This window comes from Papio anubis, chromosome 11 (assembly GCF_008728515.1).
Source record: "Papio anubis isolate 15944 chromosome 11, Panubis1.0, whole genome shotgun sequence".
In the NCBI taxonomy this organism is placed as follows: domain Eukaryota; kingdom Metazoa; phylum Chordata; class Mammalia; order Primates; family Cercopithecidae; genus Papio; species Papio anubis.
In genome coordinates this window covers 98,723,091-98,795,179 of record NC_044986.1, presented here as the reverse complement: position 1 = coordinate 98,795,179, position 72,089 = coordinate 98,723,091, and the positions used below count along the sequence as shown (strand labels likewise).

At 39.4% G+C, this 72,089-nt stretch overlaps 1 protein-coding gene and 1 long non-coding RNA gene across 2 annotated transcripts; one reads left to right on the top strand and one right to left on the bottom strand.

Moving 5' to 3' along the window:
• The first annotated feature begins 41,726 nt into the window (after positions 1-41,726).
• Positions 41,727-59,788, top strand: PTCHD3 (patched domain containing 3). The gene is given in 4 exon segments (XM_031652427.1): positions 41,727-42,805; positions 44,028-44,149; positions 53,536-53,681; positions 57,244-59,788. Coding segments are annotated over 4 exon segments (2,784 nt in total). The 5' UTR covers positions 41,727-41,797; the 3' UTR covers positions 58,752-59,788.
• Positions 53,043-67,442, bottom strand: LOC116269487. Its single transcript, XR_004177065.1, has 3 exons — positions 67,213-67,442; positions 56,366-56,522; positions 53,043-53,268 (listed from the first exon to the last, which is right to left on the bottom strand). It is a non-coding gene; the product is annotated as an uncharacterized LOC116269487 (long non-coding RNA).
• Positions 67,443-72,089: the final 4,647 nt, after the last annotated feature.

Sequence of the window (72,089 nt, the reverse complement as noted above, 5' to 3'; positions counted from 1 at the left end):
AAGCAGGAAGGCTCATTCATTCATTCATTCATTCATTCAGCAGAGTCATGATATACTTACTATATGCCAGTCCACAGTAGGCACACAAGATTCAGAGGTGAGCAGCGCAGGCAAGCCCTGCCCTCGGGTTGTTACCAGTCCAGCTAGGAAGATAGAAATTACACACATTAAAAACAACAGTGTGGGATGGAGGCGATGGGAAAGATGGCAGAATATAGTTCAGCCGAGAGGCTGGGGCAGTGAGCAGAAGGTAACCCAGGAAGGTGGTCACCTGAGTGTGTTCCAGAGGCTAAGCGAAGCCAGCTGCCCCTGGGGATGGTGCCAGAATGATGTGACCCCCAAACTCTTCTGAATGCCCCCAGGGTTGAGGGTTTGTCTGCATCTTAGAGGGAATCTAATACGGTCTCATTTCATAGCCCATCTCAATTTAAACTGCGGGGCTTCACAGCTTTTGTTTCTCTACAGAATAACAGAATAACAGTCTACTTAACTGTGGACTTATTTATTTTTTGGAGGAAAGCGTCTGTAGCACTTCCATTTCCTTGCTGCCGTTGCCAGATCTCCCCACCGAAACTCCCCTTCCTCTTCAAAACACCGGTGATGCCCAGAAGTGCCCTGAAGTCACCTTTTATAATTAGACTTTCTGACTTCTATCCCAAGGGCAGTGGATTTAAGAAATGAGAGCTGGGAAATGTGTTTTTGACGACCATAACCAAGGCTTCGTTTATATGGCCTGACAGCCTCAATGGAGTGCACTGTGCTTCTAACCCCCTCACTGGGGGCGTCAAGGTCTCCTGCGCTGGCACGGAGATGCCCAGGACAGAAGAAAGAAAGGTGAAAAGGAATTTTACTAGACGACTTTTCTCAGATTTGTCTGTCTTTGCTCTTGATCTGCTTAGGCAGGGGCTGCTCGGATCCTAAGTGCAGTCTTCCACTCCTCTGGGTCTGGTCCCTGCCCCAGACCCCTCCCCTTAACCAGACAAGGTGACTTGTGCAGACTGTGGCTGGATGGCCACTCTATCGTCTCGCCAGACATCCTTGAATTCCTCTTTCTCAGACCATCCCAGGGCTCGTTCACTCCAGAAACACCCAAAACAGGAGTGAGAAGCTTTGCACAGAGACCTGGAGCTGCAGAGTCACAGAACGCGTCTGCAAACGTGGAAAATTTCTCTTTTGCACTCTCCCTAAACATTTGACAAGAATTAAAGTTTCCCCCAGGGGAACCAATTTCACAGATTGAAACCAAACTTTTTTCCTTCTTATATGGTCTCTCTCTGTGTCTCTGATTGGAAAGAAATGATTTCCTCTGAAATAAAGTCGCTTGTGCTGAGAGTGCAGTGGTAAACACTGCCTGCCTAGAATGCCCCCGGTTTAAATTAGGGTGCTGCGGCCAGGCCCGTGTTTACTGTTCTGAATGCTTTTCAGAGCTGTCACAAGCCATATCCTACCGTGGCACCAAGGCCTGGCCAAGGCAAAACCTGTTTTCCCTGGAAAAATAATAAAATGCAGAGCCGGGTTCTTTTAAAATGGCTTCTGTTTCACAATTCCAGTTGACTTTTCTGTTGGGAAATGATTCCCCATTAGACCTTCAAGGTGGAGGAAGGGGCGGTGAGGCAGGCAGTGAGGACAGGGAGGGGGGTGGAGGGGCAGAGGAAGGCAGAGAAGGCCCCCTTTACACGCTGTGCTCTCTCTCTCCTCTGCCCTGGAGCCAGGCTGGCTTGTGCTGAGCCCTTCCTGACTGGGCTGGGCTCACCTTGTCTGACAGTGTGGGACAATCAAGGCACCGCAGAATCTACGTTCAAACAAAGAGCAGCAGTTGTCCCCTGTCTGTTCTTATGCAGCTCTGTCTGGGCAGGGCTCTCTTCAAACAGGGACAGGGGCCAGCATCACTAGACAGAATCTACATCTGTAATGAAGCCGAGCTGCCACTGCATGTCAGCAGCTGGTGTCATTTTAAAACCATGGGGATGGGCCAGGGAAAATCCCAGGCCTCTTGGGGCAAGTCAGCTTCCAGCAAAACAAAAAATGGAAATGAGGGGCATGGGGCTGGGGAGGAGACGGGCAGGAGTCCACAGAGCAGAGATGCACAGCCATAAATATGCATGTCTGGCGATGCGCATTGCAAATTGAATTCTAATGCACATACACAGGGTATATTGTAGCATGTTTATGACTATCCCAGAAAGGGTGGGGAGCTCAAACACACATTTGGAATTTTCATTGGAAACACATGTGCAATTAACAAAAATGAAGGCATATCTTAGAAGAATTAAACCTGCACCTAAGCACTGGGCAAGCTGGCTTATTTCAATTTGTTCTGTCGGGGAGCATTGCAGCACCCTCCTGATGTGGTGCTGGTGGTGCAAGTCGAAAAGGCTTTGGGACACCTTTAGCCCTAAGGCAGGCTTTCCAGAGTCATGCTACCTACGGCTACAGCAAAGGATGCTGGGCTCAGCCTTTTATATTTAACACCCCATGAGTCTCCAGTTATCCAGTTTGGAAAAGCGATTTAGAGAGAATTGACTCATTTTAATTTTAAACTTTTTGTTTCTCAAATTGAACACATCGGTGTGACCAACTTCTCGGCCATGGAGAAGAATGTTAGTAGCGCCCGGAAATCTCACTCAACTTCTTTTGCAGGTATCATCTTCTCCTTCTTATTCATTACATTTTATTATTTATTTATTTATTTATTTTTAGTTTTGGTGGGTATGTAGTTTTTCTTGTTAGCTACTGAAGATGAGGGTGATTTATCTTGTGCCAGAACTTCAGGGCAAAGCCAGCTCAAGTCCCCAGTGCTGTGATGTGCCAGGCCCATGCTATCCTCAGCAGCAGTCTCGGCTTCACTTCCTTGACTGTGCCTCCAGCCTCCCAAGGCTCCCAGATGTTACCCAGTCTTCAGGGACAGACTCAAATACCATCTCCCTGCAAGCTCTCCAGATCTCTCCCCTCCCAATTCCAGTGGCACTTGCAGTTCATTCATTCACTCATATGTATTGAGAGTCAACCAATTCCAGAATGTTTACTCTCAAAGAATTTAGCACCATCTATGGGGAGATACACAAATGGTGATGATGCACTGGGCAAAAAGACAAATAACATGCTATCATCACTGCCAGGACTGGAAAGTACAGAAAGTGAGAGGGCATCCAAAGTGGAGCACTTCTCTCGGTTTCAAGAGGTTAGGGCTTAAGACCAGCCTGGTCAACGCGGTGAAAAGCCATCTCTACTAAAAACACAAAAATTAGCCACCTGGGATTATAGGCGGGCCCCTATAATCCCAGCTACTCAGGAGGCTGAGGCACAAGAATTTCTTGAACCCAGAAGGTGGAGGTTGCAGTGAGCCGAGATCATACCACTGCACTCCAGCCTGGGTGATGGAGTGAGAGATTCTGTCTCAAAATAAAAAAAAAGAAAAAGAAAAAGACGTTAGGGCTGCTTCCGAAAACGAGAGGAGCCTCAGCAGGGATGAGGTTCTAATTCAGAGCTGTCTAGGTGAAGCGGCCAGTGATAAGGAGAATAGAATTCAAGGCAGTGTGAATAACATATGCAAAAAGAGGAAAAGACTGGGAGGTGAAGTTGGAGAGATTAGCTGGGATTAGATCATGAAGATATGTCCGTTTGTGCTCTGGGTGACTATGCATATCAGTTTGCCCTAGGAGAGACTCTATTTGCACCTGTGGTCTCAGCATAACTATTATCGTCTTCCCTCCTTGACATTCAGTAAAGATTGGTTTGGCTGGGTGCAGTGGCTCACGCCTGTAATCTCAGCATTTGGGAGGCTGAGGCAGGAGAACTGATTGAGCTCAGAAATCTGAGGCTGCAGTGAGCTATGATCACACCACTGCACTCCAACGTGGGTGACAGAACAAGACCCATCTCTTAAAAAAAAGTGATTTGTTTAGACAACTAATGATCTGTCACCCCAGTTAATCCATGCCAAGGTATTTAAACTTAATCCTGAAGATAGGTCCAAGGAGCCAGTGAAATGTTTCCAGAAGGAAAGAAATATGATCAACATTTGCATTTGAGGAAGATTATTTTGGCCACAGTGGAAGAAAATAATGCTGGAGGCAAGAGATGTTTTAGGAGATTATTGTATTCATCCGAGGTAGAGATGATGGTAGTCAGGATTAAAATACTCACAGTGATAATGGATAGATTCAAGATAAATGATAACTACTGAGAGAGAGGAATCACAAAGACTTGGTGATTTCACTTACTCTATGTTCATTAGCTGTTTATATATGTTACTGCCTTCTAAGATTTAGATGTAGATTCTGCTGGTAGCCTGGTGCTCAGATTCCAGGAACACAGAACCCTTGCAAGAGCTGGAAGAAGAAGGGAATGAGAGCAAGCTCCAGTGCGGTATCTTCCCTGTCTGGAACACAGAGCTTTCCTGTGCTGAGTAGACTCCCAGAAAATGGCTCGGGTTGAGTCCAAGGTCATGGCTGGGGCGGGGTAGTACTGGTTTGGAGTGTTAGAGACAGCGTGGTAGCAATGGCGTTCTCCCCAAAGATCTCACCCTTTGACTAGGAGGTGGGTTTGCATCCTGTAGCGCTGAGGAATGTTACAGGCTTGTGAGTTACATTTAAAAAAGTATTTTATCAACACTTCTAGAGTGGAACAAACTCCAGTCAATGACACATGTGTTTTCCATGTGCGTTCCAAGTGTAGAGAGTAACCAAACAACTCTGTATTGAACTTGTCAGAATATAATAAAAAATTCCGCTAATTACTTCAGCATGAAGCCTACTGAACACTCGCCCTTAATCATCAGAAGCAGGTCCTATTAGTGAGCACCTTGGCTCAATAACACCTCTTCATTGTGTTTCTTGGATAACTGCAAAAGCTTATCTTTCACTGAAAGTTTTTCTCATTTTTGGATCCTTTATCCCCATAATAGTCATCATTACTAACGACATCAAGGGTTCAGTGCTGGGAAAAGTACCATGCCAAGAAATACCTGAAATGGGAATGGACATTCATGTTGGAGCAGTGGTTTTTGCCAGAAATTGAACTCTAGCAATGAATTGAATTTTCTAGGCTGCCGATTTCATTGCCTGAAAGTGCAGCAAGCATAAAACTCTGCCAGTGTGGACATGCTATTTAGCACGTTTGCTTTATCTCTGAGAGGCCAATAATAATGACAGAACAAAGTTAAAGGAGCTTTGAGCCTAGGAGGAAAAATTAAAAGGTTTGTAAGATTTACAAAGAAAAACAATTATTTCTCTTGATCTTTCTCATCTCTTGTTTCAGCTCCCTTTAAGCATCTATACGATCTGGAAAAAAAAAGAAAAGAAGAAAGAAAGTGAAAGCAGTGAAAAGAAATAGTAAGTTCTCAAGTACAGAAAAGGCATAATTATTTATATGGATATGAGAGAGTTACAGGGCAGAGTCTGTAAATGTTTACATTTGGTTTTAAAATGAAATATGGTAAGTTCCATTTACTATTCAAAAATCCAAATTTACAAAACAGATTTTTTTTGTTATTGTTGTGAGTGGGAAGAGGAGGTGGAAATGGTTGGGATAGGAGTTAATACATATTGCCAAAAAAAAAAAATCCTTTATTTTGCAAAATGATTCACTGAAAGCTTCTCTTAAATAATAGCTCTGCTGGTGCATTTAATTTACCAAAAAAAATCAATTTTAAACAGAGTTTTGGAATAAAGTCTGTGTTAAGCAGTGGAAAGATTGCAGGCATTTAAAAATAAAAACAGACTGGGGTGAATATTCAAGTAAAGTTGCATTTTGTTAATAGACTTTTCCTAGGCAAGTGCAAGGATGAGGGCCTAAAATTGTGATGGGAGGGTTAGTGTAAGGGGAGAAACTTGAAGGAGTAAATTAGGTAGGATTGGGGTAAGAGCACCAACTTATACTTAAAAATTGGATATAATATAATCTAAGGAATGAATTATAATATGAAACCTTGCTTCAGTAAAAGTAAGTTTAAAGATTTCTAGACCAGGTGCGGTGGTTCACGCCTGTAATCCCAGCACTTTGGGAGGCTGAGGCGGGCAGATCACCTGAGGTCAGGAGTTTGAGACCAGCCTAGTAAACATGATGAAACCCTATCTCTATCGAAAACACAAAAAGTTTACCAGGCATCGTGGTGGACGTCTGTAATCCCAGCTATTCAGGAGGCTGGGGCAGGAGAATTGCTTGAACCTGGGAGGCGGAGGTTGCAGTGAGCTGAGGTCACACCATTGCATTCCAGCCTGGGTAACAGAGCAAGACTCCATCTCAGGAAAAAAAAAAAAAAGATTTCTAGGTCAAGATGATCCTTGCATTTAAGCTGGCAGGTAATTTCCTTTCTCCTTCCTAATTCCCACTGAAACAAACGAATAAATATGCAACACAGAAGTCAGCATCAATATTTACCTGGTTTCTACAAAAGCAAGTATATCAATTAGAAAAGAGCAAAGAGTGGAGACAGAGTTGACCCTGATGGGGATATGTGAGATAAAAGACTGTTAAATGTCTTGTTTTACATAATGGGAGGGGAGAACAGTGAATAGATATAATTTCTTGCTTAATTATGATCAAGAATTTAGGCTTGACTTTTATTGAAAGGCAACTTTTTATAGAACAAACAAAGGAATAGAGAGAGAGAAAAGAATTACAGCGTAAATCAAGTCAGTGGGAAAAAGCAGTCTTTCTATTGATTGTTTCTATTAATACAGAGATAATTTGGGAGGAAAGACTGAAACTGAAAATCACAAGCAAATACCTTGGGGCTGGTAAGCATACAACACAGAGATACATGTCCCTTTGCTAGCTTAATGTGCCAATCAGTTTTTGGATCTACAGAGGTGGGTAGAATTGAATAGAAGTGAAGAGATACATGTCCCTTTTCTAGCTTAATGTGCCAATCAGGTTTTGGATCTACAGAGGTGGGTACAATTGAATAGAAGTGAAGAGCTAAAAGGCTGCCTACACAAAATTTGAGGTCTATTGAGAGAAAGAGGTCTACTTAGCAAGTTAAGAGAACAGTTCCCTGTGGAAAAAGGTGACTTCTGAGTGATCTGTAAGGCCAGGATGATCAAAGAACTTTTAGGAGGAGATTCACCTCACTTGATAATACATTGATTGCTTGGCTATAATTCATTATTCATTACCTCAAGTCTTCAGAAAAGACTTTACAGAAGGTTTGGAGGTAAAAAAAAAAAAGCTTAGTATAAGGTTTGAGGTTAGGCATGGTAGCTCATGCCTATAATCCTAGTGCTTTGGGAAGCTGAGGCAGGAAGATTGCTTGAAGCAAGGAGTTCAAGTCTGGCCTGGGCAACATAGCAAGATCCCATCTCTTAAAAAAAAAAAAATTGAAAAAAAAAAAAAAGATTAGCCAGGCGTGGTGGTGTGTGTCTGTATTTCAAGCTACTAGGGAGGCTGAGGTGGGAGGATCAGTTGAGCCCAGGAGTTAGAGGCTACAGTGAGCTATGATGGTGCCACTGCACTCCTGGGAGACAGTGAGACTCTGTCTTAAAAAATAATAATAAGCAAATAAAAAAACAGGTTTAGAGTGATTAGGAGGTTGGGGGGGGGCGGTATGAGAAAAGGGAATAGGGAACACATCTGGGCCAGAATGAAGCTGCAGGGATCATGCTATGGGAATCAATGCTAGACATGTTCAGAATGGAAGACACAAACATTCAGAAGCAATATTCTCCATGAAAATGTAAGCCCCTGCAATCTCGGAGAGGGCGTTCAATTTCTTATTGAATACAGTTGAGAGAGTCAATAGTTTTGTTCGTTTTGTGTTTAGGTATCGAGGGGGGGCCATGTGACTTCTGGGGGTATACAATAGAATATCTGTATTATTAGAGTTAAAAAGATAAATCTATCAAAAAGTAAAATGAAAAATAGCCACAAACCATGAAATAAGATAATAGAATTTAGATCAAATAAAGCAGTTATCACATTGAATGTGTATAGTTAAACTTGCTATTAGGTCAGGCAAAATGACTCACATCTGTAATCTCAGTGCTTTGGAAGGCCAAAGAGGGAGAGTCACTTGAGGCCAGGAGTTCCAGACCAGCCTGGGCAAAATCGCAAGACCCTGTCTCTAAAACAAATAAATAAATAAATAAATAAAAATCTGGGCATGGTGGCACGTTCCTATAATCCTAGCTACTTGGGAGGCAGAGGATAGGTTCTGGCCAGGAGCTTGAGGTTATACCGAGCTATAATTGCTCCACTGCACTGCAGCCTGAATGATAGAAAGAGACCCTGTCTCTAAAAACAAAAACCAACAACAAAAACAAACAAAACAAACAAAAACCCTTGCTATTAAATGACAAGACAGAGGCTTGCGGTTCATGGAAGGATGTAATAGGTCATAATAGCCCAATGCTCTGGCTGCAATAACTAAAGAAGAATCCCAAGATTTTCCAAAATTATATTTTTAAAGACAGGAGAATTGTGGAAACAAAGAGACTTAGATGAGTTGAAATTCTAATTGTGAAGTGAATATTGTGAAGTGAACTTGCAATTACTAGCTCTTTCCTTTGCTAGATGAATGGGCCAATTTGGTTTAAAAAGAGACTACTATATGCTGTTTGCAAGAGACATACTTTAAATACAATACTGTTTATGAGAGACTTATTGATAAGGACACAGGAAAATGGAAAAATAAAAGGATGAGAAAAGATATGTCATGCAAACACTAAACAAAAGTTAGTTGATACAGCTCTATTAATATCACATGATGGGACTTATGGAAAGAAATGTTAATAGAGACAGAGTTTTCATAATAAGAGAGGTAATTCATCAAGGAAACATGATAATTTTAAATTTCTATGCACCTAACGTAGTTAAAATATGTACAGCAAAAGTTCATAGATCCAGAAGTAGAAATTGGTAATCCACAATTATAGTCAGAGATTTTAATACATCATTCTCAGCAATTGATAATAATAAAGAAAAAATATTAATAAAAACATGGAAGATCTGAATCTGATTCACAAGTATAGAGCATCACACTCAGTAACTGCAGAACATTTTTTTTTTCAAGTTTATATGAAACTTTTTTTTTGAGACAGAGTCTTGCTCTGTCATGCAGGCTGGAGTACAGTGGTGTGGTCTCGGCTCACTGCAAGTTCTGCCTCCTGGGTTCATGCCATTCTCCTGCCTCAGCCTCCCAAGTAGCTGGGGCTACAGGCACCCATCACTACGTCCGGCTAATTTTTTTTTATTTTTAGTAGAGACGAGGTTTCACCATGTTAGCCAGGATGGTCTCGATCTCTTGACCTTGTGATCCACCAACCTCGGCTTCCCAGAGTGCTGGGATTGCAGGCGTGAGCCACTGCGCCCGGCCTACATGGAACATTCACCAAAATAGAGCCTATACTAGATCAGAGTGTAAGCCTCCCAAAATTTCAAAGACTCAGAACATAAAGAAAATGTTCTTTGACTACAGTAGAATTAAACTTGAAATCAATAATAGAAAAATAAGTAGAAAATCCACAACTTCAATGATACATGCATTAGAAAAGAAGTCATAACAGCAGTTACAAAATATTTTCAAAACTTATGGAATGCAATTTCTGACCAAAGGGAAATTTATACTTTTGATTGAATAGGGTAGAAAAAGAAAAGTCGAAAATCAATGATTTCAGTCTCCTTTCTGAGAAACTAGAAAGTGAAGAGCAAATTAAAACCAAATAGGAAGAAGGAAAAATAAAGCTAAAGCAGAAACCAATGAAAGAGAAAGCGAAGATTATTCCTAATAGCCCCAAATGGAAACAATTCAAATGCAGATCAGTGGAAGAAAGGATATATAAACTGCAGTTTGTTCTTACTGTGAAATATTATATAGCAATGAAAAGGAATGATTTCTGCTACATGCAACAACATGATGAAATTCACATATGTAATGCTGAAAAAAAATAAACTAGAATGAAATTAGTCCATACTGTGTAATTCAATTTAAAAGAAATGTAAAATCAATAAAAACTAATCTAAGGTAAAAGGAGTTAGAATGATATTTTTCTTGGAGGGTTTTTGACAAGGAGGGTGTGGTACACATGAAGAGGCCTGATTCTTCCTTCAGCTGCAAGGAGTGCCGTCAACCAACAGCCATCAGCTGTCATTGACCTAGGGATTGCGTCAGCAACAGAGACATGCCTTGACCAGGGTCACGCACTCTTCCAGAGGCAGTTTACAGCTAACAACAGATCCAGGTGGGGGTATAAAGACAAAGGACTGGCCATTTTGGACAGTCACCTGTCCATTGGACAGGACAATTCAGCGGACGCTTTCAGCTCCAGAGCTTTCTGTGGGTTTGGCTGAGGCTGAGGGTCCTGCATGATACCTTGACATTTTCTACCCAGGACTGCTTCCTTCCCTCATGATCAACAGGTATTGATCATGATTATTCAATAACAAATATCCTGGACACAAAACAGTCTCAGAGTCTGCTTCCAAGAGAACCCAATCTAAAATATGGTGTAGATGGGATCCTGCCAGGGTGCTGGAAATGTTCTATAATTTGACTTGAAAGGTGGATACACAAGTGTATGAATATGTAAAACTCCATTTAATTATACATTTAAGATTTGTTCACCTTATGTAAATTGTACTGAAGAAAAAAGAAAAAAATGGCAAAGACTCAAATTGAGATTTTAAATGATTATATGGTCTTTTTAAAAAGACACACCTAGAAGGTGTAGCAAACAAGATATATTACCATCATTTTGGAAGCAAGTAAATGCTGACTAACTCTAGAGAGAAAGTCAAAATCTAAGCCTATGAGCAAAGAAACCAATAAGGAGTGAGCCAGTTTCTACGCATAGCCCCAGAAAAGCTCACCGATTCTAGGTGTCAGGTTATGAAGACAGGAGTGTAGATGTGGCTGGAGTTGGAAAGGTTGGTTGAAAGGCCTTACACCAAGCAGTTAGTCTCCTGAATCCTTCCTTGACCCCATACTACTGTGTCACGACTTCTCCCCAATTTTAGCAGCCTGAACTTGGCACACAGCAGAAGCAGAAAAGTGAGTGTGAGGTGCCTGCCGAAGCCCTTGGGAGCCCATCTTTTGCACCAGTGTGCCCTGAATGTGGGACGTGGGGTCAAAGGAGACTATTTTGGAGTTTTAAGATTTAATGACTGCCCTGCTGGGTTTTGGACCTGAGTGGGGACTACAGCCCCTTTCTTTTGGCCAATTTCTCCCTTTTGAAACCGGAATGTTTACCCAAAGGCTATACCCACATTGTATCTTGGAAGTAAGTAACTTGTTTTTTTTTAATTTTACAGGCTTATAGATAGAAGGAACTTGCCTTGTCTCAGATGAGACTTTGGACTTTTGAGTTAATGCTAGAATGATTTAAGACTTTGGGAGATTACTGGGAAGGTATGATTGCATTTTGCAATATAAGAAGGACATGAGATTTAGGAGGGGCCTGGTAGAAGCTGTTTGGGTCATAGGGGCAGATCCCTCATGGCTTGGTGCTGTCCCTGCAATGGTGAGTAAGTTCTCATGAGGTCTGGTTGTTATCAAGTGTGGCACCTCCCCATCCCTTGCTCCTGCTTTTGCCATGTGACCTGTCTTCTCCTGCTTCACCTTCGTCCCTCCTTGTAAGCTTCTTGAGGCCTCCCCAGAAGATGAGCAGATGCTGGCACAATTCTTCCTGTATAGCCTGCCCAACTGCAAGCCAATTAAACCTCTTTTCTTAGAAGTTGCCCAGTCTCAGGTATTTATTTATAGTAATGAAAAAATAGCCTAATATAGTGCCATATTGAAAACAGGCAGATCAAATGAAAGTTAACATCTTTAATAGTGAGACCTCTGGTCCTCTCCCTTCACTGGGGTCCCAGAATACCCAGTCAGTGTTATTCTCTAGCAGAAGATTCATTGATTTCTTTTTAAGGGAACTGACCAGCCCAAATGAAAAGGTCTCATTCTTTATTTCTGACTGCAAAATAGTGCTGTGTTTTTGGCACTCAAGCTATTGACTTTCAGCAGGACCCAAGTGAGTCAAGTCAACCAGGCTATTGGTTCTTGACATTCTGCACATTGCCTGGGGAGCTTATAAACTATACCTCAACCTCTCCTCATGGCTTCACCTCCTCTGGGTTTCTCACTGTATTTGGGAGAGTGTTCAAGGCAATTTAATTAGAATGTCAAAATATTTGCTGAGTGCAATTGACATCTGGGTTATACCTACATGAAGAAAACAGCAACATTTTAAAAGAGGAATATTTTTAAAATCAATAAAATTACAATGATGTTAAATGCACTCTGATTTTATATGTAAATCCTAATAGAGATTTTTATCAAAATCAGTCAAATGATGTTAAATTTTACCCCAAATAATAAAAATAAAAGAAAAGGCAATATTTTTAAAAACTATTGAGGTATAACTAAATGTAGTGAAATGCACAAATCTTGGGTGTACAGCTCAATAAGTGTTTTCATATGTATACACCTATACAACCACAATCCAGATCCAGTTATAGAACATTTCCAACATTCCAGAAGGCTTCCTTGCACCCCTCTCAGTCAGTAAATCCAACAAAAGGCAACTATCTCCTGAACTCTATTACCATAGATTGGTTTTGTTTATTTTGAATTCCTTGTTAATGTAATCAATTAATACAACTGATAACATTAATAAGATTAATCTTTTAATCTTTTGTGTGTGGCTTTTATTCAACATTATGCCTGTAAGATTCATTGATATTGCAGCATGTAGCAGTAGTTTATTATTTTCATTGCTTCCCAGTGCTCCATTTCATGAATATGCCAACATTTTAAAAAATAAATTCTTCACTAGTGGTAAACATTCGGGTTGTTTTCTGGTTTTTAGCTATCATACTCATGCGCATGTCTTTTGGTGAAAGTAAATATTCATTGTTACTAGAGGGAAAGCCAGGAGGGTTAATGTTGGGTCATAGAGTATACAGTACATATGTTTAGCTTTAATAGACACTGCCAAACAGTTTAGAAACATCTGTTCTAATTTACATTCCCACCAGCAGTATTTGAGAGCTCTAGTTGCTCCGAATCCATACCACCACTTTATGTTGGTATGGATTCTTTATGTTTATTCGTTAGTTTTACCCATTCTGGTAGATATGAAAGTAGATGTGTTACTTTCATTACTTTTTTTTTTTTGAGACAGAGTCTCACACTGTCGCCCAGGCTGGAGTGCAGTGGCACGATCTCTGCTCACTGCAAGCTCCGCCTCCCGGGTTCATGCCATTCTCCTGCCTCAACCTCCCGAGTAGCTGGAACTACAGGCGCCTGTTACCATGCCCGGCTCATTTTTTGTATTTTTAGTAGAGACGGGGTTTCACCTTGTTAGCCAGGATGGTCTCGATCTCCTGACCTCATGATCCGCCCACTTTGGCCTACTTTTATTACTTTTAATAGCAAAAACTGCAATTACTTTTGCACCAATCTCATACAAGCTGTTAAAATTAATCATACAGTCACAGAAATTAAAAGTCTGGGGCTTTACTGCCAGAACACAGAAGTTATTATAACAGCGTAGAATTAAATATACTTCAGTAAATGACAAAAGTGGTCTTTCACATCAGTAGGGAAAGAGTGGATTGGCCAATGAATTGTGTTGATAATCAGTATAAAAAAAAAAAAAAAAGGAAAGTGAAATGATTTTGTTTCTTTTTCAATGGTTAATTGATGAAGAGTTAATGACAGCTGGGCATCCTACATCAAGGTTGGTAATCTTGACTACTCCCAGTATCTCTATTGGTAAATAAAATATGGTTGAATTCGTTGTCTGATAAGATCAGCTCAAATGTTCTATAGTCAGTCTACACTGAGATGGTTGCTGTTTTTGTTTGTCTTTTTCAAAACTCAATTAAGCAGTGGCATTTGGTAAATCAAAATAGAAAGACAAAAGTAAAAATAAACTTGTCTGGCTTCCTCTCTTGAAAGCCGAGGAAAGATGACTGAGATGGGCCCATTCTAAGCCCCGAGGGCCTGAGGGACTCCTGGAGCTTTTTGACATGCACTGTTTGTTTTCAATCGGAAATTACTCAAAATGTAATAAGGAAATATTTTGCTGAGTAAATAGATTCGTTTACATCTTGTGGCATGGACGGTTAGAAAGAATCCTGGCCTTTTAGCTCACTTGGCTGAAATCCCCAGTCAAAGAGAGGGATTTCTCTTTTCACCAGTATTTCTGTCTTTCCAAGGGGTTCTTCCTCCTCCTCCTTTTGAAATTAGATATTTTCAGACACTTGAAATCCAGGGAGGGAAAAGAGACTTTATTCTACTGTGATGGGGAAGAAAATTATTAATGTTTTGTGGTCTCAGCCTTTCCCGTACCTCCCTCTGCCTCTCTAGAGATAATTATAGCTTTGTCAGCTCAGAGCTCAGGGTTTTATAATGCAGAACTGAGTTAATGGTGAGCCAGAGACACAACTGGACAAGTGGGACATAGGGATTACATTGGAAAGAACGAGATTATTCATGAGAAAGAAAGCTGGAGAGGAAAGGGAGGATGAATGGAGGGATAATGGGAAGTAGCAGGACTTGGCCATGGAGAGGTTTGGATTAGGAGATGAGAGGAGGGAAAAAGAGGTTTGTGGGGTCAGTAGCAATTTCTGTGGTGAGTTTTGAGAGTGGAGGAGACCCATAGAGAGGATGTGGCATGATTTACTGTGCACTAAAAGTGTAGTTCCCTCCACATTTCTTGGCGATTTTCTCCCTAAGTAAGAGTTGGAACTGATTTAATGTGTATTTTCCTTTAGAGTGCAGTTCTTTGAATTAAAATGTATGTGCTGGGGCTAGGCCTGGAGTGGGGGTGGGGGGTCCTAGTTGTATTTCGGTTACACCATAAGAGCCAAAGCTTGTATCACTCTTGGCCTTTTCCTCTCACTTCCCTCCTGGCCTTGCCCCATCTTTTTGCCTCGCAGGAAGGATCTTCTATTTCTTGTCCACTGGCTGTCTCTCTGCAGCACACTGCCTGCCACTGATTTCTCAAATGCTAATAAGGTACAGATGCATCTTTTAAAATATCAATTTAAAATACCATCAATGTCACCTCATCTTTGTCCTCATTTGTAGTCTCTGGAAAAAATCATGAGTTTGGAAATGATTATTCCTTTCAAAATGACTTCAGGATCCCCCTATCAACTGGCTATTCACAGACATAATGATATCCCTTTGAATGACAAAATCCATATGTATTAGTTGATTCTCATGCTGCTAATAAAGACATACCTGAGACTGGATAATTTATAAAGAAAAAGAAGTGTAATGGACTCACAATTCCACGTGGCTGTGGCTGGGGAGACCTCACAATCATGACAGAAGGCAAAAGGCACGTCTTACATGGCAGCAGGCAAAAAGAGAATGAGAACCAAGTGAAAGGGGTTTCCCCTTATAAAACCATCAAATTTCGTGAGACTTACTCACTACCATGAGAACAGTATGGGGGGAAACTGCCTCCATGATTCAATTATCTCCCACCAGGTTCCTCCCCCAACATGTGGGAATTATGGGAGCTACAATTCAAGATGAAATTTTGTTGGGGACATAGACAAACCATATCACCATGTCTACAGTGAAAATGTTCAATACCATGTCCTCGCTATCTCATATACCCTATCCTTGCCTCCAAACACTATTCCAGTGCTGTGGATAGCAAGACAGACTGGAAAAAAAAATCCTGCTGTCATGGTGTTTACAATCTAGTGGAGTTTTATATATACATATATATAGTTTTTAATAATGGGAAGAGCTAAAGAAGGTGGTGGGCAGGAAGGTGTCTTCCAGAGTGATTGGAGAAGACTGAGTTAGGGAAATGATATATTTTCTCATCCTTTCACTTTTAATCTATCTGTGGTGTTGGAGCTAAAGTGAGTATCTTGTAGACAGCAAATGGTTGGATCACTTTTTTTTTTAAAATTCATTCTTTGAATCTCTGTCTTTTGACTGGAGATTTTAATTCATTTATAGTTAAAGTAATTACTAATGAGGAGGGTTTACTTCTACATTTTGCATTTATTTTCTATATTCCTTATAGTTTTTTTGTTCCTTATTTCCTCCATTACTCTTTTTGTGTGTTTCATTGATTTTTGTAGGAAAAGGTTTTAATTCCTTTCTCATTTTCCTTAGTGTAGTACATTCTATAGTTATTTTTTTTATCGTTACTATGGGTATTACACTTAACATCCTAGAGTTATAACACTAATTTGAATTTACAGTAGCTTAACTTCAATAGCATACAAAAATTCTGCTTCGATACAGCCCTGTCCCCATCCGGTTTCAGTTATTAATATCATAAATTATATCTTTATACATTGTCATCAAGAATACCAACCTATGCATTGCGGGAACCTTAAAAAAATAAATAAATAAAGGATCAGGGCAGAGAGATTATTTGAAGAAATAATGTGCAAAAACTTTCCAAACATGATGGGAGATATGAATCTACAAACCCAAGAAGCTCAACAAATTCCAGATATAATAAAGAGACCACACCAATACACATTATAATAAACTTATCAACAGACAGAGAGAATCTTGAAAGCAGGAAGAGATAAGTGACTCATCAGGCACGCAGGACCTTTAACAAGATTATTAGCAGATTTCTCTTCAGAAACCTTGAAGGTTTCAAAGTGCAAAAAGTGTGGAAAGTTATTCAAAAGTATATTCAAATTGCTGAAAGAAAAAAAACTGTCAAATAGTGTTTGGAGGCAAGGATAGGGTATATGAGATAGCAAGGACATGGTATTGAACATTTTCACTGTAGACATGGTGATATGGTTTGTCTATGTCCCCAACAAAATTTCATCTTGAATTGTAGCTCCCATAATTTATACATTGTGAGCCTCAAAACATAGAGTAATAATTGGTTTTTAAAACACATTTGTCTTTTTAATCATGTTACAAATGTTACAATAAAACTAGATTTTTAAATTGTCCATGTATTTGCCTTTACTGGAGATCTTTATTCTTCATATGACCTTCATTTACTATTTAATGTCCCTTTATTTCAATCTGAAGATCTTTTGAGATCTAGTGGTAATGAATGCCCTCAGCTTTTGTTTATCTAGGAATGTTTCAATTTCTACCTTATTTTTGTAGGATAGTTTTTCTAGATATAGAATTCCCATTTGACGTTCCACTGTCCTTGGGCTCTGTTTACTTTTCTTCAATTTTTTTTTTTTTTTTTGTGTGTGTGTTTCTTAGACTCAAAATTTTAATTATCTGTCTTTAAGTTGATTGATTCTTCTGCCTGCTCAAATCTGCTTTTAAATTTTTCTAGTGAATTTTTAAAATTTCAGTTATTGTAATTCCAAACTCCAGAATTTTATGTTTTGTTTTTATGTTATCTCTTTAATGATATTTATATTTTGTTCATATCTTATTTTCTTAAGTTTATCTATATCTTACTTTAGTCCTTTGAGAGTCTTTAAGACAGTTGTCTTCATGTCTTTGTCTAGTAAAGACACCATATTTTCTTCTGATTTATTTTTTTCCTTTGAGTAAACCATACTTTCCTATTTCTTTATGTGACTTGTGGTTCTTTTGGTGGTTGTTTAAAACTGGACATTTGAATCTTATAGTGTTTAAAACTGGACATTTGAATCTTATCGTGTGGCAACTATGGAAATCAGATTCAACCCCTTCCCCAGGGTTTGCTGTTTTTCTGTTTTTGTTTTTGTCTGGTTTGGTTTTTAAACTGTTATAGGGTGTCTCTATGCTGGGATCAGCTTGAGGTGTAAACTTAGGGTAGCATTCTGAGCTGGTGTCTTTCCCTGGGCATGGGCAGTGACTTTCTAAATTCCTCCACATGTGCAGTTGCTTTACAATGTCCTAATCGTTAAATATCTAGCTCAGCAAAAGAAAAAAACGGGGGCAGAAATGAAGGGTGAAAACAAACTTTGTTTCTTTACATTCCCAGGAAGCCACTTCAGCCGCTGGGTGGGACTTGCAACAATGGCAGCTTACCGCTGTGTCTATACCTCCACAATCAGAAGCAGCCACCAGACGTTAGAACTGATCCCAGGGTTTTTCAAAGGACAATGTGTTTTCTAGCTATCCTAGTTGCTATAAGTTCCTCTAGGAATGTTGGCACAGCTGACTGGCACAGGGCTCAGATTTGGCAGCTGTGGCTGGGTAGCTGCTACCATGATAACTGCTGAAATTGACTGAAATTAACCATGATTTATAGGAAAAGACTTCCCTTGGAAGCTGCAAGCTTTCAAACAGACTACAGTTTTCCGAAATACTTACATCAGAGAAATCCTGCCAACACAATTGCTGTTTGGTGAAGAGATGAACTCCTGCCACTGCCTACTCTGCCGTCTTCCCTAATGTCATTCCTTTACTATTAGTGTTTTTAATACTATTGCCAGCAATCATGTCACAATATCAACTTATGAATAAATGTTTGATTATTGTCTGATTCAGCAAATAAATAACTTCATGAATGTTGGTTAATATTTTCATTTAGAAGAAAGTGAAGCAATCAAGAAAGATGTCAGAACTTCATTTGTTTGTCAGTGATTGGAGGGATATCTTTGTGGAGTTGGATAACAGTTTTTAAATTCCAAAAGTATATTTTCTTAATTTTTTTGTGCTAATTATAATGTAACACTAAGAGACACAACACTCTTAATTTTAACATTTAAGAATCTGAATACTTCACATTTTCTTCTGATTTTCTTCAATCTAGGCCAGATCAGAAAAACTATTTTTGTAAAGAACCACACCATATTTTATCTTTGCAGGCCATGTGGTCTCTGTTGCAATTACTTAACTTTGCCATTATAGCACAGATTAGTCATAGATAGTAGTAAACATGGCTGTGTACCAATAAAGCCTCATCTGTAAACAGTAAAATTTACAATTAACATAACTTTCACATGTCATTAAATATCATTCTTTTTCTCCCCTAACCATTAAAAACTAAAAATTAATTTCAGCTTGTGGATTCTACAAAAATAAGTGGCAAGCTGTGTTAGACCACAGTTTGCTAATCCCTCATTTAGACAATTAAAAAGTAGCAATAGTAAAAACAAAACAAAACAAAAAAACAAATCAAGGTCTGATTTATAGTATTTGTCAATTCCATGGGCTAAGTACTCTTACCTGGTTCATTTCAAGCTACTAATGTGATGTCACAGAATGTGAAGTTGCACCCCAGTAGCATTATACAGCCATTTTTTCCACCATGCAGATACAACAGACAAAAAGAATCTTAAGACATAGCTAATAGTAACATATAAAAAATAATTAGAAAGTAACGAGTTTTGAGTCTGTGTGGTTTTTTTTGTTTTGTTTTGTTTTTTTAATTGAGTCTTGGTCTGTTGCCCAGGCTGGAGTACAGTGATGTAATCATAGCTCACTACAGCCTCCAACTGCTAGGCTCAAGCGATCCTCCCACTTTGGCCTCCTGAGTAACTGAGACTACAGGAACATGCCACTGTACCACCCAGGTAATTTTTAAAAATGTTTTTTAGAGACAGGGTCTCACTTTGTTGTCCAAGCTGGTCTCGAACTCCTGGCTTCAAGTGATCCTCCTGTCTCAACCTCCCAAAGTGCTGGGATTACTGGATGGGTGCCTTGCTTTACTTTCATTTTTAATATTGTTTCTAATTATGAATTTACATAGTTTAATTTTTAATAGGGCTGTGTTTAACAACTGATCAGAAAATTCCTGAAAATTTAAAAATTGGTTCTTGGAAGCCAGTATGAAGCCACCTCTAGCAGACTCTTATTCTGGGGAATCTCAAATGACCTCAAGTAGTGGAGGAGAGTCTTGCACGTGGATACTTTTATTTCTAGGGCACAGACATCCTCCTTGAGGCTCCAGAACCTTATCCTCCACAGAGTTATCCCTGAGCCCTTGAAGAGACATCTTTTTTTGAGCTCTGATCATCTCACTGGCATCCCTTCTCTGGCCCTAAATCAGGTCTGTTAAATTCTACAAGATTTGGAATTCAAACTAAGAGATGGCCAGTTATTGTCAGCTGTGGTTAGAATGATACCACATAAACCCTAGTGCCGTTAGGGCAGAGAGACAATAAAGGTAACCTGAAGAAAAAGAAAGAAGTGAAACAGATGCACGTGAAGATGGTGGTTTTCAGTTGTACCAAGTGAAGATGATGGTTTTCAGTTGTACCAAAATGGAAGGACTTCTTCAGTTTGCCAGTTTCTGCTTCAGGTGTCCCGTAATGCCCAATTGTCCTTGAATTCTATGAGTATATTTTTGAACGCATATCCTTTTTTTTATGTTTAAGCTAACAAAATGCTTTCTATTACTTGTACTTAACTTTAATGAGTTAATGAGTAAAGAACTAAAAGTAATTCTGCCGTTTTCTGAATCCCCTCTGCATTTTACCCAGCACTCAGTCTTTTCTATATTGTATGACAGTTGTTTATATGTACATTTTATCTCCTCTATTGAAGAGAAAAAGGTGTAAAAAGTTATTGACGTATAAATACAATATTGTTAACTTTGGCACTTCTTTCACTGGCTTTGGCAAAATAGGGCGATTCATAGAAAAAATAAAAATTATAGATATCTTTAAATATAATTGAGACAAATTTAAGATATTACCTCTTTTCTCCAGAACATTACACATCTATTTGGAAAGACAAGACGTATTATACCCATGAGACAATTATAGAAAAATGCAATGATGCAGTTCATCTGGTCACCAAACTAGAAGCAGATTCTAGAAACATCAAGCACACAGTAAGCCTTCTGTAATTATTTGTGGAATGAAGAGATGAGGCAGTGATGTGAGTGCTGAGGATTCAGAAAAGACCAGAACTCAGTTTGTACCCTGTGGGAGTTCTCCATCCCATATGGGGGAAATGGACTTCCAGGCATATGTACGGCAGCGAGGTAGCTGGTATACTAGAGTGTGTCCTACAGGAAGCCTTCTGTGCACAGGGGAGAGCATTTTAGTGCATACTCCAGGCCAGATGCTGCTTGAAACTGTTAGAAATTGTCATTTATTCAATCCTCATAACGACAGTATGTAACACGTATTATTATTATCACTCATTTTATGGATGATGAAACCAGGGTACAAAGAGGTTATGCAACTTGCCCAGGATTACTTGATTAAGTAGGTGGCCCAGCCAAGGACACAGGCGGCCTGACAGCCAAGCACATACACTTTAACATTGTGCTGTGTTGTTTCTCTGTGTTTGCTTGTAAGTGCCAGGCAGTTTGGTGGCAGTGGGAATTTTCTTTTTTTTTTAAATTAATTTATTATTATTATACTTTAAGGTGTAGGGTACATGTGCATAACGTGCAGGTTTGTTACATATGTATACTTGTGCCATGTTGGTGTGCTGCACCCATCAACTCGTCATTTACATCAGGTATAACTCCCAATGCAATCCCTCCCCCCTCACCACTCCCCATGATAGGCCCCGGTGTGTGATGTTCCCCTTCCTGAGTCCAAGTGATCTCATTGTTCAGTTCCCACCTATGAGTGAGAACATGCGGTGTTTGATTTTCTGTTCTTGTGATAGTTTGCTAAGAATGATGGTTTCCAGCTGCATCCATGTCCCTACAAAGGACACAAACTCATCCTTTTTTATGGCTGCATAGTATTCCATGGTGTATCTGTGCCACATTTTCTTAATCCAGTCTGTCACTGATGGACATTTGGGTTGATTCCAAGTCTTTGCTATTGTGAATAGTGCCGCAATGAACATACGTGTGCATGTGTCTTTATAGCAGCATGATTTATAATCCTTTGGGTATATACCCAGTAATGGGATGGCTGGGTCATATGGTACATCTAGTTCTAGATCCTTGAGGAATCACCATACTGTTTTCCATAATGGTTGAACTAGTTTACAATCCCACCAACAGTGTAAAAGTGTTCCTATTTCTCCACATCCTCTCCAGCACCTGTTGTTTCCTGACTTTTTAATGATCGCCATTCTAACTGGTGTGAGATGGTATCTCATTGTGGTTTTGATTTGCATTTCTCTGATGGCCAGTGATGATGAGCATTTTTTCATTGCTCATCTGTTGGCTGTATGAATGTCTTCTTTTGAGAACTGTCTGTTCATATCCTTTGCCCACTTTTTGATGGGGTTGTTTGTGTTTTTCTTGTAAATTTGTTTGAGTTCTTTGTAGGTTTTGGATATTAGCCCTTTGTCAGATGAGTAGATTGCAAAAATGTTCTCCCATTCTGTAGGTTGCCTGTTCACTCTGATGGTAGTTTCTTTTGCTGTGCAGAAGCTCTTTAGTTTAATGAGATCCCATTTGTCAATTTTGGCTTTTGCTGCTGTTGCTTTTGGTGTTTTAGACATGAAGTCTTTGCCCATGCCTATGTCCTAAATGGTACTACCTAGATTTTCCTCTAGGATTTTTATGGTATTAGGTCTAACATTTAAGTCTCTAATCCATCTTGAATTAATTTTCATATAAGGAGTAAGGAAAGGATCCAGTTTCAGCTTTCTACTTATGGCTAGTCAATTTTCCCAGCACCATTTATTAAATAGGGAATCCTTTCCCCATTTCTTGTTTCTCTCAGGTTTGTCAAAGATCAGATGGCTGTGGATGTGTGGTATTATTTCTGAGGACTCTGTTCTGTTCCATTGGTCTATATCTCTGTTTTGGTACCAGTACCATGCTGTTTTGGTTACTGTAGCCTTGTAGTATAGTTTGAAGTCAGGTAGCGTGATGCCTCCAGCTTTGTTCTTTTGACTTAGGATTGTCTTGGAGATGCGGGCTCTTTTTTGGTTCCATATGAACTTTAAAGCAGTTTTTTCCAATTCTGTGAAGAAACTCATTGGTAGCTTGATGGGGATGGCATTGAATCTATAAATTACCTTGGGCAGTATGGCCATTTTCACGATATTGATTCTTCCTATCCATGAGCATGGTATGTTCTTCCATTTGTTTGTGTCCTCTTTTATTTCACTGAGCAGTGGTTTGTAGTTCTCCTTGAAGAGGTCCTTTACATCCCTTGTAAGTTGGATTCCTAGGTATTTGATTCCCTTTGAAGCAATTGTAAATGGAAGTTCATTCCTGATTTGGCTCTCTGTTTGTCTGTTACTGGTGTATAAGAATGCTTGTGATTTTTGCACATTAATTTTGTATCCTGAGACTTTGCTGAAGTTGCTTATCAGCTTAAGGAGATTTTGGGCTGAGACAATGGGGTTTTCTAAATATACAATCATGTCATCTGCAAAGAGGGACAATTTGACTTCTTCTTTTCCTAACTGAATACCCTTGATTTCTTTCACTTGCCTGATTGCCCTAGCCAGAACTTCCAACACTATGTTGAAGAGGAGTGGTGAGAGAGGGCATCCCTGTCTTGTGCCAGTTTTCAAAGGGAATTTTTCCAGTTTTTGCCCATTCAGTATGATATTGGTTGTGGGTTTGTCATAAATAGCTCTTATTATTTTGAGGTACGTTCCATCAATACCGAATTTATTGAGCGTTTTTAGCATGAAGGGCTGTTGAATTTTGTCAAAAGCCTTTTCTGCATCTATTGAGATAATCATGTGGTTTTTGTGTTTGGTTCTGTTTATATGCTGGATTATGTTTATTGATTTGCGAATGTTGAACCAGCCTTGCATCCCAGGGATGAAGCCCACTTGATCATGGTGGATAAGCTTTTTGATGTGCTGCTGAATCCGGTTTGCCAGTATTTTATTGAGGATTTTTGCATCGATGTTCATCAGGGATATTGGTCTAAAATTCTCTTTTTTTGTTGTGTCTCTGCCAGGCTTTGGTATCAGGATGATGTTGGCCTCATAAAATGAGTTAGGGAGGATTCCCTCTTTTTCTATTGATTGGAATAGTTTCAGAAGGAATGGTACCAGCTCCTCCTTGTACCTCTGGTAGAATTCAGCTGTGAATCCATCTGGTCCTGGACTTTTTTTCGTTGGTAGGCTATTAATTATTGCCTCAATTTCAGAGCCTGCTATTGGTCTATTCAGGGATTCAACTTCTTCCTGGTTTAGTCTTGGAAGAGTGTAAGTGTCCAGGAAATTATCCATTTCTTCTAGATTTTCTAGTTTATTTGTGTAGAGGTGTTTATAGTATTCTCTGATGGTAGTTTGTATTTCTGTGGGGTCTGTGGTGATATCCCCTTTATCATTTTTTATTGCATCTATTTGATTCTTCTCTCTTTTCTTCTTTATTAGTCTTGCTAGCAGTCTGTCAATTTTGTTGATCTTTCCAAAAAACCAACTCCTGGATTCATTGATTTTTTGGAGGGTTTTTTGTGTCTCTATCTCCTTCAGTTCTGCTCTGATCTTAGTTATTTCTTGCCTTCTGCTAGCTTTGGAATGTGTTTGCTCTTGCTTCTCTAGTTCTTTTAATTGCGATGTTAGAGTGTCAATTTTAGATCTTTCCTGCTTTCTCCTGTGTGCATTTAGTGCTATAAATTTCCCTCTACACACTGCTTTAAATGTGTCCCAGAGATTCTGGTATGTTGTATCTTTGTTCTCATTGGTTTCAAAGAACATCTTTTCGTTATGTACTCAGTAGTTATTCAGGAGCAGGTTGTTCAGTTTCCATGTAGTTGAGCGGTTTTGATTGAGTTTCTTAGTCCTGAGTTCTAGTTTGATTGCACTGTGGTCTGAGAGATAGTTTGTTATAATTTCTGTTCTTGTACATTTGCTGAGGAGTGCTTTACTTCCAATTATGTGGTCAATTTTGGAATAAGTGCGATGTGGTGCTGAGAAGAATGTATATTCTGTTGATTTGGGGTGGAGAGTTCTATAGATGTCTATTAGGTCTGCTTGCTGCAGAGATGAGTTCACTTCCTGGATATCCTTGTTAACTTTCTGTCTCGTTGATCTGTCTAATGTTGACAGTGGAGTGTTGAAGTCTCCCATTATTATTGTATGGGAGTCTAAGTCTCTTTGTAAGTCTCTAAGGACTTGCTTTATGAATCTGGGTGCTCCTGTATTGGGTGCATATATATTTAGGATAGTTAGTTCTTCTTGTTGAATTGATCCCTTTACCATTATGTAATGGCCTTCTTTGTCTCTTTTGATCTTTGACGGTTTAAAGTCTATTTTATCAGAGACTAGTATTGCAACCCCTGCTTTCTTTTGTTCTCCATTTGCTTGGTAAATCTTCCTCCATCCCTTTATTTTGAGCCTATGTATGTCTCTGCATGTGAGATGGGTCTCCTGAATATACAACACCCATGGGTCTTGACTCTTTATCCAATTTGCCAGTCTGTGTCTTTTCATTGGGGCATTTAGTCCATTTACATTTAAGGTTAAGATTGTTATGTGTGAACTTGATCCTGCCATTATGATATTAACTGGTTATTTTGCTCGTTAGTTGATGCAGTTTCTTCCTAGCATCAATGGTCTTTACATTTTGGCATGTTTTTGCAATGGCTGGTACCGGTTGTTCCTTTCCATGTTGAGTGCTTCCTTCAGGGTCTCTTGTAAGGCAGGCCTAGTGGTGACAAAATCTCTAAGCATTTGCTTATCTGTAAAGGATTTTATTTCTCCTTCACTTATGAAACTTAGTTTGGCTGGATATGAAATTCTGGGTTTAAAATTCTTTTCTTTAAGAATGTTGAATATTGGCCCCCACTCTCTTCTGGCTTGGAGAGTTTCTGCCGAGAGATCTGCTGTTAGTCTGATGGGCTTCCCTTTGTGGGTAACCCAACCTTTCTCTCTGGCTGCCCTTAAGATTTTTTCCTTCATTTGAACTTTGGTGAATCTGGCAATTATGTGTCTTGGAGTTGCTCTTCTCGAGGAGTATCTTTGTGGCGTTCTCTGTATTTCCTGGATTTGAATGTTGGCCTGCCCTACTAGGTTGGGGAAGTTCTCCTGGATGATATGCTGAAGAGTGTTTTCCAACTTGGTTCCATTTTCCCCCTCACTTTCAGGCACCCCAATCAGACATAGATTTGGTCTTTTTACATAATCCCATACTTCTCGCAGGCTTTGTTCATTTCTTTTTCTTCTTTTTTCTTTTGGTTTCTCTTCTCACTTCATTTCATTCATTTGATCCTCAATCGCTGATACTCTTTCTTCCAGTTGATCGAGTCGGTTACTGAAGCTTGTGCATTTGTCACGTATTTCTCGTGTCATGGTTTTCATCTCTTTCATTTCGTTTATGACCTTCTCTGCATTAATTACTCTAGCCATCAATTCTTCCACTTTTTTTTCAAGATTTTTAGTTTCTTTGCGCTGGGTACGTAATTCCTCCTTTAGCTCTGAGAAGTTTGATGGACTGAAGCCTTCTTCTCTCATCTCGTCAAAGTCATTCTCCGTCCAGCTTTGATCCGTTGCTGGCGATGAGCTGCGCTCCTTTGCCGGGGGAGATGCACTCTTATTTTTCGAATTTCCAGCTTTTCTGCCCTGCTTTTTCCCCATCTTTGTGGTTTTGTCTGCCTCTGGTCTTTGATGATGGTGACATACTGGTGGGGTTTTGGTGTAGGTGTCCTTCCTGTTTGATAGTTTTCCTTCTAACAGTCAGGACCCTCAGCTGTAGGTCTGTTGGAGATTGCTTGAGGTCCACTCCAGACCCTGTTTGCCTGGGTGTCAGCAGTAGAGGCTGCAGAAGATAGAATATTGCTGAACAGTGAGTGTACCTGTCTGATTCTTGCTTTGGAGGCTTCCTCTCAGGGGTGTACTCCACCCTGTGAGGTGTGGGGTGTTGGTCTGCCCCTAGTGGGGGATGTCTCCCAGTTAGGCTACTCAGGGGTCAGGGACCCACTTCAGCAGGCAGTCTGTCCCTTCTCAGATCTCAACCTCCGTGTTGGGAGATCCACTGCTCTCTTCAAAGCTGTCAGACAGAGTCGTTTGCATCTGCAGAGGTTTCTGCTGCTTTTGTTGTTATCTGTGCCCTGTCCCCAGAGGTGGAGTCTACAGAGACAGGCAGGTTTCCTTGAGCTGCTGTGAGCTCCACCCAGTTCGAGCTTCCCAGTGGCTTTGTTTACCTACTTAAGCCTCAGCAATGGCGGGCGCCCCTCCCCCAGCCTCGCTGCTTCCTTGTCGCGATATCGCAGACTGCTGTGCTAGCAATGAGGGAGGCTCCGTGGGCGTGGGACCCTCCCGGCCAGGTGTGGGATATTATCTCCAGGTGTGCCTGTTTGCTTAAAGCGCAGTATTGGGGTGGGAGTTACCCGATTTTCCAGGTGTTGTGTGTCTCAGTTCCCCTGGCTAGGAAAAGGATTCCCTTTCCCCTTGCACTTCCCAGGTGAGGTGATGCCTCGCCCTGCTTCAGCTCTCCCTGGTCGGGCTGCAGCAGCTGACCAGCACCGATTTTCCGGCACTCCCTAGTGAGATGAACCCAGTACCTCAGTTGAAAATGCAGAAATCACCGGTCTTCTGTGTCGCTTGCACTGGGAGTTGGAGACTGGAGCTGTTCCTATTCGGCTATCTTGCTCCCTATTTGCATTGTTTTGTTAGGTTTTATATTTCCAGGTTGCTATTTCCCCAAAGTTTGGGCTTTTTAATTTAAATCTTTAACTGATTAGGAATTTATCTGTATATGAAATATGAGGTAAACTATTGTTTACCTATGTTAAATTGTTGTTATAATTAATGTTATTAATTTGTTATGTTATAATTAATGTATAATAATTGTTATGTGAACAGTTTAACATAAACAATAGTTTAACATTAGGAAAACTTATACCTATAATGTTAACTATTGTCTAACATTATGTGCATTCTCAAATTGTTGGTGAAGAGTACTAGAAATGTCTAATAAGTCAAGTTTGTTAACTACATTGTTCAAATCTTTTATACCAGCAAGTATTTTCTGGCAGATATTAGAATTTTCCTATAAGTTGAACTATTTGTCATTATATAGTCATCTCTTTATCTCTAATAATTACTTTTTATTGTATTTTATATACATTTTTCCTGAGAATAATCTACATACTTCAACTTTCTCTTGGTTAGTATTTATTCGTTAGATATTTTTCTACTTCTCTTCATTTTTTGATAGTTGATTGACAGTATAGAAACACAATTGATGTTTTTAATATTGATCTTGAATCCTGCAACACTGTTGAATTCATTTATTGGTTCTAATTGTGTGTGTGCGTGTGTGTGTGTGTGTAAAATTCCTAGGATTTTCTACATATAAGATCATGTCATCTGCAAATAGAGATGCTTTTACTTTTTCTGTTCCAATCTGGATGCCTTTTGTTTCTTTTGCAATTTCTCTTCTTAATTCTGTCCACTTTTGCATTATGTATTTTTAGTCTCTTTGGTTAGTTACATAAAAGTTCAAAATTGTTCTAACTTTTTGCTATATGAATTTTGCAATATAAATTTTTAAATACTTCTTTTATTCTCATGCTTCTTAAATTATTAACATCTTTTATAATTATCTTTTAGCATATAATTTACTAATATGATATCTTGATTGGTCATAAGATTTTTCTAGCTTTCTTTTTTTACAAATTCATTAGGTCATCAAAATAGATACCTTCAGTAACTTCATTATCAAATGAGGTAATTGAAAGCAACATTTGCCAACATCTTACCAAATGCAATATCATAAACAATTTTAATGATTTTTAATCTTGAGAAAGATCTTAATGATGATATAAGTGTTGCTGGAGTTGCGAGGGGTATTTTATAGGTCATGACAACATTTGGATACATTTATCATAAATTGCTTTGAAATACAAGTTTTACTACAACTAGAACTAATGACTCTTGTAATTTTTCTTAAAATATTTACCTTTTAATACAAATCAGTTCCATGTACATCTGAGTTTAAATTTAACTGTATACAATAGAATTTTAATGTTTTCTCTGTAATTTCCTGTAACTTATGGAGTTTCTGTAAAATATTAAGTGTCTTTTTGATTTGTATATATTTCAAAATATCTGTGTACTCATTCTATCACTGTATCTTCAATTATAAGAAAAAATTAATTTCAATATTGTCCTAATTAATAATTGGTTTATCCAAAACTTCATTCAAAAATACTGTTATTTCCTGTTGAATGCAAAAATCTTCAAGTCTAATTTCTGTTTCTAAGCCTGTGGAGATTCGCTTTGTAATGTTGCAGCAGTGTCAAAACCAGAGGTTCCAACTTAGTTGAAGAATGCTACCTCCTTGATATGCTTTATTGAAATGTCCACGTGAGGACTTTTTTTTTTTTTTTTTTTTGAGACAGAGACTGGCTCTGACTCCCAGGCTGGAGTGCAGTGGTACAATCTTGGCTCACTGCATCTTCCACCACCCGGGTTCAAGTGATTCTCCTGCCTCAGCCTCCTGAGTAGCTGGGATTACAAGCGTGCGCCACTAGGCCAAGCTAATTTTTGTGTTTTTAGTGGAGATGGGGTTTTGCCATGTTTGCCAGGCTGGTCTTGAACTCCTGACCTCAAATGATCTGCCCCCCTAGGCCTCCCAAAGTGTTGGGATTACAGGCGTGAGCCACCGCGCCTGGCCTGAATGCTTGTATTTTGTAATAATTTACTGACAAAGGTTACTGCCTGAGCACCAGCAGTTTCTGCCTCCACACAGATTTGCAAGTAAATATATGCAGCTGTCACAGGAATATGCTCCAGGGGCACACCGGCAAGTCAGCTTCCTCCACAGTTGCTACTACTTCTACTGCTGTTGCTGCTGCCACCATGAATCTGGCCCAGGTCCTGGTCCAGTTGCTCCCTTGGGACCCTGTGGCATCCCTGACTCCCCTTGGCATGCATGTGTGCACCAGGCTCCCAAGTCTACAGTTTAGTACACACACAGTTTCATACCAGCCATGCCCATGGAACTGAGCAGCACACGCACACACTGTCGTTGGATACATGTCCTACGCTTCGTTCACTCATTAGACTTCACTTTGAATATATAAGTTCAAAGATAAAAATATTCAGAATTTCAAGTCGGCAACAGCAGAGCATTAAGTAGAGGGTGGAGCCCATCTGAGAATGGGCCACCAAGCCCTCCCAGACCCCCAGAGTTGTCCCACATCGTTGTTTCTATTTGGTATTGCCAGTCTTTTTCATTTTAGCCATCTAGTGAAGGTGGACTGGTAACTCATTGTATTCTTAATTATTTCCTCGATGACTTTTTATGTGCTTTTTGATCATTAATTTATGATCAACTTTCTTTGTGAAGAGCTTTGTCAAAGTCCTTTGCTCATTTTTATTGGGTTGTTGGTAACTTTTTTTTTTTTTTTTTTTGAGAGAGAGAGGGTCTTGCTCTGTTGCTAATGCAATGGCACAGTCATAGCTTACTGTAACCTGGAACTCCTGGGCTCAAGACCCTCCTGCCTCAGCCTCCAAGTACCAAGGACTACAGGCATGCACCACTATACAAGGAATACAGGCATGCACCACCATATGAGCTAATTTTAAATAATTTTTATAGAGATAGGATCTTGCTACGTTGCCCAGACTAGTCTCAAACTCCTAGCTTCAAGCAATCCTCCCGCCTGGGCCTAACCATGCCTAGTTGTTTGTAATTTTCAAGTTCTTTATATAACCTGAATACAAGGCTTTTTTCAAATATACGTATTAAAAATTATTTCTCCCACTCAGGAGCTCTCCTATGCATTTTCTTCATGGTGCTTTCTGATGAGCAGAAATTTTTACAGTTTATAGAGTCCAATTCATTAATTTTTCCTTTTATGGTGAATGGTTTGTGTGTCCTACCTAAGAAACTGCTGCCTACTCCAAAGTGACCAAAAAACGAATCTATATTTTCATCTCAAAGCTTAAGAGTTTTAATTTTTACATTTGGGTCTATGATCCACCATGAATACATTTTTACATCCCCTGGAAAGTATGGATACAGGTTTATTTTCCTCATGAAATAGTTAGTTGTTCCAGCATCATTTGTGGAAAGACTATCCTCTCGCCATAGGATTAAGTTGGCAACTTTGTTAAAAAATTCCATTGATCATTTATATGTGCTTTTACTTCTATGCCATTGACTTTTTTGCCCATTCTAAAGACAATATCACATTGCCTTGATTACTGAAATGTTATATTAGTTTTCTTAAATTCAGTTCTGTAGACTGGTCAAAAATTACATTTTTTTCTTTTCCAAATTGTCTTGGTTATTCCAGGTCCTTTGTATTTACTTGCTAATTTTAGAATCACTTGTCAATACCTCCAAAGCCAGCTGGGATCTTGACTATGTTGTGATAAATCTACAGATCAATTTGCGGAAAATGGATATCTTAGCAATATTGAGTTTTCAAAACCATTAGCATCATTTGTCTCTCCATTTACTTAGGTGTTCTTTAATTTCTCTGAGATATTTTGTGCTCTTCAGTAGACTTATTCTTGAATATTTTATTTTTGCACCATTGCAAATAACATTAATCTTAAATCCCTTTCCAACTTCTTTCTAGTACAAAAAAAATTGGTTTTGGTATAACTATCTTACGTTGTGTAACCTCGTTATTCTCATTTATTAGCTCTTACAAATTTTTATGATTTCTTTAGCACTTTAATTTACACAATTATAATCTTTATCTCTTGTCTTAATCCACTGACTAAAACATTCAATAAATTGTTTAAAAACAAACAAACAGCAAACATCATTGCCTTGTTCCCACCTTCAGAGGGAACATGTTCAATATTTCATCAGTAAGTAAAATGATTATTTAGAAGTTTTTTATAGAGGTCTCCTATCAGATTGAGGAAGCTCCTTTCTAGTCCTACTTTGCTCAAATGTTGTATCATGAATGAGTACTGAATTTTGTCAAATGATTTCTGTTCATCTATTAGGATTGTTGTATCATTTTTCTCTTTTAGTTAATGTGGTAATTCAACCTAAATGGTCTTTCAATATTACACCAACCTTAAATTCCTTGAATAATGCACATTGGTAATGGGATATTATTTTCATATACTACTATCTTTCATTTGTTAATATTTTGTAAATTATATTTGTTCCTATGATCATGATGGATATTGGTCTGCAATTCCCTGTTCTTGTAATGTCTTTCTCAGATTTTGATATCAGGGTTATGCTACCCTCAGGAAATGAGCTGGTGTTACTCATCCTGTCTTCTAAAACAGATGATGTATGGTTTATATAATTTCTTCATCGTTTCTTCCTTAAATGCTTGGTAGAATTTAGCAATGAATCAATTTGGATCTGGAGTTTTCATTCTGGAATGAATTTTTTTTTTTCAAATTCATTTTCTTTAACAAATATAAGACTATTCAGATATTCTATTTCTTCTTGGGTCAGTTTTAGTATGTCTCCTCTCATAAGGAATTTACCAATTTCAGCTACGAGGTCAATTGATTATTTTCTTATTATAATTTTAATGTCTCTAGGTTCTCTAGTGGTATGCCCTCTTTAATTCTTGATGTTGCTAATTTGTATCATATCTCTTTTACTTTTATCAGTGCAGCCATTGGCTTACACAGTTTATTAAATTTTTCAAAGGATTAACTTTCAGTTTTATCAATTTTCTCTATTATTTTTCTATTTGCTAATTCACTGATTTCTCCTCTTATATTTATTTCTTCTCATTTTGTACTTAATTTGGGTTTAATTTTCACTTTTTTTTCCTTTTAGGGTGGTAGCTTAAGTAATTGATTTTATATCTTTTTATTTTTTCTAACATAATTTTCAAAGCTATGAATTTCCTTCTAAACACTCTTTAGCTTCATTAATAAATTTTGATATAGTCAGCATTCATTATCATTTATGACAAAATATGTTCTTTCCTTTGGTATGTCTTTTTTGGCCTACGAGTCAAACAATGTTTATATTCTCTTCACTTTTTAAGGATAAATTTACTAGATATATAATTCTAGGTGGAAAGGTTTTTTTTTTTTCTTTCTTTCAGCATTTTAAGATTTCATTGCAATTGTCTTCTTACTACAATATTTGAATAGAAGTCAGCCTTCATTCTTAGTTTGTTTTATCCAATGTAAAAATGTCTTTCTTTTTTCCTCTCTCTCTCTAGCTTACTTAAGACTTATCTTTTGTTTTCAGTCATTTGACTATGATGTGCCTGAGTGTGATCCTCTTTGTATTTAAAATGCTTGGGTTTCTTGCAGCTTCTAGGATCTGTGGCTTGATTTTTTCCCATCGCATTTGGAAATTTTTCAGCCTTTATTTCTTAAAATGTTTTTATGCCACTTTTCTCTCTTCTCTCCTTCTGGGACTCAACTACAAATATGACCTTACATTTTTTTAGTTGGTTCATAAAATTATCCACAATTTTATTTAAATTTGTATCATATGGTAATTTGAATCTGTTGACACCTTCAGTGGAATCTTGTTTATGCAGCCTATTTTATTGAGAAAATACTCTCTCTAGAGACACTGAGATTCCTGGTGAACTCAAGAAAAATCTACTATGCGAATTTTGCTCTTTTTTTACTGAAATCTTAAAATACTTAAGTCCAGTTATTTTCATTGTTCGTTATTTTCATTATTTCAGGGTTTGCCAGAGAAACAGAACCAAGGTTCACCAGAGGAACAGAACAGTGTGTATACATACACACACACACACACATACATGGAGAGAGGAAGGGAGGGAGAAAAGGAGGAAAGGAAAGAAAGAGAGAGACTTGAAGGTACTGGCTTACACATTTGCAGGGGCTGTAAATCCAAAATGTATGTCAGATTGGCAGGCTGAAAACTCTTGGGCAGGAGCTGATGTTACTTACATGCAGTCTTGAGACAGTATTTTTTTCTTTTTCTGGGAAACATCAGTTTTGTTCTTAAGGCCTTTCAACTTATTTGATGAGGTCTACTTTCATTATAGAGGGTAACTCCTTTACTTAAAGTCAACTGATTGTAGCTGTTAATAACACCTACAAAATATCTTCAAAAATAAAATAAATATATAGAATATCTTCATAGCAACACTAGATAATTGTTTGATTAAATTACTGGGTACTCCAAATTGACACAACAAACTAACCATCATAGTCCACTCCTTCACCAACCTGGCACCCATATACATTTCTTTAAACCATACATAATCTCCATATAAAAATAATTAAAAAGTTTTAATTCCACCTAACCTGACACAACTATCCTGAATGCAACTGAAAATGCACTCGCATTTTCCCTAGCAAAGTATACAAAGTACTTTGATGATGTTCACGTTAATTCTTCTTTTTAAATACTGTGATGTAAAATTAACTATCATTAATCGCGCCATTGCATTTCAGCCTGGGCAACAAGAGGGAAACTTCGTCTCAACAACAACAACAACAACAACAAACTAGCAGTTTTTCAGGTCACTTGGCAAATGTGCCAGAGTAGCATATCCAAATGAAGAATATGTTGCTTCCACCAGAGATGGTCACTAGACATTGTACCTGATTTTTAGCTATAGGAAGAGACAGATGCAATCATTTATCCACAGAAATTGGATACAGGGGCTGTGAAAGTCCCCTGTATTTTTGTGGGATCTATTTTCCATTCTCGTTGTTGTTGTTGTTGTTGTTTTGAGACGGAGTCTCGCTGTTGTCGGCCCAGGCTGGAGAGCAATGGCGCGATCTCGGCTCACTGCAACATCAGCCTCCCAGGTTCCAGTAATTCTCCTGCCTCAGCCTCCTAAGTAGCTGAGATTACAGGCACCCGCCAGCACACCCAGTTAACTTTTGCATGTTTAGTAGAGACGAGTTTCACCATGTTGGCCAGGCTGGTCTCGAACTCCTGACCTCAGCTGATCCAAATGCCTCGCTTCCCAAAGTGCTGGGATTATAGGTGTGAGCCACTGTGCCCAGCCCTCTTTGTTTTTAGATAGATGGGGTCTCACTATGTTGATCAGGCTGGTATTAAACTCCTCGCCATAAGCAATCCTCCCACCTTGACCTCCCAAATTGTTGGGATCACAGGCATGAGCCACCTTGCCCAGCCTATTTTCCACACTCTGACATACAAACGTCTTACCAATAAGTTAAGAGTAGTTATTACTTTTTGCTCACTAAGTCCAGTCAGCATAATATCATCAATGTAATGAACCAGTGTGATGTCTTGTGGAATGGAAAGGCAAGCAAAGTCCACACAGACTCAATAATGATACAAGGCAGGAAAGTTATATACCTATGAGGTAGGACAGTAAAGGTATACTGCTGGCATTGTCAGCTGAAGCAAAACAACTTCTGGTGATATTTACTATAAAGTACTTGGGGGGTAAAAGCACTTGTTCAAGCAATAAAGTCACATCTGAAATAACAGCTGCAATTGGAATCACCACTGGCTAAGTTTACATCCTAAGTCCATGCAGTCCTGGTGGCTTCCACTTGGCCTTTCCCACCATAATAGCCCTCACTCCACAGGTCAGGGGACCAATGTGGGAATTCTGCCAGTTGCTGAGTATCTCTTCCAACTGTGCCTTCTGGAACAGGGGAAATAACAATATCGATCCAGAGACATGCTGGACACACTGTGAGATGTCTAAAACTCACCTGACCTCCATAAGACAAAACTCTGACTGGTGGATCACAGTGAAATTTTGGGTCCTGAAAATTTTGGATCCTGTCAGTTCAGAGATAGTGTCCATTAATCCCCACAAAATACAATTTTTTCCTTTTCCCAAATGCACAGTCACCTAGTAAATGGCTTTAGTCTCCTGTGGGAAAGATAAGAGAAAAATTAACAGCACAAATTTTTGGCAGTAAAATCCTTCATCAAGGAGACCCAGCCTCCCCTTCATCCAAAGGGTTCTGGGTCTACAAACTGAATCAAGTCTGGAAATTGATTGAGTGGCTGCAGCTCTCTATTTTGATGACTCAAGTTAAACTTCTGTATACTTGACCTAAAATTCTTCCACATATACAGTAAAATTTAATAAAATGTCATAGTCTGCCCATGTATTTCTCTTTTAGAGACACCATAATCAAGTAGCTAATGCTAGATGGTTGGGTCTCTGCAAGTTAGAATATTCTTATTACTGATTTGATTATGGTAACCACATCCACCCTGTCTCTGGCAATTAAGTGTCACCACTTGACTCCTGTCACCCTAGGACTCAATTATCCCCATTTCAGTGGCAGAAGTAGCCACTGTAATTTCCAGCTTACAAAGAAAAGTGAACATAGAGTTCTTCAAGGATGCTGGGCCTTCTCGACAAATTCAATCCTCATAAATTTGGTGAAAGATGTGTCCTCTAGTCCTCTTGCTCTTGATGGATAAGCAAGTTTGACATAATGAATCCACCCTAACATTCCAATCCAGTATATATAACCTCATCTGCAATATATGAAGGCAGTGCTAGAATTTCAATTTCATTTAGTGTGGGCCAATTTTTGGTTCATGTTTCAGCCAACCAGCCAATCAAACTATTAAAGCCCTTTCTAATACTTTGAGGTGCAACATTGAATCCAGAATCTCTCTTTAGTAAATCCATATCAGTAAATTCAGGCTGACCCAACTGTATTTTCTTTCCACCATTATCTTACAGCTTTAATATCCATTGCCACACATATTCCCCAAATTTCTATCAGTATAAGTTGGAAAAATCATGTGGTTCTTTTGGTGTGTAACATTACTCTTCATGGGTCACAGTTTGTACCCGACCCATTGGGAACAACTGGGACTTAATTAAGTCTATGTATATGCCTAAAATCAAAAAGGGGTATCTGGGATAAGTTTTGAGAATAATCAGCAGTATCTTGCAAGGAAATTACCTCCAGGAAAACCATTACAGATTCCTTAGGAAAATCAGGTTTAACTTATTCAGACAGGGGTGGGAGGACTGCTTCTATTGGTGAGAAAGATTCAGCAGAATATAGGAGTTTGAAGACCCCAGCCAACTTCATCAGCATCTTCCTATATACCCCTATTCGAATTTTCAGGATCCCATTCCTAACCAATCAATGCCCGCAATTTAACAGAAGACACTTTGCAAAGCTGCAAATTCAGTTTGCATTGTAATTTAGCCACTCGCAAATTCAGTTTGCATTGTAATTCAGCCACTCGCAGAATGAAACTCTGGGTTTAGTTTTCAGAAATCTTAGTCCTACAGATACTGGAGATAAGGGTTTCCTTAAGGACAGACATTAAAACTTTCAGTTCCTTTAGGAAGGGCTTGAGCTGAGAATGTGAAGCTCTGAGATCATCCTTTTCTTTCCCCACTTTCACCAGTGCAGTTAGGAGCAACTAGTCAACTGTATTATACTAGTTAAACTAATATGTTTTAAGGTATCAAATACATGGTCAGGCAGGACATTGCCTTTCATAAGCATGTGTTTAAGAGTAACCAATGATAATATTTTACATATCTACTGCCACATCACAGCATGGTCTATTAGTACCCTCTTTACCACTGGAAATACAGTCATTTGTTCCTTTAAATATAATCAGATTAGAGAACCATTCCAAAAAACTCAAACTCAATTAATAAAACTCAATCTTAAGACTCTATTTCTCTGGAATAACTCTTGCTACCAAAATATATATAGGTCAGAGTCCTGCAGGGAAACAGAACCAGTAGGATGGTGCTTTTTCTCTCTAACATCTAACTATCTATCTGGCATATTTCAAGGAATTGGCTGCTAGAATTGTGGGGGCTGACAAGACCAACATCTGTATGGCAGGCCAGTAAGCTAGAAACTCTCAGGCAGGAGCTCATGTCACAGTTTTGTGATAGAACTTTTTCTTTTGGGGGGAAAATCCTGTGTTAAGGCAATTCAACTGCTTGGATGAGACTCATCCACATTACAAAGGATAACTACTTTATTTAAAGTGAACTGATTGCAAATGTTAATAATCTTCGCAAGTTATCTTCACAGCAACATCTAGATGAGCACTTGATTAAATGATTGGGTATTGTAGTCCAGACAAATGGACATGACAAATTAACCATCACACATGGATACTGTCTTCTTTACTTCATTCAGAGTATCATTCTTAAGAAACACTTTATAAAGCAAAACTAATAAAATAAGTAATCTCTAGTTCTAATTATCTTGAATGTTTTGTCAAACCAAATAAGATGCTGCAAAATAGGCATTTTCAATATTCCATTCATTACAGAATATAAATTTGTCCAAATAAAAACAGAAGCTCATCAAAATAGATATATATATATTTGAGAAAATTTCACTCTTGTTGCCCAGGCTGGAGGACAGTGCTATGATCTCAACTAGCTGCAACCTCCGCCTCCCAGATTCAAGCAATTCTCCTGCTTCAGCCTCCCAAGTACCTGGGGTTACAGGCGTGCACCACCACGCCCAGCTAATTTTGTATTTTTAATAGAGACCAGGTTTCACCATGTTGGTCAGACTGGTCTCGAACTCCTGACCTTAAGTGATCCACGCACCTCAGCCTCCCAAGGTGCTGGGATTACAGGCGTGAGCCACCATGCCCGGCCCAAAAATAATTCTTCTTACAAGTTCACATTTAAAAACACAATTATAAAATTTCTAATTTAAATCTTATACAGTGTTTTATTCTCATAGTATATATTCACTTCCTTCCTCACTTTTGTAGTGACAATTTCAATGGCTTCTAATACAAATTTTGTTTTTAATAATTGAAATTTGTTAAAAGTTTCAAAACTTTAAGTTTGGTTGGAATTCTATCCAATAAACACTTCGATTAAAGATCCACAACTGATTTTGAACAAATTGCAACAAAAATGAATAGAGGACTCATTTACAAACTAGTTTAATACATTGTAAGGCACTAGATTGATTGTTAGTCTTTCTTCAAAGACAAGCATTTGTAAAATGTGACTGACTTTGGACAACAAACTAAAGTGCACACTTTCATGCTTCATCTTTTTTTGTTTTTTGTTTTGTTTTCAGACAAAGTCTCACTCTGTCACCCAGGTTGCCATGCAGTGGCACAATCTTGGTTCACTGCAACCTCTGCCTCCCGGATTCAAGCAATTCTCCTGTCTCAGCCTCCTGAGTAGCTGGGACTACAAGCATGCGCCACCATGTCCAGTTAATTTTTTGTGTTTTTAGTAAAGACAGGGTTTCACCATGTTAGCCAGGTTGCTCTCAAACTCCTGACCTCAAGTGATTCACCTGCCTTGGCCTCCCAAAGTGCTGGGATTACAGGTGTGAGCCACCGGGCCTGGCCATGCTTCATCATTTTTTAATTCAACATTGATTTAATCACCAAATATTTGTCCTTCAATTACTTTAGATATTTTATTAGCTCATCTTCCTCCTTCTTCATGCTAGTCCTCAGACATAAACTTTGATTATTCACTTATATTAACAAAAAAGGGGTATTTTGCTTAATATGGGTTATTGACAAGATTCCAATGCAATTGTGAACTCTGTCTTCTGCAGCCAAAACTGGCTTCTTCTGTTGTCCTGGCAAACCACCTCATTTAAATTTGTTTTGGATGCCTTATTTTAAATGAAGTATTATTATTGATAGTTGAATTAAAATAAGCATGGACTGGTTTGATGTACTTCTGCTTTTTTCTTTCAGATACTGCCATAGTCAGATCTACTGATGTGGATGACACAAGTGCACTGAATAGAATTTTAACACTGGCTAATCCTGAAGTACACCCACTGACAAACCACCTTTCTTCCAGCTCCTTTTCAAACACTATGTAATTAACACCTCTCTTTCAATGTCAACAGGTAGAGTGCTGACTAAGTAAAATAAAGTGTGCTCAGATATGAGTGTTAGGGACGGCTATATCTTCATGGGTTATCCAGTAGTAAAGCCAAACTGATCATTTTAATAAATAAGCCACAACATTTTAGTGGCTTATCACAATACAAATATATCGCTCACTCATGTAACAGTCACTACAGATGTTCCTGGTCAGTGACTAGGTATCTTGCCCGGAATGCTTCAGGAACCCAGGTTCCTGCCAGCTTATATACCACAGTTCAAGTAGGTTCCTCTGTCACCTATGTCTAGATGATGGGATGAGACCGAGCAATTATTAAAGGTCTTGGTCTGGAAGTAACACCCATCACTTCCACTTACATTCTGTAGCTGATTACTGGTCACAAGGCCACACAAGGGAACAAAGGGGACTCGAAAATGTAATCCTTGATTGGACAGCCATATTTCAATTACAATTCCATATTATGATGGAAACGGTAGCACAGTTTTTAGTTGACAACAATCCCTTAATGTCATTGATTCTTAACTGCTTACATTAAACTAAAATAAATTTCAGATGGATTAATATTTAAATTTTTAAAAAGCAGATAATTATTGTATTAGTCCATTAGTGCTGTTACAACAAAATATCTGAGATCCTGTTTACAAACAACAGGAATTTATTTCTCACAGTTCTGGATGGGGGAAGTCCAAAATCAAGATGTTGGCAGGTTTGGTGTCTGGAGGGCCCAGTCTTTGCTTCCAAGTTGGTGCCATGTGGCTGCACCCTCTGGAGGAAAGGACGCCTATGTCCTCACCCGGCGAAAGAGAGGAAGGGCAAAAAGGCCTAGCTAGTTATCTCCAGCCCTTTTATAAGGTCACTAATCCCATTCACAAGAGGTCTACCATCATGACTTAATCACCTCTAAAGGCTATCACATTGGGGTTTGGGTTCCAACCTTTGAATTTTGGAGGGACACATTCATTCAAACCACAGCAATTATAATCACAAAAAAAGAAAAATTTATTATGACAAAAAATGGGATTCATGAAAGAAAAGTATTCATTAACTAAATTACAAAAATAAGCCATGGCAATAAGAAAAATGAGGGGAGAAGGGAGGCTTGTAACTCTGACCACAAGAAAAGTGGTCATTTCTTGAACATACAAATCAAGAAGAAAATCCTAAAATCCAATAGGAAAACTATTGAATGGAATAGGCATGCAAAAGATATGATAGTTCACTCAAAAAGGAAAGATAAGGATACTAAGTAGTACGTTCAAAATTAAACCAAAGTAAGATACCACTGGCACAAACCACTTTGCTGACATTGTAGGATAGGCTATGGCAAGTTGGTATATTGCTTATGAGGGTATAAATCAATACAACTTCTTTGGATTTTAATTTCTCAATAGCTCTAAAAATTTAAAAGAACCTATCCTTTGCCTAGTGAATCCACTCTAAAAAATTATTTCTCACAGATACGGTTCTTATGTACAGGTTTAAAAAATGATATTTATTTACTGAGCACTGTTTATAAAAGCAAATGACTAAACAATGTATGGGTCCATCAATAAGATTCTAGCTAAATTATATTTCATCCATACATTGGAAAAGCATAGAGCAGTTCAAAAAAATAAGATAAATCCATATGCACTGACATGTTCAAATCTTCTGCCACTGTAGATGAAAAATGTAATCTACATAACACGAATAGTGCAGTAGTATTTATGAAAAAGGTATATCTGCTATATCTTTGATATGCATGTATATGCATAGAAAGGGTTGGTAAGGATGCAGACCCACTTTTTAACACTTCTTTCAAGAGGAATGGGAGTGCAAGATTTTGATTTTTTTTTCCCACTTTTCATTCTATGCATTTACTTCTTTTTACTAGGAGAATGTATGTATATGTTACACTTGCGGACAGAAAATAAAAATAATAACTAAGTCAAGTGCGTCAGGTTCACAAAAGTCTTACCCGAAACTGCTACTGGGTGAACGCCAAGAAAGGTAAAATCTGTCACTCAGGACACGTGGAATTTCTGTACCATTTGTGTGCGTGGAAGAAACACCCAAATTCTCCCAATAAATTGCGAGTCCCATAGGATAGGCACACATTTGATGACCTTAAAGAAGCGTTCCTTGTATGTGCAGAACCCCTGAGAAACCAGGGACACCACAAACACATTTCAGATTAGTTGGGCGACGGGGCAAAACACGTGCTCCCAATGCAGCCTCCGCTTCCGGCGCGCGGCCGGAGCCAAACTGCCATAGAATTCCTCCAGGAAACCGTTGGGTGGGGCCAGGAAACCGTCTGGTGGGATCTCCGCAGCTACTTTTCACCTGCTGTCCCTCCTGCGCTTCCTTAGAGGAAGAATCAATGCCTCGGGTGGAGCCCGAGCCCAGGCCGAGCCCAGAGCAGAAGCCCAAGCTCACCAAGCAGGACTCGGCGACTGGGCCGGAGTGGTACCAGAAATCTGAGGAATCGGAGTCGGAGGGCAACCAGCCACCCCTGGGACCCCTGGCATCCCCGAGACCCCCCGAAACCCCAGGACCCCCGGCGTTGGAGCGGGACGATGCACCCCTGCCAGAGGAGGAAACTCCCGAACCCAGGGCCATCTGCAGGCACCGGCACCGCTGTCACACCGACTGCCTAGAGGCGCCGCTGTCCCGCGCCTTCCAGTGGCTGGGGTGGCAGGTGGGCGCGCACCCCTGGATCTTCCTGCTGGCGCCCTTGATGCTGACAGCGGCGCTGGGCACCGGCTTCCTGTACCTACCCGAAGAGGAAGAGGAAGACCTAGAGGAGCAGTACACCCCGGTGGGGGGCCCGGCCAAGGCGGAGCGGCGCTTCGTGCAGGGCCATTTCACCACCAACGACTCCTACCGCTTCTCCGCCTCCAGGAGGAGCACCGAAGCCAATTTCGCCTCGCTTCTGGTGGTCTCCTACAGCGACTCACTGCTGGACCCGGCCACGTTTGCAGAAATCAGCAAACTGGACGGTGCGGTGCAGGATCTGCGTGTGGCCCAGGAAGACGGAAGCCAGATCCAGTACCAGCAGGTGTGCGCGAGGTACACGGCGCTCTGCGTGCGCCCCAACCCGCTCCTGCACGCCTGGCAGGTGGACAAAACGCTCAACCTGAGCAGCATCTCCTTCCCCATCTACCACCAAGGCGGGCATCCCCTCTACCTGACCGGCTTCTTTGGAGGACGCATCTTGGGGGGCAGCCTAGGAATGGGCCACTTACTCCTGCGGGCCAAAGCCATGCGGCTGCTGTACTACCTGAAGACCGAGGACCCTGAGGACAGGGTGCAGAGCAAGCAGTGGCTCACCCATTTCCTCAACCAATTTACCAACATTACGAACACCTTGGCCTTGAAGAAAATTGAGGTACCTGGTGGTTTGGGTTTACAGGGAGGCCAGGAGGTGGTCAGAGGGACGAGGAAGACTTGCTTCCCAGAACCCTAACAAAAGCACCTCCTGACTACTTTATGGAGCCCTTGCCTCTAGGCTGGGTGTGCTCTACCATATTTGGTACTCAATCCAATTTTCTTAACACCGACGGATGCCAGAAATCGTGAATCCTGAGTAACATTCTAGTCGATAACACAAATCTTTCGTCCACCCAATGGGCCTGTTCGGTACAGACATTGATCTTCATGTTTAATTTTGGGGTTTGGTTTCTAATCAAATTACAGTATTCTGATATTCTACTTTTAGTTAAATTCTTCACTGGTTTGGGGGAGGCCCTAAAACTTGCTTGGAGCTCATTGGGATTAAAAAACAAACCGTCTTGTAAGTAAAAGTTCTGTAGTGTTAAGAAGATAACTAGCTTAGCATTTTTCAAGTTAGATACATACAAAGCAGCCCCTGGCTTAGTGTGAGGTACATAGTAGCTGTTCAGTTATTGGTGGATCTGCAACTCTATTAATAAAGATGTATAAATAAGCCTAGTGAAAGAGACAACTGCTGGAAAGAGCTTTCAAAGGCCAGGCCCTCCTGAAATATTTATGCAATTGAAATAGTAAAAGACACCAACCTAATACAAATTTAGAAAAAGTTGCTAATTTCTGCAGCTATTAATGAGAACAAGATTAAACAGTTTCAGGCTAGGCGTGGCGGCTCCCACCTGTAATCCCAGCATTTTGGGACACCAAGGCAGGTAGACTGCTTGAGTCCAGGGGTTCAAGACTAGCTGGGGCAACCTGGCAAAAAAAATACAAAAGTTAGCCAGTCGTGGTGGCACACACCTGTAGTCCCAGCTATTTGTAAGGCCAAGGCAGGAGGATCACTTGAGCCCGGGAGGTTGAGGGCCCTGTCTCAAAAAAAAAAAAAAAGATTTCAAAGTTTTATATAAAATTCAGATTTTGTTTATTCAGGAGTTTTATTTAAACTTTGAATTTTGAAGAAACTTGAGGAATCTATAGATGTGTGGAAAGAAGCAAATTGACATTGTTTTCTCTATTCTGAAGTCATAATCCATGTATTTTTATCTTTTGCTGAATTTTAACATATTGTTTCATCACTAAAATAAAGTGTTTCAATAGTTTTTGTAACTCACACACAAATATTGTAATTAAAAGTTATTTATCTGAGTATATTTTTGTGGCAGGTGGTCCACTTTACATCACTTTCCAGACAACTGGAATTTCAGGCAACTTCTAAGACTACGATCCCTGTGTTTCACCTGGCACACGTTCCCGTCATTCTGTTTGCAGTCGCGTCATGCTTTAGGTAAAAAGCTTTGATTAGTTTTTAAATCTCTTACTTTATGAAAAATACTTTATTATGGTAAAAATATTATAATATATATGACATATGTGCTATTCTAGCCATTCTTAAGTGTACAATTCAGTGGCATTAATTACATCCACACTGGCGTGCAACCATCACAACTATCTGTTTTCAAATATTTTACATCATCCCAAACAGGAACTCTGTTACCATTTTGCAATAAATTCCCCCATCACCACCACCCCCACCCCCACCCTGTGCCAGTTAACCTTTAATCTACTTTGTCTCTGTGAATTTTCCTAAAGGTTTCATATAGTGGAATCATATAATTGTCTTTTTGTGACTGGCTCATTTCACTAGGCATAGTATTTTCAAGGTTCATCCTTGTAGCATGTATCAGAACCCCATTGCGTTTTATGGCTGAATAATACTGATTCCTTCAGCTTCGTTCTTCTTCTTCAAGATTACATAGATCATCGAGACTCCTTGCAATTCCATATGAATTTAAGAATCAGCTTCTCTATTTCTTGGGGGGAAATGGCTGTTGGAATTTTGATGGGGATTGTGTTGAATCTGCAGACTGTTTTGAGTAGGACTGGTATTTTAGCAATATTGAGTCTGCCAACCCAGGAACTAAGGATCTTTCCATTTATCTAGGTCTTTTTAAGTTTCTTTTACCTTGTTTGGTAGTTTTCAGTGTGCAGATTCTTCACCTCCTTGGTTAAAATTATTCTTAGGTGTTTCATTCATTTAGAGCTATTTAAATGGAATTGCTTTCTTAATTTCCTTTTTGGATTGTTTATTGCATATGTATAGAAGCACAACTAATTTTTTGGTGTTGATCTTGTATCCTGAAGTTGTGCTGAATTTATTAACTCTAGTAGTTTTCTTCTGGATTCTTTGGTATTTTTCAGGTATACAATCATGTGATCTCTGAGGAGGGAGAGTTATATTTCTTCCCTTCCAATTTAGATGCTTTTTATTTATACATTTTTTTTTTATCTAATTGCTCTGGCTACAACTTCCAGTACAACATCGCGTATCAATGGGGAAGTGGGGCATCTTTTCTGTCTTGTTTCTGATCTGATCTGATCTTAGAGGAAAGCTTTCATTGTTTCACCCTTGAGCATGATGTTAGTTTTACTATTTTTACAAATGTCTTTACTATTTTGAGGAATTTTCCTTCATATTCCTAGTTTTTTAGTGTTTTTATTATGCAAGGGTGTTGGATTTTGGCAAGTGCCTTTTAAACATCTAGTGAGATGATCATGTGGTTGTTGTCCTTTGTTCTATAAATATGGTATATTACATTGATTGACTTTCTCCCAATGACCTTTCTGGGATAAATCCCAGCTGACTATGATGTATAATCCTTTTAATATGCTTTGGATTGGACTTACTGGTATTTGTTAATGACTTTTGCACCTATATTCATGAGAGCTATTGGTTTGTAGTTTTCTTTTCTTATGATGTCATTGTCTAGCACTGTATCAGTGTAATGATGGTCTCCCAGAGTGAGTTAAGAAATGTTCCCTCCTCTTCAATTTTTTGGAAGAGTTTGAGAAGGATTCCTGTTACCTCCACTTTAGATGTTTGGTAGAATTCATCAGTGAAATCTGGTCCTGGACTTTTCTTTGTTGGGAGTTTTTTTATTACTGGTTTAATCTTTTGTTACAGGTCTTGAGATTTTCTGTTTCACCTTAAGTCAGTTTAGATCATTTGTGTTTTTGTAGGAATTCATGCATTCCATCTAGGTTATCCAGTTTGTTGACATACAGTTTTTGATAATATTCTCTTATAAACTTTTCTATTTCTATAAGGTCAGTAGTAACGTCTCCGCTTTCATGTCAACTTTAGTTATTTGTGCCTTCTCTTTTTCTTTGTGACACTAGGTAAAATTTAATCAATTTTGTTGATCTTTTCAAGTAACCAACTTTTGGATTGATTCATTCTATTGTTTTTCTATTCTGTATTCACCTCTGTTCTAATTTTTACTCTTTCCTTCCTTTTTCCTGTGGCCTGAATGTTTGTGTCCTCCCAAAATTCCTATGTGGAAACCTAATTCCTGGTGTGATAGTAATACGAGGTGGGCCTTTGAGAGTGATTAGAATGGGACTGATACTCTTAAAAAGAATTCGGAGGGAGATTATTAGCGCTTTCCACCATGTAAGGACATAGCAAGAAGGCACCATCTATGGAGCAAAGAGCAAACTGTCACTAGACACCAAATCTTTTGCCTTGACCTTGGATTTCGCAGCCTCTAGTACTGTAAGAAGCAATTTTCTGTTGTTTATAAGTTTCTCAGTCTATTTTGTTACAGTGGGCAGAACAGACTAAGACACCTCTGTTAGCTTTGAGTTTGGTTTTCCCTCCTTTCCCTAGCTCCACAAGGTGTTAAGTTATTGATTTGAAATCTTTTTTCTTTTTCATGTAAGTATTTACAGCTATAAATTTCCCTCTGTGCACTATTATCACTGTATCCCATAAGTTATGTTATGTTGTGTGTTCATTTTCATTCTTAACTATTTTCTAATGTCCCTTGATTGTTTAATAGTGTATTGTTACATTTTTGTAGATTTGTTAATATTCCAGTTTTCCTTCTATTGTTGATTTTTAGCTTTATTCTATTGTTGGTTAGAAAAACATACACTGTATAACTTCAATCATTTAAAATTTGTTCAGACTTTTTTTACAGTCAAATGTATGATCTGTCCTGGAGAATGTTCCATGGGCACTAAAGAAGAGTGTATATTCTGCTGTCATTGGGTTGAGTCTTCTATGTATTTCCATAGGGTCTAATTGGTTTGTAGTGTTGTTCATTTCTCTGTGTTCTTATTGATATTCTGCTCAGATGTTTTATGCATTGATGAAAGTGGTATATTGCATTGTCCAGCTTTTTTTTTTTTTTTTGAGATGGAGTCTCACTCTGTCACCCAGGCAGAAGTGCAGGGACACAATCTTGCCTCACTGTAACCTGCACCTCCCAGGTTCAAGCAATTCTTCTGCTTCAGCCTCCTGAGTAGCTAGGATTACAGGTGTGCATCACCATGCTCACCTGATTTTTGTATTTTTAGTAGAGATGGGGTTTCACCATGTTGCCCAGGCTGGTCTCAAACTCCTGACCTCAAGTGATCCACCCACCTCAGCCTCCCAAAGTGCTGAAATTATAGGTGTAAGTCACCACGCCTAGTCCTCTCCAGCTATTATTGTAGAGTGCTCTATCCCCCCCTTCACTTCTGTCAATATTTACTTCATATATTTCGGGTCTCTGTTATGCAGTGCACATATGTTTACAGTTGTTATAGCTTCTTGGGGAATTGACCCTTTTATCAATATATAATGTACTCCTTTGTCTCTAAGTCTTTTTTGCCTGATGTTAGTGTAGCCACTCCTGCTCTATTTTGGTTACTATTTGTGTAGAGTATCTTTTTATATACTTTCAATCTACTTATATTTTTGGAGATAAAGTAAGTCTGTAAACAGCATATAGTTAGATCATGTTGTTTTATCCATTCTGCCAACCTGTCTTTTGATTGGAGAGTTTAATCTATTTACATTTAAGGTAATTGCTGACAAGAAAGAACTTTTAACTTTTTTATGTTCTATCTGTCTTATAACTTTTTTGTCCTTCATTTCCTCTATTATGCTTTATTTTTTTCACATTTCTTTTTTCTTTTCAGACAGGGTCTTTCCCTGTTGCCCAGGCTGCTGTGGAACAGCACAATCGTAACTTACTGCAGCCTTGAACTCCTAAACTCAAGCAATCCTCCCACCTCAGCCTCCTGAGTAGCTGGGACTACAGGCACTTGCCACCACATCTGGCTAATTTTTATTATTTTTTGTAGAGACAGGATCTTGCTGTGTTGCCTAGGCTGACCTTGAACTCCTGGCCTCAAGTGATCCTCTCACCTCAACCTCCCAAAGTGGTGGGATTACATTGTGAGCCACCCCCACTGGTGGGTGCAGCATGAGCTACTATGCCTAGCCACATTTCCTTTTGTTTTTTGGAGACAGAGTCTGGCTCTGTCGCCCAGGCTGGAGTGCAGTGGCACAATCTCGGCTCACTGCCAGCTCTGCCTCTTGGGTTCATGCCATTCTCCTACCTCAGCCTCCCGAGTAGCTGGGACTACAGGTGTCCACTACCATGCCCAGCTAATTTTTTGTATTTTTAGTAGAGACGGGGTTTCACCGTGTTAGCCAGGATGGTCTCGATCTCTTGACCTCGTGATCCACCCGCATCGGCCTCCCAAAGTGCTGGGATTACAGGCGTGAGCCACCGTGCCTGGCCGCCACATTGCATTTTTTTTTTTTTTTTTTCTGGTATACAATACACTTGGGAATTATACTGCACCAGGTAAGATTTCTATCACAGTGACATTCCATTATGCTTTCTTTTATGTTTAGTTTATATTTTTCTAATGAGCTGTTTTTATTCTCTTTTCATCCCCTTTTGTGATATTTTTAGAGATTTTCTTTGTGATTACCATGGGGATTTTATATAACATCCTAAATTTAAAATAGTCTGTACTGAATTGATACCAATTTAATCCAAAACCATATAAGAACCTCTTCTCCTCTTTGTCACAAATTACACCTTAATATATTGTATGCCCTATAACATAGATTTACAGTTTTTTTATGCATTTGTCTTTTAACTTCTATAGAAAATAAAATGTGGATTTACAACCAAAAGTACAATAATACTTGCTTTTATAGTTGTCTATGCATTTCCTTTTACTGGATATTTTTATTTCTTCATACAAGTTAGTTACTGTTTATAGTAACTTTCTAAATTCCCCAGTATGCATAGTTGCTTTTCAATGTCCTAAATTCTCAGAGAAATGCTCCCCATCTTTTGTCTTAGTGGTTTGTACATTTGGGGTGTGATCTCTTGCCCTAGCCATCTGAGGGTTGTTAATTCAGGTTGCAATGTTTGCCACCTTTTTCAACCTGAGTTTTGAGTTAAGCAAAACAGAAAGGAGCACCTTGCATGAGTCCTTTGTGTAGCCAGACATATTATATATATGTGTGTGTGTGTGTGTGTGTATATATATATATATTTTTTTTTTTTTTGAGATGGAGTCTTGTTCTGTCACCCAGGCTGGAATGCAGTGGCGCAACCTCCACTCACTGCAACCTCTGCCTCCCGGGTTCAATCCATTCTCCTGCCTCAGCCTCCTGAGTAGCTGTGATTACAGGCATGTGCCACCACACCCAGCTAACTTTCATATACAATATTTCTTGAGTAAAATTCGCTCTTCCCCCTCCAGATCCGGTGAAACACTCTGACACTGGGACTCAGGCTGTCATCACTTTAATACTGCCTCTGCTTTTGAGACTGTGGCCACTTTAACACCCCTGCTACCTTAACACTGCCACCATGCCAGAAAGGGGGGCGATTTTTTCTTTTTCCTTTTTTTTTTTTTTTGGTTCATCACTCGCTTGGTTGCTCTCACTTTTTCCAGGGTTCATAAAATTGCTTCTGACAGTTTCTGCTTGTTTTTTGGATAATTCTTTGAGAGGACAAGAGCTTCTTATTCTACCATTTTTCCTGACATCCCGTGCTAAACTCTTATTTTTTAAGCCTGGTGATTTTTAAAAACATTTTTTCCCATCAGCAATAGTGTCTAATCAAATGGAATAGTAAAAGAAATTGTGGCCAGTTTTGTTTGATTTGGCATATCTTTTTTACCTAACATATTGCATCAATTACGATTAATTGTTCCATTTGGAAGGCAGGTAAGTTGATGGAACCAGGAAGCACGTCCTATTTCTACTAATTTAAAATAGTACTTTTCACTTCATAAAAAATTAAGTTCGAATTTAATTGACTTAAGTGTCTCCATTGTTCTAATGTGCAGTTTACCTTGTTAAGCACTTAAAAATTGTTCTCTAGGCATTAAGGGTAGTTTGTGTTCTTGTTTGAGTTCAAACTAAAATATGAAAGATATCATCAAACAACAGAATTTAGATGTAGGAGGAACCCCATAGATTATATTCTAATTAATTTACGTCACAGTCACCCAGAGAGCCATAAACCAGATATTCTCAGGCACCACCCTACCAAATTAAAATATCTTGGGGTTTAAATCTGGAAATCTATATTTCAGAAATTTCTCTAGCTGATTCTTACATGTAGGTGGTTTAGGGACAAATAATATAATTTAACTATTTAGATGTATGGAAAAGAAAGATGAAGTCTCAGTAGGTAAAGGGATGTGAAGACATTGGGGACCTCTTTGGGTCAATAAACTACCTCATAATTTTGTTACCCTGGAAAGAAGGACCACATCCCTTAGAAACAAAGAAACTTTAAAAAGAAACAAAAAAAAAACCCCGCAAAATTCAGTCTACTAAACTTAGTAGGATAAAGCATTTAAAAAATTCAGTCTACATGTTACTAATAATTGGTTTGACAAAACTTTTCTACTAGATAGATAGTTGGTTTTGAAAATACAAATTCTAGTCAGTTCTTACATATCTTTACAAATGATTTGGACAATAACGCAGAAAAATATTTAATAAGAGAATTGGAAAATGATTTATAGTTGTCTCTAAAGACTCTTCTATGCTTATGTAACCACCATATTGAACACAAGACTCATAAGGTATAAACATAAAGCAGTTGTGTTTTTGTCTCCCTTTGTTTCCTGTTAGTTTACTAGGTAGAGCAAGTTCTTCCTCTGCCTCACGAAAATTCAGGCAGTCCCTATGTTATGGTCATTCTTAAGCAAGACAAAAAGTCCTCCAGTCAGAATTAAAATGTCCATGTTCATGTTCATGTCATAAACAAAAGTGGTAACTTGATTTGAAGCTAAGGTTTTTCCCCCTCTCCTAGCTGGAGCATGCTACATGGAATAGCCTTTAATAGGGAAAAAGGGATATTCCAGGCCTCTCCTGTCACTTCGCCTACTATCCACCTTGCTGAGTGGTTCACAGACTGGAGCATACTCAAAGAGTAGGAGAAATGGAATTGAAAAATTCTTAAGATACGAATGCTGCCACGGCAGTCTAACATATGTCTTCTCTGGTCTTGAATATGAAATTGATCCTCTCGCAAGTGTTTGTTTGGTGTTTTGTGTTTTGTTTTTTGAGATGGAGTCTCACTCTGTCACCCAGCCTGGAGTACAATGGCACAATCTCAGCTCACTGAAACCTCCACCTCCTGGGTTCAAGCGATTCTCCTGCCTCAGCCTCCTGAGTAGCTGGGATTACAGGCATGCGCCACCACACCCGGCTAATTTTTGTATTTTTAGTAGAGACGGGGTTTCGCCATGTTGGCCAGGCTGGTCTCAAACTCCTCAGGTGATCCGCCCACCTCCGGCTTTCCAAAGTGCTGGGATTACAGGCGTGAGCCACTGCACCCGGCTGCCTACAAGTGCTTTTATAAGTTCCCTGGACACCTCTTGCTCCCCCTCTTCCCTTATCACAGAGGGTCTCTTATGTCTGTTCTGGGTGGAGCTTCCTAGACAGTTCTAGTACTTATCCCCATTTTGCCTGTCTCACACACACTCATATATGAAGGTTATACCTTGCATACACGCATTTAGCTCATTTAAGACACATATTCAAACATATTTCAGGATTCTATATTTATTGTCTTGCAATGAAGTCACTTAAATAAGACTTTTCCAAAAGCCTATGCTCTAAATTGAACTTAATTATAGTTCATGCTATTTCATGTATAGTAATACCCTGCTTTTCCACAGGAATACTATCCAAGACATCCAATGGATGCCTGAAACCACAGATAGTACTGAACTTTATTTATATCTAGCCAAAGTCTCTATAATCAATACTATACTTCACTCCCCTATCCTAAGAAAAATTCACAGCTAAGAAAAGGAGGAATGGGCATAACCTTGTCATATATACCTTTTATCCAAAATCTTTCTGATTTTGAAATTCATCTCTTTTACTTTCTTATCTTAAACTCCTATAAACCAATATTGTTGTTTTAAAAATGTATTATAATAGGCCGGGCGCAGTGGCTCATGCCTGTAATGCCAGCACTTTGGGAGGCCGAGGCAGGCGGATCACCTGAGATCAGGAGTTCGAGCCCAGCTGGCCAACATGGTGAAACTCCATCTCTACTAAAAATACAAAATTATCCAGGTGTGGTGGCGCATGCCTGTAATCCCAGCTACTTGGGCGGCTGAGACAGGAGAATCACTTGAACCTGGGAGGCAGAGGTTGCAGTGAGCTAAGATCGCACCATTGCACTCCAGCCTGGGCAAAAAGAGTAAAAGTCTGTCTCAAAAGAAAAAAGAATTATAATAAGAGATTTTATTATAACAAAACAATTTACTTTTGCCCTGGAATTTATATGTGTATGTGTGTTGACTTGGGGCCCTGACCTAAATTCATACTACCAGGTTGAGAAAAAGTGAAATACAATAACAGTACAGGCATTTTATTAGCAAGAAGAATTTTATCTATTTAAATGTGATCTCCCCTGCAGGTCTTTAGTCATGTTCCTGCTGTTTTGAAACCAGTGGTTCCAGTTCCTCAGCTCCTAGACTTTAATTCCCAAGTTAGTTTCTCTCCCCCACTAGAATATCTGAATGCAGGTATCAGTCATTTGTTCTGAAGCAATTTTTAACAAGTAAAATCTAAAACCAGAGGTTGTTGCCAATATTTTAAAAGGTAACGTTATGGTTGTTGAGGAGGTAAAGCACTGAATCATACTTTAAAATATTCTGTATATAGTCCCATTCCTGTTGGTTTGCCAAGGAAACAGGCACAGATTGGGTCAATTAAAATAATTTTAATTTTTTCCAAATTCGTAGCAACTTTTCCACAGAATCCACTTCACCAGTAGAGAAGAATTCTGAAAGTAACTTGAAAGAAGACTTTCCTACTGTATGTTAACAACAATACACATTGTAGTAGCTTTGAAATACAGGAGGTATTTAATGTTGTGTTGTGGCTAGTTAGAGATCAAGAATAGGTGAAAAGATAACTGCTTGTATGTTCTTTCTCTAGTACAGTTTGCTCTTCATTACCTGTTATATTCCATTCACACCCTTCTGAAGATCAGAGTGGAATTAGCCATTAGCAGTGTTTTAGTACTTCTTTGTGGTTCCAAAATGCCAGTCAGTGACTTGGTGCTTGGCTGGCTGCAAAGAATCACATGTAGGAAAGTTGGTAGAAGTACAGATTTACAGATTTCTAACTTTTCTGCTCCCTTTCTTTCCTTTTATTTATTTATTTATTTATTTATTTTTAATTGGTCTGAGATTGTCCCTGGGAATTAAAGGTCTCCAGAAGATACGTGTGGAAATTATTGCCTTAGAGATTTTTGACTACGTGTCCAAGTCAAAAATGTTATCCATCGATGAAAGCTGCCACCACAAATTCTATGATTTTTCCCTCCAACTTTGCAGGTTGGACTGCATACGAAACAAAATGTGTGTTGCAGCCTTCGGAGTGATTTCTGCTTTCTTGGCAGTGGTGAGCGGCTTTGGCCTGCTGTTGCTCATTGGGGTGCCATTTGTCATCATAGTTGCCAATTCGTCATTTCTTATTCTAGGTGAGTAAAACCGAACGGGAGGCTACACACTGTGTATATGGCAGGGTAGGGGATATAAGGGAAAGAATTGTATTGAGGTGGCTCTACAGTTCACAAATGAGGTGCCAGGAAACAGGGAAATGAAATTGAACTGGATATCTCTAGAGGTGGAAAGATCGAGTATCCTAATGGAAAAACAGACCATGTACGTGAACAGCAGTTCACATGTAAAAACAAAATACGAATCACTAAAAATACAGTAATGTATCACTTAACATTGAGGGTCTGAGAAATGCTTCCATAGGCAATTTTGTCGTTGTGTAAACTTCCTAGAGTGTACTTACACAAACCTCAATTGTATATCCTACAATGCACCTCGGCTATGCTGGCCTCCTACTCCTAGGCTGCAGTCCTGTACGGCATGTTACTATGCTGAATGCTATAGGTAACTGTCACACGATGGTAAGTATTTGTATGTCTAAATATATCTAAACATAGAAAAGGTACAGTAAAAATATGGTAGAAAATATAAAAAATGGTCCACCTGTACAGGGTACTTATCACGAATGGAGCTTGCAAGAATGAGAGTTGCTCCGGGTAAGTCAGTGAATAAATGTTGAGTGAACATAAGGTATAGGACATTCCTGTACACTACTGCAGACTTTATAAACACTGGACACTTAAGCTATTGCTACCTTTATTTAAAATGTAGTTTTCTTTCTTCAATAATAAGTTAACCTTAGCTTACTGCAACTTCATTATTTTATAAACTTTAAAGATTTTTTACACTTTTTGACTTTTGTGATAACACAGCTTAAAACACAAACACATTGGAGAGCTGTACAATAATATTTTCTTTCCTTATATCTTGGTGTAAACAAACTCTGCCAGTCTTATGAAAGTATAGCACATACAATTATGTACACAACATAATACTTAATAAACAATTGTTACTGCTTTATATATTCACTATGCTAAATTTTATGTCATTATTTTAGAGTGTACTCTAACTTATGAAAAGAATAGTTAACTGTAAACTAGCTTCATGTAGGTTATTCAGGAGATACTTCAGAAGAAGGCATTGTTATCGTAGCAGACAACTCCACGTGTCCTGAAGACCTTCCAGTGGGACAGGATGTGGAGATGGAAGACAATGATAGTGATGATTCTGACCCTATGAAGGCCTAGGCTAATGTGTGTGGGTTTTGGTTTGTTTTTTGTGATGGAGCCTCACTCTGTCACCCGGGCTGAAGTGCAGTGGCTCAATCTCGGCTCCTGGGTTCGAGCAGTTCTCCTACCTCAGCCTCCTGAGTAGCTGGGACTACAGGCACGCACTACTATGCTCATATGTGTTTTTGTATCTTAGTTTTTAATAAAAAGTTTAGAAAGTAAAAAAAAAAATAAAAATTTTTTAAAATAGAAAAAGGCTTATAGATTAAAGATATAAGTAAAGAAAATATTTTGTATAGCTGTCCAATGTTTTTGTGTTTTAAGCTGTGTTACAAAAAGCCAAAAAAATTTTTAAAAACTTAAAAGTTTATAAAATAATAAAGTTACAGTAAGCTAAGGTTAATTTATTATTGAAGAAAGAAAAAGATATTTTAAAATAAATGTGGTGTAGCCTAAGTATCCAGTGTTTATAAAGTCTACAGTAGTATACAAGAAAGTCCTAGGCCTTCATGCAAACTCTACAAAATGGCTTACATTAAATCAATTATATACGTCTTAACTATAGTTATTTATGGCTGTGGGGTACACTGGATGATTAGGTGTGAGTGCGTACGAGGAAGGTATGCCTTGAAAAGCTAGAATAAATAAGCTAATATCCAGTACACAACTCACTATCTCCCCCAGAAAACGAAGTATTAGTTTTTCCAAGATGCTTACTTTCCAAAATATAAACATCTTTATTTTCTCATGCTTACTGTAAAATAAATTCTGAACTTACCAAAAATACAAAGAAAAATGGAAAACAACTGTAATTCCACCCTACAGGGATAATTCCTGCCAATATCTCTATGTATATCCATCCAGAATTCGTTCTGTGCAAATATACACATGTAGCTATCTCCCCATTTCAAACATCTTATTTTATAACAAGAAATTTTCGTTTAACATTAAATATCTACCTCTTTTTAAAAAGACTGAATATGACTCCAATCTAACGCTATGTTTGATTTGCCCAATCTCATACCGTTATGGGATTATGTCGTTTTCGATATTTTCCTATTATAAATTACACCAAAATGAACATACTTGTTCTACTTTTGAGCATGTGTCCAATTAGGACAAATTCCTAGAAGTAGGATTGACAGTCAAAGGTATTCCCTTTTTAAGTCTTTTGCTTTGTTGCAAACTTGGACTGAAAAATTGTGTGCCAATTTCCATTTCTCCATAGTGGACTGAGTGTCTTCATTTGCAGAAAACCCTCCAGAAATTCTCAGTCTTGCTAATATTGATTAATAAGAAAACCAAGTGTCTCACCTGTGGTTTAATTTGCTTCCCTTGATTAATTGAAAAGTCAAATATTTTTTTCTTATACCGTTATTCACTACATAACGACGTTTGGGTCAAAGATAGACTGCATATACAAAGCAGACCACATATACAATGGTAATCCCAGAAGATTATAATGGAGCTGAAAAATTCCCATCACCTATTGTTATCATAGCTATCCTATTGTCATAACGCAATTCATTACTCACATGTCTGGTAGGAGGTTGGAGGGAGGTGAAATTTATCTGCAACATGCTCATGCTGCCCTTTCCAGTTCCTTTTTTTTTGGTAATCCCCTTTCCCAGGCTTCAGTCATGACTTGAAAATTCTCTGATGTTCTCCTATTCCAACCAATCTGAAATATCACTGAGGAAAGGAACTAATTATCTAGTAGGCATTAATATGTAAAGAATTCTTAAGATTTACCTTGACACATATTTCTGATCTCATTACAATGAACTGGGCAAGTGGAATTTGAATACCAACGTCCTAGGTATCAGAAACAAACTAGCAGAAAAACTATATCTGTGTATGTGCCTGTGCGTGTCTATAAACTATGTGGTGCCTCTCAAATCATACCACAGAGATAGCCAGATGCTCACTGTAGAACACATTAAGTCCAGCTTATGTTTCAAGCAACAGAATGTTGGCTGGATGTGTCTGTACATGAGCATGAAATATCTTACAAGAGAAAATGATCCCTCAAGCAATCTATTGGAATCAAAGACACACATTGCCAATGCTGCTTTGACTGATACCCATCTAGCCAGGTTTCCTGACCTCATCATGGAAACACCCTAAGCAAAGAGTAGAGTATACTGCGCTACGTGTATAATAGGAGTATGTACAAAGCAAAGACTTATTACAAAGGAAGGAGTGATGAGTTCTGTTGTAAAGTCAGAGGCAACCAGGGAAAACATCACAGAGAAGGTAGTATTTAATCAGAGGGTTGGACAAGATAAATAAAATCTTAAGATATAGAAAAAGAAAATGGTTTGAACCAAGCTGTTTAATTTTTAATGGATAGTAATATGTATGAAGATGAACATTCTGTTTCTTTTTTTTTCTTTCTTTTTTTTTGTTACAGGTGTTGGGGTCGATAACATGTTTATCATGATTTCTGCCTGGCATAAGACCAGACTTGCAGATGACATACCAGAGCGGATGTCCAATGTCTATTAAAAAGTGGCAGTGTCTATTACAATCACCACCATCACTAACATCCTGGCCTTCTATACAGGGGTTATGAGCTCTTTTAGGTCCGTACAATGTTTTTGCATCTATACAGGAACGACCCTGTTATTTTGCTATTTTTATAGCATCACCTGTTTTGGAGCATTTATGGCCTTGGATGGTAAAAGAGAAGTAGTCTACCTACGCTGGTTGCAAAAGGCTGACCCAAAATGGTCCTCATTTAAAAAGTGCTGCTGTTGCCCATGTGGTTCTGTCCCAGATGAACATGGAACTTATGTCCATCCAATGAATTTGTTTTTTAGAGACTATTTTGGCCCCTTTCTCACAAGCAGTAAGTCCAAGTATTTTGTCGTCTTTGTATACATTTTGTACATCATAAGCAGTATATGTGGGTGTTTCCATGTGCAGAAAGGTTTAGACCTTCGAAATCTGGCAAGTGACGATTCCTACATTACACCATATTTTAAAGTAGAGGAAGATTATTTTTCAGATTATGGTCCCAGGGTTATGGTTATTGTTACTAAAAAAGTTGACTACTGGAATGAAGACGTTAGGCAAAAACTGGAAAATTGTATTAAAAATTTTGAAAAATATGTCTATGTAGATAAAACTCTTACAGAGTTTTGGTTAGATGCATATGTGCAATATTTAAAAGGTAACAGCCAAGATCCTAATGATAAGAATACTTTTATGAACAATATTCCTGATTTTTTAAGCAATTTTCCAAATTTTCAGCATGATATTAATATTTCATCATCAAATGAAATCATTTCTTCCCGGGGCTTCATTCAGACAACAGGTGTTTCTTCCTCAACCAAAAAGAAAATAATGTTATTCCAATTACGACTCATAGCTGAAGACTGTCAAATTCCCTTAATAGTATATAACCAGGCATTTATGTATTTTGATCAATATGCTGCAATAATAGAAAACACTGTTCGAAATGTATTGGTTGCATCAGCAGCTATATTCATTGTTTCCTTATTGTTAATCCCTTGTCCATTTTGTTCCTTGTGGGTGACTTTTGCTATTGGTTCTATGATTGTAGGAGTAACGGGTTTCATGGCGTTATGGAAAATCAATCTTGATTCCATATCCATGATTAATCTTGTCATTTCTATAGGGTTTTCTTTCAATTTTTCTGCACACATTTCCTCTGCATTTATTTCTAGTTCTCAGCCCTCAGTAAACCAAAAATCAATTGAGGCATTATATCTTCTAGGCTACCCGGTGTTACAAAGTGCAATTTCAACAATATTAGGGGTGTGTGTTTTAGCTTCAGCGAAAGCATACATCTTCAGAACATTTTTTAAGATTATGTTTCTTGTTACGGTATTCGGGGCAGCTCATGGCCTAATTTTTATTCCAGTATTCTTAACCTTTTTTGGAAGGTTTATTTGAATATCCACTAACAAATCAAAGACCAATTCTATAATTCCTCATTGCCCCAATCCAATCTGATTTTTTTAAATGCACTATTAAGAATAGTCAACAAACTACTGGGAGACCAAGGTGGGTGGATCACCTGAGGTCAAGAGTTCAAGACCAACCTGGCCAACATGGTGAAACCTTGTCACTACTGCAGATACAAACATTATCCAGGCATGGTGGCGTGCACCTATAATCCCAGCTACCTGGGAGGCTGAGGCAGGAGAATCGCTTGAACCTGGGAGATAGAAGTTACAGTGAGCTGAGATCATGCCACAGCACTCCAGCCTGGGTGAGAAGAGTGAGACTCCGTCTCAGAAAAAAAAAAAAAAAAATTGGTCAACAAACTAAAAACAAGGGCATGTTTCCTTGACTTGGAAATCCCATTTTAAATTATTATTTAAAATATACTGATAAAAATTAATTAGTCTTATGTTAAAATATCTTCACTAAATTAGGAAGTGTTATCTTTCTTACAGTCTTTACAACCAAGTACAAGGTACAACTTTTCTGTTATTTTTTCCCTTTACTTTATATTTATACCTGAAATTCAACTACTGTATGTATAGTTCATACTATAAATGGAATATTGTTTTCATTGTACTTGCTACATGCATTCATATGTGAAAATATATCTTATCATTTATTTTTCCATCCAAAGGCTTTTCTACACATTTTGTTCATGGTATATTTTGGTAAAAAATTTTTAAAGTTTATAAATCCAATTTATCATATTTTTTCATGGTTAGTGCTTTCTTATCCTAAGAAATACACTGACTACTCCAAGGTTACAAATAAAGTCATCTATGTTTTCTCCTCTAAGCTAGTAGTTTTGATTTTACATTTAGGCCTGTGATCCATACACATGTATTTGTTGGGCCGTATGGATAGAGGTCCGTTTCCTTCTCATAAAAGCTGCCCATTTGTCTCAGCATCATTTGTGAAAAGACTGTCCTTCAGGATAGGATTAACTTGGCATCTATATAAAAAATAAATCAGTTGACAATTTATGTGTGGTTCTAATTTTGTGCCATTGATCTGTTGGTCTGCTCTAAGCCCAGTACCACCACACTGCCTTCATTACTGAAGCTTTATATTAATTACTGAAATTAGGCTGTGTATGTTATCCACTTTGATTTTTATTAATCTTTCTGATTTCAAAGTTTATCTTTGTTATGTTCTTTTTTTTTCTTTTTTTTTTCCAGACAGATTTGCGCCCTGTCACTCAAGCTGGAGTGCAGTGGTGTGATCATAGCTCACTGCACCCAAAACTCCCGGGCTCATGTGATCCTCCTGTCTCAGCCTCCGAGTAGCTGGGAATACAGTCATGCCATTACATCTGACTAATTTTTTGTTTTAATTTTTTTTTAAGAGACAGGGTCTTTCTGTGCTGTCCAGGCTGGTCTTGAACTCTTGGCCTCAAGCAATTCTTCTGCCTCAGCCTCCCAAACTGCTGGGATTACAGGTGTAAGCCACCATACCAACACTTTGTTACTTTTTTATCTTAAACTCTATAAACCAATATTGTTTTTTTAAAGAAGGTATTCATCATAATAAAACTATACTGTAACAAAGCAATTCACTTTTACCCTGGAACTTGTTGGTTTTGGGCCTTGAATTTAACTCGTCACACCAATGGGATGGGAAAAGTGAAAAACAGCAACAGTGTAGAAGTTTTATTAATGATTAGAAATGTTAGCTATTTAAATATGATCTTGCCTAAAGGCTTTAGTCATGTTTTTCCTGTTTTGCAATCAGTGGCTCCCGCTCCTTAGTTCTCTCTCCTAGACGTCAATTACAAATTAGTTTCTTTTCCTCACCAAAAATATTTGGGGTGATGTCAGCATAAACGGGGTAGAATGTAGCTCTGAGAGCCCATTTCACCACAAAAATTAAAAAAAAAATTGAAAAAAGCAAAAACTGTTAGAAAAGATTCTAATTAAACTCTGAAAAATGGTCCAAGGTTTACACCAACCAAGTGGACACCAAATCAGAAAAAAAGCAACTTAAAAATGGTGGGAAAACTTTATGGCATTTTTATTTGCCTTTGTCTCACACCCCCCTCCCTGGCTTGATAGTGATGGTGGTCCTAAAAAGGTAGCCTAGGCCAGGCAGGGTGGCTCAGGTCTGTAATTCCCAACACTTTGGGAGGCCAAGGGGGGTGGATCACCTGAGGTCAGGAGTTCGAGACCAGCTTGGCCAACATGGTGAAACCCCATCTCTACTAAAAATACAAAAATCAGCCAGGCCTGGTGGCATGCACACCTGTAATTCCAGCTACTCGGAGACTGAAGCAGGAGAATCACTTAAGACCTGGGAGGCAGAGGTTGCAGTGAGCTGAGATCGCACTACCGCACTCCAGCCTAGGTGACAGAGCAAGACTCCGTCTCAAAAACAAACAAAAAAAAGTAGCCTACATTCATTCCTACCAGGTGTGGGACCCAGATTCCTAGTTCCAGAGGGAGAAAAGACCTCATTCACAGAGAGTTTGTCTGTTTAAACATGTCTACGAGCTATCAGAAGACTGACACAAAGCACTTATGCTTGTTTTACCTTCCCCAGAACTCACTCATGGTGAAAAGTTAGCAAGAATTTCCTTAAAACATCGTAAGCCAAATGAACAGCCCACAAGCATCAGGGGCAAAACATTACTGTTGAGGTATTTAATAGTGCCCTATAAGCCAGGGAGGATAGGCTGGGCCAACAGTTTCTTTGTCAAATTAAGGCATTCAAAAGCACCTTTATATACTGGGATTTTTTTTTTTTTTTTTTTTTGGCTTTGAGACAGAGTCTTACTCTGTCACCCAGGCTGGAGTGCAATAGAGTGATCTTGGCGCTCTGCAACCTTTGCCTCCCAGGTTCAAGCGATTCTCCTGCCTCAGCCTCCTGAGTAGCTGGCACTATAGACGGGCGCCACCACGCCCAGCTAAGTTTTATATTTTTAGTAAGGATGGGGTTTTGCCATGTTGGCCAGGTTGGTCTTGAACTCCTGACCTCAGGTGATCCATATACTGGGAATTTTAAAGCCATGCAGAGCTGCGAAAACTCAAAGCTTTAACCTCTGGCTAATCACTCCAGTCCAGCAGGAAGTGAGGGGGATGCTGTAGCTCCCTTGGGGTATGCTCACCAAGGCGATGCTTCCCTAGGGTACTTCTCCTCTATGGGATTGCACAAGGCTAGGGGACAGGACCAAGGAATACCAGGGTGCTAGATCTCTCTAGTGGCACTAGTAGTCTCCATGAACAAATGGCCGTATTCCCAGAAGAGACTAAGCTGCTCACAGGGGATGCTGTAGCTCTTCCTGTAGCTACCTAGGGCCCAAGATTCAAACACATGTCTTCTAAAAATATGGCATCATTTAGTGATGGCTCTGTAAAACTAAAAGCAGATAGGGTTCATTGGGCTGCAAAGGTGGATGGCCATCTTTTGACTCAGACTGAATACAGATGTTCCAACCAACCGGCCAAACTACCTGCAGTGATGATGGCCAAGCAGGTCACCCCTACCACCATATTGCTACATTTTCATGGGCCATTGCCAGCAGCCTAGTTAAATTGTCAGGAGAATGGTGGCTGAGTGACTAGGCTATTAAAGATCCCCTGTGTGAGGACAAGGACTATGCCAACAGCTTCCTGTCTTGAAGGGACAAATACATGTCACCCATGTGGACGCTAGGAATACCATAGCCACCCTTGAGATAACATGTCATGTTTTTTGGATACTCCGTGAGATGTCCCATTAACCAAACAACATACTTCACTGCCCAAGCAACATGACACAGGTTACACTTTCAGAGGATATGATCAGAGGATATGATGGCCTTTCTATGCAGCCTATTATGCACAGGCCAGTGAAACCATTAAATGATGGAACAGCTGATTCACACAGCAACTGAAGAGAGAACATCAAGACAACCTGCTGGTGGGGTGGTACCCCCACCTGACTAGGGCAATGTAGGCACTAAACACAAGGAAAACACAGCATTGCAACACATGTTGAGAAACACTGAACTAGGTAAGGGTGGTGGTGGACCAGGCAGCTGCCTGATTGGCCTGAGCCTGCAAAATCCTCGTATTTTCAACAATTCTTCTTTTTTCACTTTAGAAAGCATATCCTGTGGGTGGTTTGCAGTTCAGGCTGCCCCAGTACCCCCAGACAGGGGGCTCTCTGACTCTAATCTGGAGGCAATGCTTCCTCTTGGTGCCTCCCCTCCCCTCTATGTGATTCCACAAGGGTGGGTGACAAAACCAAGGAATACAAGGGTGCTAGGGTCCCTCTAGGGGCACTAGGGACATCTGATCCTTCCAGTCAAGTGGGCAGTGTCATCAGGCATATTAAGTTTTTACAGGACACGCTTTCTCTTCCTACACTGGACAAATGAGGACAAAAGGTCTGGGTTAAGCAGCAAGGGCAAGGGGTGCCCTCAGAGGTGGCAACCTCAGGATAGGGACAGACAGGCTAGGTCACTATACCACCTCAGCCCAATTCTTATCTGATGGGTAGGAAACACCTGGGCCCCCTGGGAGGGGTAGGGGTGGGGCACGAACCTGTCAGTCTGCTTTTCCACAAGGATGTGGCAGCAGAAGCCTTGAGTGTGTCTTTGGTGGGCTTTGGTGGGCTCTTTCAAGCTGTGGCCATGGCAGGCAACCTGACAAAGTGTTGGATCTGCCACCCTGGACCTCCTCCTGTCACAGACCACAGCAATTCTCTCCTGCCAGTGGTAAACTAAACCATTGATCTGTTCTCACGCTGCTAATAAAGACATACCCAAGTCTGGGTAATTTATAAAGAAAAAGTGGTTTAATGAATTCCAGTTCCATGGCTGGGGAAGCCTCACAATGATGACAGAAGGTGAAAGAGAAGAAAGGCACGTCTTACATGGCGGCAGGCAAGAGAGAAAACGTGTGCAGGGGAACTCCCCTTTATAAAACCATCAGATCTCATGAGACTCATTCACTATCATGAAAACAGCACAGGAAAAAACCCGCCCTCATGATTCAATTACCTCCCACCAGGTCCTTCCCATGACACATGGGAATTATGGGAGCTACAGTTCAAGATTTGGGCGGGGACACAACCAAACTGTATCAACCATTATTCCCTGAGTATTGTCACAGTGTAAGGCAATAACACCTGAGCATGGCTTACTGAGCAAGGATCTGGCACCTGCCACAACACAGGGAACCGGAAGTGCCCTACTAACTGACTCTGTGGCAAAATGTCACAACCGCAACTAAAAAAACCTTGGTGGGCGGTACTTTCATGGACACACTCCTTTGATTACATGGACTAGAACTGTCCCAGTAGTGATAATGAAAGCAAAGACTAGACTACCACTAGCCCTCTGTGTAGGATTCATGAACAATATTGTATGGAAGAAACTGAGCTCATGCAACTATGCCATCAATCGGACTTGGTTGGTGAAAGCCAGTGCATCTATCCCTATGTATGGGCCATTGAACAATAAAATGAGGAAAGGGATGTTATGTACAGCTGAGGGCTACATCTTTCTCTGCAGATGGTCTGGCAGTAACCCACAGGATGGGCATTGTCATGCCTGAAAATCTGTCAGACAGAGGGATCTTGCATGTTGCATATGCTGGGGGTACCCCAAGATACCACCCCTAGGAATAATGAGATGCCCCCATTTGGGCCTGCAGCCCAAAGCCATACACCAGACTTACTAGGAACCTTCCAGGAGGTAGAACTGACTCTGGGCTTATGTCCTTTATGAGATCTTTGAGACCATGCATCAGAGTCAGTGCTCAGGAAAAAGTGATAAGAAATCTGTCCCTGACCATGGCAGATATGGCTTCCTCCACTGTCACTGCCTTGACCGCCCAGCAGACATCCCTCAGCTCCCTCAGGAAGGCTGTTTCAGATGACAGAAGTTATCTAGACTTTCTTTTAATCCAACTGGGAGGAGTGCATGCAATTGGCAGTACTGCCTGCCGTACCTGGATTAACACCACAGGTATGGTGGAAACACAAGTGAAGAAGATTCAGAAGCAGGTTCACTGGCCACAGACAGTGGAAACACCTGAAGAATTCCTCTTTCACCTCTTTGGCAACTTCTTAGCTAGATTGTTTGGATTCTGGGCTAGGTCACTACTCCAGGAAGGCTTGGTCATGCTTGTGGTTGTAGTCCTCCTGAGCCTAGTGAAATGTATTCTGGCTATGGCCCAAAGGTGTTGCACTGAACGAAGATGTGTCAGTCAAGATGTTACATGAATCTGATGAGACAAACCTCCACCTCCAGATCTGGACATATGGTTGGTGAGCATATGATATGGACTGGTTTTGCTAAGGGTAATATCTTGTGGAAGTGAGGTGAGGTGCACTGCAGGACAGTTCTCTAGGTGTCCTTGTCACCCCATTCTTCCTCTTCCCTTACTCCCTCATAGTACTTAAGAAGAACTGTAGTATGTGCTGGGAACGCAACACCTTGAGATGAGGGGGAGTTTGCCAGAATAGCTCAGGCTCATTCCAGCCCCATTCTAAAAACAGAATGTCCATCAATGCTTCAGCTCAATGTGGAACAATCAAATGAGGAAAGGGATGTTATATGCAGCCAAGGGCTACAGCTTTTATACCCCAATGTTGCCCCTGGGATATAAAACCCAGGGTGAGTTGCTTTCTGGAGTCCCTCAGCTGCAGTACAAGTAAGGCACTCACAGTTAAGGCTTCATCCATCCCGAGAAGCTTTCTGAGCCTTGGGAGGACTGACTCACAATGAATCCCAGGCGTCTGCTGTCCCTTGTTGCCTATCCACAAGTAATAAATCCACTTAATGTAGCTTGTTGCATATGAGTACGTTCTGTCTCACTGGACTCAGACGACTTGATAAACCAGTACACAGTAAACCTGCTTCACAAAAACATGCAAGAATAAAAGAGTAATGTAAGCAGACATGGAATTCTAAGACATAATCCAAAAGAAATGGAATTGTAACAGAAATGAAGAATGCCCTCAGTAGGCTTATTGACAGACTGGACACAGCTGAGGAAAGAATTTCTAAGCTTGAGGATATATCCATAAGACTTTCAAACTGAAAAGCAAAGAAAAAAAAGACTGGGGGAAAAAAAGAACAGGCTGTCAAAGAACTGTGGGATAACTACAAAAGTTGTAAGACATGTATAATGAGAATACCAGAAGAAGAAGAAAGAGAGAAGGGAACGGAAGAAATTGCTGAAGCGATAATGACTTAAAATCTCCCCAAATTGATGTCAGACACCAAACCACAGACCCAGAAAGCTCCGAGAATACCAAACAGGAACAATATCAGTAATTATAATAATAATACTACACCAAGCATCTCATATTCAAACATGAGAAAAACAAAGAGAAAAACATGAAAGAATCTAAAGAAGAAAACTACTTTACCTATTGAGGAGTAAAGATAAGAATTACATTCAACTCATCCTCAGAAACTATCCAAGCAAGAAGAGAGTGGCATGAAATATTTAGAGTGTTGAGAGTTCAGAACACCAACCTAGCATTTTGTATCCTGCAAAATTATCCTTCAAAAGTGAAAGAGACAAAAATTGAGGGGATTTATTGGCAGTAGACCTGCCTTGCAAGAAATCTTAATGTTCTTTGGAAAGGAGGAAAATGATATAGGTCGGGAACTCATATCTACGTAAAGAAAGGAAGAACACTGTAGAAGGAATAAGTGAAGGTAAAATGAAAATTTTTATTTTTTATTCTTATCTGATTGAACAGATAACAATTTGTTCAAAATAAAAATAGCAACAATCTATTTGGCAATTATAGCTTATACGTAAGTGAAACAAATAGCAGAAATGATTAAAGGAATGAAGGACAGAATTAGGAATATGTTACTCTTACAAGATATTTTCACTACCAGTGAAGTAGAATGATGTTATTTGAAAGTAGACTTGTATTCATTGTAAATGCGTGTTACAAACTCTAGGGCAAGCATTTAAAAGTGTTTTAAAAGAAGTATAATTGGACACTAGTAAGATGGTGGAATAGAAGGTAACGTGCTCCTATCCCCCAATAAAGATTCTATACCTATTCACAGTCAAAAGTCTCTCTGCAGGAGCCTCATTATTCAGGTTGGAGTTTGTGAAACCCCAGCTGATCCCAAGACCTATGAGGGTCATTTTGAGATTGTAGACCAACAGTCAGGTAGCTAATCCACTGAGTGTGCTCCCAAGTTCTAGCACAGAAATGGCCCAGTCCCAGAAGGGCCTTGACTACAGCCCTGTTTGACCTTGAGCCTGCAACCAAAATCGTCTTCCAAAAGTCCAGGAGGAATTGTACATACTAGGATCTTGATGGAAAGGCTCACCTGCCTGCTGACATCAGTTCCGGCAGTGAACCTGAAAGTTGCTCTGTGGCTCAGCTCTAGCCCCCCTCAGCTGAGGCCCAGCTCAGAACTGCCCACGCAAGGACCCAGAGGGACACTCACCCATATCTCACAGCCCAAGAGCCTGAGCTTCCCCGGTAGTTTTGCCAACTTCTGTCTCACAGCACATTCCAAGGAGGCCTGGTCTCAGCTCCTGCTGCCGTCAGGTAACTGTCCCGTCTGTGCTGAAACCTGTTGGAAAACAAAGTGCCCCTCTGATTCTTCGATTTGGGCTCTCCAGCCTCCATCCCACAGCAGATCCCAAAGAGGTCCAATCCCAGCTCTGGCCTATCTTCTTGCATAAGATCCTTGTGCAATCTCATTCCTTGGTATTTGGCCAGATGTGCTGAAAACTTGTGCCCACACAAAAACCTGCATACAGGTGTTTATAGCGGCTTTATTTGTAATTTCTAGAACTGGGAAGCAAGCAAGACATCCTTCAACAGGCAAATGGGTAAACCGTGGTACATATATTATTATTATTATTATATAATTATATATATATATGTAAAATTCCATGCTAAAAAGAAATAAGCTCTCAAGCCATGAAAGACATGAAGGAACTTTAAATATATCTTATGAAGTGAAAGAAGCCAATCTGAAAAGCCTACATATTGTATGACTCCTACAGTAGGACATTCTGGAAAAGGCAAAACTTTGGAGACAGTGAAAAGATCCATTGTTGCCAGGGGTTTGGGAGACGGAGGGATAAATAGGCTGAGCACAGAGGAGTTTTAGGACAGTGAAACTGTTCTGTACAATATTATAATGGTAGATACATGTCATTTTGCATTTGTCAAAACCCATAGAATGTACAATACCAAGAGTAAACCCTAATGTAAACTATGGGATTCAGGTGATAATAATGTGTTAATGTAAATTCATCCACTGTAACAAATGGGAAGGTCAGGGGGCAGGGGGGCAGGGGCTATATGAGAATTCACTGTACTTTCTGCTCAACTTCATCATGAACCTAAAACTGCCCTAAACAAAATTTAGTGCGTATTTTAAAAATTTCTCAAGTCATATTTTTAAAAATACCTTTGTTTGATAAGAATCAAAACAAAGTCCATAGTTAGTGTGTTTCTTAAGACCCTTAGTCTACAAATTCTCCCTCCTCTTTTTATTTCCCCCTCTTGTAGTTTATTTGTTAAAGAAACCAGGTTATTTGTCCTGTAGAGTTAGAATCCTACATTTTGGCTTTTGTTGATTGCATTATGTTGTTTGAGCATGTTCCTCTGACCTCTTGACATGGGTAAGACAGGTTTGATCAGATGTGTGCTTGGTTTTGTTTGCTGTTTGTTTTTGCAAGGTGGCATTGTGAGCTTTCAATCCAATATGTCAGGAGGTGCTTAATGACTGGCTCTCTCTGTTTAAGATGGTAAAATTCACTAATGTGTTCAGGTATTGTCAGCCTGGTCCAACCATTACAAAATACTTCATCAGTTTTTTTACTTAATTATTTTAACAACTTTGAGAGGCAGATTAATACCCTCCAAATATGTCCACATCTTTTTTTTTTTTTTTTTTTTTTGTTGTTGAAATGGAATGTCACTCTGTCACCACCCAGGCTGGAGTGCAGTGGCGCAGTCTCGGCTCACTGCTGCAAACTCCGCCTGCCGGGTTCAAGCGATTCTCCTGCCTCAGCCACCTGAGTAGCTGGGATTACAGGCATGCCCCACCATGTCTGCCTAATTTTTGTATTTTTAGTAGAGATGGGGTTTCACCATGTTGGCCAGACTGGTCTCATACTCCTAACCTCAGGTCATCAGCCTGCCTCAGCCTCCCAAAGAGCTGGGATTACAGACACACACCTCCATGCCTGGCTAATTTTTGTATTTTTAGTAGAGACGGGGTTTCACCATGTTGGCTAGGCTGATCTTGAACTCCTGACCTCAAGTGATCCACCACCTCGGCCTCCCAAAGTGCTGGGATTACAGACGTGAGCCACCGTGCTCGGCCTTAATGGGTTTTTACTATCTTGAAGTTTCTCATGAGATTTAGTCAGATGTCAGCTGAGAATGCACACATCTGAAGGTTTGACTGGGGCTGGAATCAGATCCATTTTCAAGATGGCTAACTCACATGACTCTCAAGTTGTGCTGGCTATTTGTGGGAGACCCCAGTTCCTCTCCATATGGGCCCCTGACAGCTGCTGGATTCCCCTGGACCTAGTGGTCCAAGAGAATGGAAGATGAAATGTCCTTTATGCTCTAGCTTAGGATGCCACACAGAATCATATCTGCTACTCCACTGGTCACACAGACCAGTTCTAATTCAATGTGCAAAGATCAAAGTAATAAATACCAGGAGGTGATAAAAATTGGGGACCATCATAGAGGCTGGCTGTGAGTTTGTATGGATTAATTTCATCCCAGTTATGGTCACATTTTCCTTCTTCACATGTCTGGTGCATTTTTATTGGATACTTCTTATAGAATATATGCTGTTGAGTACTAGCTTTTGTTGCTTTCTCTTAATACTATTGGATATGACAAAGTTATCTGTGTATCAGGTTGGTCTTTTCAAAGCTCATTTTTAGGACTTCTTAGTATGAATCTAGAGTAGTCTTTAATTCTAGGCTAGCTTTGCCCTACTATTAGGCACAACCCTCTGGGGTTTCTACTGAATCTCCCAGGTTTTCAGTGAGGAATCTACATTCTGCCTGGTCAAAACTTAAACATCTCCCAGCCCTGTGAGATTGCTGGAGATTTAGTGTATACCTCTCTGGTTATGCTTTGCCTTATCTCATAGAGCTTCATCCTCTGCATGTGCCATATGTGGCTAAGTATTTAGTAATAGATTCTCTGGTCAAACTTTGCAAAGCCTGACTTCATGGACATTTACCTTACACAGAGGTGACTAGGTATTTAGAGACAAGCTAAAAGGGGCCCCGTGCAGATTTAGGAAGTGCTTTATCTCCACGGTTCCTTCTACTCTGGCACTTTGACTTACATATTTTAGCCTGCCCAGAGGTGACTAGGTATTTAGAGGTGACTAGGTATTTAGAGACAAGAGGTGACTAGGTATTTAGAGACAAGCTAAAAGGGGCCCCGTGCAGATTTAGGAAGTGCTTTATCTCCACGGTTCCTTCTACTCTGGCACTTTGACTTACATATTTTAGCCTGCCCAGACCTCCTAAACTCTGCCCTGTAAAGAAAATGCCATGCTCTGCCTAGATTTACCTTCGTATTCTGTGGTTTGGAAAATGTCTCCATGAAGAAAATGAGTATGATTATAGGACTCGCTTCATTTGTTTTCTGTCTTTGAGGGTTCATAATTCTTCTCTGTCTGTTGTCTGGTGCCTGAAAATCATTGTTTGACACATTTTGTCCTGTTTTTTCTTTTTCTATCTTTCTTTTTTTTTTTTTTTTTTTTTTTGAGACAAGGTCTCACTCTGTTGCCCAGGCTTAAGTGCAGCAGCACGATCACTACTCACTGCAGCCTCAGCCTCCCAGGCTCGAGCAATCTCCCGCCTCAGCCTCCAGCATAGCTGGGACTCCAGGTGCATGCCACCACACTAGGCTAATTTTTGTAGAGATGGGGTTTCTTCATTTTGCCCAGGCTGGTCTTGAACTCCTGGGTTCAAGTGATCCACTCACCTCAGTCTCCCGAAGTGCTAGGATTACAGACATGAGCCACCGCACCAGCCTTGCCCAGTTGTTAACAATAAGAGAACAAGCTCTCTTCCTATTATCTTATCATGGCTGGAAACAGATATCCCCTATCTTTTTGTTTTCATGCTTGTGTCATTCATTTCCTTGTCTAACTTTACAGTCTGATTTTCTCTAGTCCATCTCCTTGAAGCAAACTTTGAAGTAAATATGAAACTTCAAATATCTGGAAATTCCCCTTTTTCTCTTAATAAATTAATAGAAATATGATACTACAAATGTTATTGTGATTTGCTAATAGGCTCTTAAATCTCCTTAAATTTTTTTAAAAGGCTTCCTGAACAAAATAAGTAGGCTTTCAAGACCACTGCAAAAGAGACTGATATATACTATACCAATTGCCCAGAAAATTCAAAGGGAATCTTCCAAGTAACACTTTTGCCCCAAAATTTCAGAATAATTCACCACTGAAAATATTATCCTTTTATGCTGCAAGTGTGCAAGAAAACATGACTCTCCTCCTCCATTCCCTGTATACACACACATTGTTCCCTTCTCTGAGGGAGGATCTTTGATGTGGATGAGCAATTTAAGTATAAATTTGTTGGTTAATATCTGTCAAAGTATATAGTTATGCTTTCTAAAGTTAAAGGATTTGGTGGCCATATAAGAATCAAATTGTAACACAGTCATAAACAACACACGCATTTATAATTATCATTTTGCTTTGATATTAAGTCCATTTATTAGTCCGTTTTCACATTGCTGATAAAGACATGCCTGAGACTGGGCAATTTACAAAAGAAAGAGGTTTTTTTGAACTCACAGTTCCACGTGCCTAGGGAGGCCTCATAATCAAGGTGGAAGGTGAAAGTTACGTCTCACATGGTGGCAGGCAAGAGAAGAGAGAACTCATGCAGGGGAACTCCTCTTTATAAAACAATCAGATCTCGTGAGATTTATTCACTATCATGAGAACAGCACGGGAAAGACTTCCCCTCATAATTCAATTATCTCCCACCGGGTCCCTCCCATATCACATGGGAATTCAAGATGAGATTTGGGTGGGGACACAGCCAAATCATATCAGTCTGTAACTGACATATGTTATTTTTCACATATATTGTGGCTAAAAAACTTCCTGGCAACTGTCAGTGTAAAATAACTTACTTTTTATTTTTCTAATATCAATAAAGAATTGCAGAGTTCATTTTCTCTTTTCATATAGATAATTGAAAAGAAGATATTCCGTTCTTTTAAAAGACAAAGGTTTTGAGAGTTCTAAAGTTCAGAATGTTCTCAAAGGGGATCTGGCCTGAACCCTTG